General features: G+C 38.5%; 4 protein-coding genes, 4 non-coding genes and 1 pseudogene across 10 annotated transcripts in view; all 9 read left to right on the top strand.

Moving 5' to 3' along the window:
- LOC144703668 (peroxidase P7-like) overlaps window positions 1-1,023 on the top strand; it is a 1,327-nt gene extending 304 nt beyond the window's left edge. Inside the window, 3 exon segments of the mRNA XM_078575896.1 lie at window positions 58-249; window positions 353-845; window positions 848-1,023. Coding sequence (XP_078432022.1) covers window positions 58-249; window positions 353-845; window positions 848-903 — 741 coding nt within the window. The 3' untranslated portion in view covers window positions 904-1,023.
- A 9,059-nt stretch (window positions 1,024-10,082) lies between these two features.
- Window positions 10,083-11,415, top strand: LOC144703422 (peroxidase P7 pseudogene; annotated as a pseudogene). Its single transcript, XR_013581528.1, has 3 exons — window positions 10,083-10,300; window positions 10,402-10,593; window positions 10,697-11,415. The product of XR_013581528.1 is annotated as a peroxidase P7 pseudogene (transcript).
- Window positions 11,416-29,466: 18,051 nt separating this feature from the next.
- Window positions 29,467-32,145, top strand: MKK6 (MAP kinase kinase 6). 2 transcript variants are annotated; one of them, XM_078575844.1, is made up of 8 exons: window positions 29,467-29,626; window positions 29,788-29,872; window positions 30,522-30,662; window positions 30,854-31,078; window positions 31,160-31,342; window positions 31,421-31,641; window positions 31,766-31,811; window positions 31,895-32,145. In XM_078575844.1, exons 1-8 carry the CDS (start codon window positions 29,553-29,555, stop codon window positions 31,985-31,987), a joined length of 1,068 nt encoding a protein of 355 aa, XP_078431970.1. In that variant the 5' UTR covers window positions 29,467-29,552; the 3' UTR covers window positions 31,988-32,145. The 2 variants fall into 2 exon arrangements, with proteins under 2 accessions (XP_078431970.1, XP_078431969.1); XM_078575843.1 differs by having other exon boundaries at window positions 30,519-30,662.
- A 514-nt stretch (window positions 32,146-32,659) lies between these two features.
- On the top strand, window positions 32,660-32,824 carry LOC144703996 (small nucleolar RNA snoR135). The gene has a single exon (XR_013581695.1). It is a non-coding gene; the product is annotated as a small nucleolar RNA snoR135 (small nucleolar RNA).
- A 169-nt stretch (window positions 32,825-32,993) lies between these two features.
- LOC144703994 (small nucleolar RNA snoR135) lies at window positions 32,994-33,151 on the top strand. Its single transcript, XR_013581693.1, has one exon. It is a non-coding gene; the product is annotated as a small nucleolar RNA snoR135 (small nucleolar RNA).
- A 191-nt stretch (window positions 33,152-33,342) lies between these two features.
- LOC144703993 (small nucleolar RNA snoR135) lies at window positions 33,343-33,505 on the top strand. Its single transcript, XR_013581692.1, has one exon. It is a non-coding gene; the product is annotated as a small nucleolar RNA snoR135 (small nucleolar RNA).
- Window positions 33,506-33,812: 307 nt separating this feature from the next.
- On the top strand, window positions 33,813-33,973 carry LOC144703995 (small nucleolar RNA snoR135). The gene has a single exon (XR_013581694.1). It is a non-coding gene; the product is annotated as a small nucleolar RNA snoR135 (small nucleolar RNA).
- Window positions 33,974-52,720: 18,747 nt separating this feature from the next.
- Window positions 52,721-54,577, top strand: LOC144703627 (Tetratricopeptide repeat (TPR)-like superfamily protein). The gene has a single exon (XM_078575842.1). The coding sequence runs from the start codon at window positions 52,759-52,761 to the stop codon at window positions 54,484-54,486; it is 1,728 nt and encodes a 575-aa protein (XP_078431968.1). The 5' UTR covers window positions 52,721-52,758; the 3' UTR covers window positions 54,487-54,577.
- A 193-nt stretch (window positions 54,578-54,770) lies between these two features.
- LOC144703626 (inactive protein kinase SELMODRAFT_444075-like) lies at window positions 54,771-57,755 on the top strand. Its single transcript, XM_078575841.1, has 8 exons — window positions 54,771-55,239; window positions 55,306-55,460; window positions 55,533-55,627; window positions 55,705-56,525; window positions 56,665-56,902; window positions 56,969-57,116; window positions 57,200-57,349; window positions 57,443-57,755. The coding sequence occupies exons 1-8, from the start codon at window positions 55,059-55,061 to the stop codon at window positions 57,620-57,622; spliced, it is 1,968 nt and encodes a 655-aa protein (XP_078431967.1). The 5' UTR covers window positions 54,771-55,058; the 3' UTR covers window positions 57,623-57,755.
- Window positions 57,756-69,129: the final 11,374 nt, after the last annotated feature.

The following is a 69,129-nucleotide window of genomic DNA, read 5'->3' as shown; positions in this document are numbered from 1 at the left end:
GATTACTCTTCTTCATCCTCGCGTCTGACGTCTTGTCCCGCGTGCACTTCTGGGCAGGGCTGCGACGGATCCGTGCTTCTGGCGGACACCCCGACGTTCACCGGCGAACAGAACGCGTTCTCGAACAGGAACTCCATCCGCGGCATGGACGTCATCGAAACTATCAAGTCCGCCGTTGAGGCTGCGTGCAACGCCACCGTATCTTGCGCGGACATCCTCGCGCTCGCCACCCGAGACGGCGTCGTCTTGGTGAGCACTCTATCATCGATCAAACGCTCAAGTACAGGAAGAAACCCCGTAGTATCTATCTATCCTCTAACCAGCTAAATCCGCGTTTCGGAAACTCCCGCAGAGCGGAGGGCCCTCGTGGACGGTGCCGCTAGGACGCCGAGACGCGAGAACGGCGAGCCAGAGCGCCGCCAACAGCAACCTCCCTCTTGCATCCTCGAGCCTATCCACTCTCATCACCAGCTTCCAAAACCAGGGCCTCAACCTACGCGACCTCGTCGCGCTGTCCGGCGCGCACACCTTCGGCCTCGCCCGCTGCGTCACCTTCCGCAACCGCATCTACAACGATACGAACATCCAGCCCGCGTTTGCCGCCACCAGGAGGGCCACCTGCCCGCAGTCTGGCGGAGCCGGCGACCTCGCGCCGCTCGACGTCACCACTCCGAATGCCTTTGACAACGCCTACTACATCAATCTCATGTCCAGGAGAGGTCTCCTCCATTCCGACCAGGAGCTGTTTAACAACGGCTCTGCCGACTCCATCGTCCGCGGCTACGCCAACAACAGGGCCGCCTTCTTTAGGGACTTTGTGGCCTCCATGGTGAAGATGGGAAACATCGCCCTCTCACCGGTTCCAACGGAGAGATTAGGCGAGTGTGCAGCAGGGTGAACTGATTTTCTCTGCCTGCAACCACTTGTTGTTGTCTTCCTATCTTCCTATTTATATTTTTGTTGCTCGGTGGAGCAACACGACATATTCTTCTTCTCTTAATAAAAATCACTTCTTGGCTATAACTTAGTGTAGAGAACTCCTTAGGAGTAGTAAGTACTCGCGATAAGCGTCTCATGGGGGATTAAGGAATGACTTCCTTTTCCCGAAAAATCTTAGCGAAACATTTATTTAAATAAGGCTTTAATGCCCTGGCAGGTCCAGTGTCACCCTTCAGGTCGGTCAAATGTGCGAGCTTTTTTCCAGCTCTGCATCTATTAAAATAAAACCTTGACTTCCGTTAAATACTAAATCTTTGGCAGTTTACGTGGAAGATTAATATTTGTTCAGTACGAAGGCTACACTACTAACATTACGTGGATGATACATAATTCTTCTTGTCACAACATGTTGACTTGCAAGATATGTTTACCACACTACTGAATAAGTGTATATATGTTTCAGCCACCGAATGTGCGCCATTTAAGGTATATTTTCTCATTATTCTATTGATCTAATCCGTCATGTTTTTTAAACAGATTTCTGAGTAGATTGAATAAAATCCGTCATATTTAACTATGCCGCATTATTTTTAAAAAACCAACCACATGTAAACAAACCCATACGCTTTTACGCAATACCAGCCCAAACAACCTTTGGGGTATCTATGTGACCTTAAGATTTTAACCCCATACTACTATGAGCTCATTCAAATAGTACAACGAAATTGCACGGTTCCATTGTCTATTTAATAAAAACAGAGCGCCGCATTCGATAAACTACTACAGTGATTTTATGTTATAGCTTTACTTTCCTTGTAACAGTGCCAAACATACCTAATTTGAATTGTTTCCCATAGAAAGCCTGGTCACAAATTAAGATAGATTACTGAAACATACGTACTCACCTCTTCACACAATACCCATATTTCATCCTCATACATTGGTGGTGATATAGAAACCAAGACTCCTAGTCTACAATTTTCAAGAACAAAACTGTTACATGTATTCAACTTACTCACACTCAGACATCACTCACTCATACGTACTCAACCATTACCCCTCTTGTACGTGCATCATACACTAGCAAATACCTATTTAGTTATTATATTTTTAAAGTCCGATTTTTAAATCAACATTTTGACATATTATCACAAATAGGTTTCTTCTAGTAGATTAATCCATAGGCTTTAACAACTTTCTGTTTTAGCATAACAAATTAGGATGTTTAAAACAGTCTATCTCTTAATTAATTGTCGGGCATAATGGTCAGATCACAAAAAACAAATTACCTTGAAATAATGCAAACATTAGATTCATACAATCATCTTCTAGGTACATCCGTCCGTTTTAATCGTAAAACAGTTGAATTTTTTACTTTTCTATTCTTGATTTTATTTTCATCACACTTGAATATTAGTTTACTTGAGCATGGCTTTTTCAAATAATAATATTTTTAATCCGAAAAATTACGCAAAATTGACACAACATTGAATTCTTGATCATATATTCCATAAAAAAATCTTAACAATGTATGTAAATTTGAAATGGCGAAAGTGATAGACTGAAGAACGGTCAAAAGATTGTCTTCCTAAAAATTGGTCTGAAACAACCATGCTCAAGATCAACGTCCTACATAACTTATGAATGAATACTTGATATTTGAGATTTTAATAACCTTTAGGTCCTAACGCATGTTCCGTTTTCTAGGATTGACAAGCCAAGACACTGAGATTTTGGTATTTGCTTTAATGTACTACACATATAGAGATTAAGAGATTGACTCACATGTTTTATACTCGTCTCTAAAAATTATTTTTGAAGATTATTAATCTTGGGGTTCCTGATGTTTAGGGATGCAAAATTACTTTGAGACTAGTTCTAGAGTCTAGATGCTAGATAAATATCGCGATAGAGCTTTAACATAAGTAGATTGAACCTCTAGACGTCACATGAAGAGAGACCACAATAGAGAGAAAAAGGAGAAAGAGAGGGAAAGGGAGGCTAAGAGATAAAGAGACAGAGAGGGGAGAGAGAAAGATATATCAAAAGATAGAAAGAGAGAGACAAGATGGGAGAGGGACAGATATATCAAAAGATAGAAACAGGGAGAGAAAAACAGACCCCGGCGAGAGAAGAAGGAGAAAGAGAGACCAAGAGATATAGACAGACGGATAAGAGGGAGAGAAAGTGAGGCCGAAAGAGAGAGAGTTAGAGAGAGAGAGAGAGAAACCGAAAAAGAGAGAGTTAGACAGAGAGAAAGAGAGACCAAAAGAGACAGAGTTAGAGAGAGAGAGAGAGAAAGAAAGACAGACCTAGAAAAAGGAAATAAAGAGAGATGGAGAGAAAGAGAGAGACTGAACGAAAGAGAGACCAAGAGAGACAAGAGGGGAAGAGAGAGATAAGAGAGAGAGAGAGAGAGAAAGGAGACCGAGAGAGAGATGAGGAGAGAGAAAAGAGAGACCGAGAGAAAAGGGAGAGATGAGAGAGAGAGGGAGAAGAGAAAAAGAGACTGAAATGGGGAGAGGAAGGGGAGAGAGAGTAAAACCAAAGAAATATAGAGCAAGAAAGACCCAAAGACATATAGACAAAGAAAGACCAATAAAGAGAAGATGGGGAAGAGGGAGACTGAGAGAGATAGAGAAAAAGAAAGACCCAAAGAGATATAGAGAGATAAAGACCAAGACAGAGAAGATGGGGGAGAGGGAGACTGAGAGACCGAAAAAGAGAGAGAGAAAGAGAAACCGATAAAGAGAGAGTTACACAGAGAGAAAGAGAGACCAAAAGAGACAGAGTTAGAGAGACAGAGGGAAAGAGAGACTGATAGATAAAAGAGGGGTTAGAGATAGAGTGAGAAAGGGGGAGAGAGACAGTAGATAGAAGAGGGGAAAGAGATAGAGAGAGAAAGAAAGGGAGTGGAGAGAGAAAGACACCGATAATGAGAAGAGGGGGACCAGGAAGATAAAGAGAAAGAGAGACCAATAGAGATAAAGAGAAGAGGGGGAATAGAGAGAGAGAGAGAGAGAGGAACAGGGGTGATCAGCTGAATTTTACTGTAATGATCTAGGTTAATTACTACCGTTGTTTGTAATCAACTCATACAATGATCTTTATAACAACCCTCCATCTTATGATGTTCATGATGAGTAGAGGGATCGTCCACAGGGAGCAAGAGTTCAAGGATTTAATTCAAACTATTTAGAATGGCGTTTTAGAAGATTCAATATTAATTAGATGTGATCTTCAGTGAAGATCTTATCTCCAAGATGCAATCGCGATGATATCTATTGGTTTTTTTTCTAACTAAAGGGTAGATCCCTAGATATCGCAAGGGAAAATCAGTGAAAAGAGGGAGGTAGGAGAGATGAGAGAATACGGGTAGAATATGGGTCCTCACTCCATTCAACCTGATCTTCAAACGAAGCTCCAGAATCAGAAGAGTACTTAATATAGGGCTTTTAAACACTAATGCTTCATGAAGAATGTAGAGATTTAGAGGAAATTAGGTAATAAATAATCTATCTAATTATGAGTGTATTCTTATGCCTGCTAATATATTTTTATCATTGGCTAACTGCCTTCTTGAATCAGGACAAGGGCTAGTACATTCCGCCCCAGCCAAGGCGATTTGGGAGGCCACAAATCAAGTCAAAGAAGAGAGAAATTAAAGATCAAATAAAAGCCAGGATAAAAGTTGATCCAAGGAGAGCTCCCCTCTGAGTGCAGACTGTGCTTGAGCTTCCTAGAATAGAAAAAATAGAGTTGATTAGGAATTCATACCTAGGGTAGAGGGATGAGATAAATCCACTTTTGCGCCTAGGTATTCCTTATTTTCCTGATTTTTGGACTCTTCTGATCGATCCACCCATATAAGTGGAAATAGGATACAATGAAGAATCAGCCTCCAAAATTTGAGCACAATCCAATGGTTGGATCTTCAGATAACAAGGTTTGAATCTGGGATAACTCTAAGTCCTTTGATCCTTTTGGCCTTCTCTTTTTCCACTAAATTTGTACAAAACCCCCTCCACTTTTGCACAATTTTATTTTGATGCCAGTCTTAGAAATATTTGCATACATCGCCTCTGTTTCTAAATCACCTTTATTATCTCTCCTATTTCACCTGAAAATTTACTGAAAAACCCGCCTATTCTTCCAAAAACAAGTTAAAATACCTACTTCCTGAGGTCCATACTACACCACCAGACTCGAGTTCTGACTCTGCTATCTGGACACTCACATCTGATGGAGCCTACACGTGCGCTCTTCTTGGGAGCACTTTCGCCCAAAATCCCTATACAGCATTGGGGTCGCCGTATCGGCATCCGACCATCCTTACGCGAGTCTCCTTTTCCTTTGGCGCTTATTACATCGAGGGCTCCCGACGATCGAGTGACCCGATAGGGCACTCGCTACCTTCCCGCTGCCATTGCTGTCCTTCACTTCCCCACACAGAGACCATGGATCACCTTTTCTTTTATAGTGAGGTAGCATTGGCATGCTGGCGCCCAATCACAGATCATTGGCGTCTGACCCCGCTTGAGTGTTTTGGCAAGCTCTTTCTCTCGCCAATACACTCTAAACGCCGCCCATCCTATACATCACCATAGCTTATCTACTATGGGAGATATGGAAAGGGCGAAAGTCTTGTCGTTTGCAGGTACACCCATGCGCTACTGTGGACATCCTACGTCGGGTCAAGCTATGGCCGCCGTATTCACCGCCTCATCCCCTCGAGACGGCAGTTCAGCATTCGCTGCGAGCTCCTTGATCCTTACGGATGCCCGTGACCCATGCCCCTATCCGTATTCAGTACAGGATTGTTTATTGGCTCTCACCGCTTGACATCCTCAAACTGAATGTGGATGGCGCGACTAAGGGAACCGGGACCAGCTGGGAGGCGGTATCCGGAATCATACAGGGAGTATACTCTTCGTTTTCTCTTCTTTTTATGGAGTACAAACTAATACAGTAGCCAAGGCTATGGCGATACGCGATGGTCTACTCCTCTGTGAGGAGCGGAACCTTCATAATATCGTCGTAGAGTCGGACTCACGGGTATTAGTTGATATGCTTCGTACAGGTCCATGTTCCCAGTGGCGCCTCCACCGCATATGGCAAGATATCATGTGGTGTCATCATCGAATCAAGTGCTTTCGCCATCAGCTACGACGGCAACCAGACGCGACGCCTCGCCAATCACGCGGTACACAAACGGACCCCCTCCTCCGTCTTTCTCTCTTTTCAGGCGCTTCCTTCTACAGCTAGGGGATGTTACCGAGTCAATCGTCTCGGCCTACCGACCCTCCACACACGGCGAACCCACGCGAAGGCAGGCCTGCGGGATTGGAGAATCGCGCGGAACGGCGGAGTCTGAGGAGCGGATTGCACCCGCCCCGACTAGCGCCCCCCACGCACTTTAGCCCTGCTTGATGACATGAAGGCAAGGATATCTCCCGACCTACACCGATACCGCAGGGCGGCTCTGGAGGGACGATGACGACCACACTTCCCCGAGCGCCTGCAAGGTATCAGTTATGTATCTTTTCTTTTCCTAAACTATGGGCCGTGGACGAGTGGGTTTCGAGTGTAATTGGGATATATATACTCGCTCGACGCCTAAAAACATTGAAAAACACTTCACTTAATAAATAAAAACCTCCTGGGTGGCGTCCAGGGCACGGATGGATCGGTATACAGGCACAACCCTAGGGTTGGCCGTACCCGGCACCGTGTTTTTGCCAATTAAAAAATATATATTTTAAATACCTACTAAAACTTTGATGAAATTGTAGATTTATGCCTGCAAAAACTCAGGAGAGTAGTTTTACATCCGTTTTCTACATGTTCTTAACACATTATTTTCAACAATATCCAGGAAAATTCACGAGAATATTCTAAACGCAAATATACTCTAATTTTAGTATAACGTGCAATTATAATCTTTTTAGTGCAAATAAAATGGAATATGTGTGAAAATGGAATATATGTGAAAGTTACATGTTATCATAGGAGAAAGAGAGAGAGAGAGAGAGAGGACCAAAAAACAGAGAAACACAGAGCGAGAGAGAGGGAGAAAGGAAGGGAGAGGTAGAGCGAGAGCATATGAGAAAGAGAAAGAGACCGAGAGAGAGAGAGCGAGAGAGAGAAAGAGAGAATGAAAAAGAGAAATAGAAAGCGAGAGAGCGAGAGAGAGCGAGAGAGAGAAAGAGAGATAGAGAGAGAGAGAGCGAGAGAGAGAGAGAGAGAGAGAGAGAGAAAGAGAGAAAGAAAAAGAGAAAGAGAAAGAGAGAGAGAGAGAGAGAGAGAGAGAGCGAGAGAGAGATAGAGAGCGAGAGAGAGAAAGAAAAAGAGAAATAGAAAGCGAGAGAGAGATAGAGAGCGAGAGAGCGAGAGAGAGATAGAGAGCGAGAGAGAGAAAGAGAGAGAAAGAGAGAGAGAGACACAGAGAGAATGAAAAAGAGAAATAGAAAGCGAGAGAGAGGGGGAGAGAGGGGGGGAGACGGAGGGAGAGAGGGAGGGAGAGAGAGGAGAAGAGAGAGAGAGAGAGAGAGAAAAAGAATGAAAAAAAGAGAGAAAGAGAAAGCGAGAGAGAGAGAGGGGGAGAGGGGGAGACGGAGGGAGAGATGCAGGAGAGAGAGAAGACAAAGAGACAGAGACAGAGAGAGAGACACACAATAAAAAAAGAGAGAAATAGAAAGGAGAGAGAGAGAGGGGAGAGAGGGGGGAGACGGAGGAGAGATGCAGGAGAGAGAGTAGAAGACAAAGAGACAGAGACAGAGAGAGACACACAATAAAAAAAGAGAGAAATAGAAAGCGAGAGAGAGAGAGAGGGAGGGGGGGGGGGAGAGGGGGAGACGGAGGGAGAGATGCAGGGAGAGAGAGAAGAAGACAAAGAGACAGAGACAGAGAGAGAGACACACAAAAAAAAAAAGAGAGAAATAGAAAGCGAGAGAGAGAGAGGGGGAGAGAGGGAGAGACGTAGGGAGAGATGCAGGGAGAGAGAGTAGAAGACAAAGAGACAGAGACAGAGAGAGAGACACACAATAAAAAGAGAAATAGAAAGGAGAGAGAGAGGGGGAGAGAGGGAGAGACGTAGGGAGAGATGCAGGGAGAGAGAGTAGAAGACAAAGAGACAGAGAGAGAGAGAGAGACACACAATAAAAAAAAGAGAGAAATAGAAAGCGAGAGAGAGGGGGGGGAGAGAGAGAGACGGAGGCAAAGATGCAGGGAGAGAAGGTAGATGACAAAGAGACCGAGAGAGAGAGAGAATGAAAAAAGCGGAATAGAAAACGAGAGAGAGGGGGAGAGAGAGGGGAGACGGGGGGAGGGAGTCAGGGAGACAGAGTAGATGACAAAGAGACAGAGAGAGAGATAGAGAAAAAAAAGAGAAATAGACAGCGAGGGAGACGGGGGGAGAGAGGGAGAGACGGTGGGAGGGATGCAGGGAGAGAGAGTAGATGACAAAGAGAGAGAGAGAGAGAGATACAGAGACAGAGAAAGAGAAACAGAGAGAGAGAGAGACAGATAGAGAGAAAGGGGAAAAGGAAAGAGAGATAGAAAGCCAGAGAGGGAGTATAAGTAAGATGAAGGAAACCTACGATGAGGATAAGGAGAGCCGGAGGCAGGCATTCCATCGAACTATACGAAATAATCGGGGAAAAATATTCGAGAGAGAGTGAAAGAGAAGAAGAAGAAGAAGAAGAAGAAGAAGAAGAAGAAGAAGAAGAAGAAGAAGAAGAAGAAGAAGAAGAAGAAGAAGAAGAAGAAGAAGAAGAAGAAGAAGAAGAAGAAGAAGAAGAAGAAGAAGAAGAAGAAGAAGAAGAAGAAGAAGAAGAAGAAGAAGAAGAAGAAGAAGAAGAAGAAGAAGAAGAAGAAGAAGAAGAAGAAGAAGAAGAAGAAGAAGAAGAAGAAGAAGAAGAAGAAGAAGAAGCAGATGAAGAATAGGAAGTAGAATAAGAATTAGAAGAATAAGAAGAATAAAAAGAAAAAGAAGGCGTGGAGAAACTTTGAGCGAGAGACAAGTTATGTTTACGAGGGCAGCCGCGAAGAAGAGAGGTGCGGAGAGAATGTTAGGGAGACAGATAGAGAGAGATAGAGAGCGACAATGAGACATAGAGAGATATAGAGAGGCATAAAGGGACATCGGGAGATATAGATTGGCTTAGAGAGAGACAGAGAGACTTCGGATTAGCCGGGGCGGGAGACAGAACGACAGATAAACAGATATACACGAGAAATTGCAAGAAAAATAGAAAGCGACAGAGAGAGTATGGCTGAGAGAGGGTTTGGTCGGGCGGTGGCAACGAACATATAGTCGAAGTGAGGGATAGAGCCAACCTTGAGATTTGCCCGGTACCCCGGGTAAATGACAAGAATCAAAGAAAATGTTATAGATACGACATCTCCGGCTAAGCTAGAACGGTTGTAAAGTATGGGGAGATCGTTTGAGTATTAGATCGAGAGAGAGAGAGAGAGAGAGAGAGAGATAGAGAGAGATAGAGAGAGATAGAGAGAGATAGAGAGAGATAGAGAGAGATAGAGAGAGATAGAGAGAGATAGAGAGAGATAGAGAGAGATAGAGAAAAAGAGACAGGCAGCGAAACAGAAAGAGTTCAAGTTAGCCGGGGCCGCGACGGGGACCCGCGACGAGAGTCAGAGAGATAGAGACTCTGCCGTAATTTCCCCAATGGCGTGCATGGCGAAGAGAGTTGACGTTTGGCAAAGTACCATGACGGTCTATCATTATGGATTCGTTTATGATTTCATACCGTTGACCATCGATGGAGAATATATCTCCATGTCAAATCCGCACTCTAACGGTGCTCTCATAGTTTATCCCCCTCCAGTCCCATCGTCTCCTACCCCGTCCAGCCTTTCCTACCTGCTCCGTAGAAACTAGATCAGATAGAAGCGTTCTGACTGTCTTCTGGTCAACCCGTTTGCTTGCCGTTGCAGGTAAGCCTCACGCGCAAAAACGACGACCGGGTGGGTTCCTTCTTCCTGGGAGTCATCCTGGCTTGGCTTCAAATTTAGAGGATCGTGCTGCCGCCGCGCATTATATAAGGAGCTGCGCTACCTGGAGAGTTCAACCGGCAAACGCACCCAAACAGTACAGAAGAGCACTTGTTGCTCACTGCAGAACAATGGTGTCCTTTGGCAGCAGCAGGTCCCTCGCCTGCTCCCTTCACGCCCTTTTCCTGTGCGCGTGCACGGCGAACGCCCAGCTGAGTGCGAACTTCTACACCCGAAGCTGCCCGAACCTCCGAGAATCGTCCAAACTGCCATGCGAGCGGCTGTGCGCAACGACCCTCGACTGCCCGCCTCCATCATCCGCCTCTTCTTCCACGACTGTTTCGTCAATGTACGCCGGGTTTCGCACTCTCGGACGGACTAGATAGACAGTTAGATTACTCTTCTTCATCCTCGCGTCTGACGTCTTGTCCCGCGTGCACTTCTGGGCAGGGCTGCGACGGATCCGTGCTTCTGGCGGACACCCCGACGTTCACCGGCGAACAGAACGCGTTCTCGAACAGGAACTCCATCCGCGGCATGGACGTCATCGAAACTATCAAGTCCGCCGTTGAGGCTGCGTGCAACGCCACCGTATCTTGCGCGGACATCCTCGCGCTCGCCACCCGAGACGGCGTCGTCTTGGTGAGCACTCTATCATCGATCAAACGCTCAAGTACAGGAAGAAACCCCGTAGTATCTATCTATCCTCTAACCAGCTAAATCCGCGTTTCGGAAACTCCCGCAGAGCGGAGGGCCCTCGTGGACGGTGCCGCTAGGACGCCGAGACGCGAGAACGGCGAGCCAGAGCGCCGCCAACAGCAACCTCCCTCTTGCATCCTCGAGCCTATCCACTCATCACCAGCTTCCAAAACCAGGGCCTCAACCTACGCGACCTCGTCGCGCTGTCCGGCGCGCACACCTTCGGCCTCGCCCGCTGCGTCACCTTCCGCAACCGCATCTACAACGATACGAACATCCAGCCCGCGTTTGCCGCCACCAGGAGGGCCACCTGCCCGCAGTCTGGCGGAGCCGGCGACCTCGCGCCGCTCGACGTCACCACTCCGAATGCCTTTGACAACGCCTACTACATCAATCTCATGTCCAGGAGAGGTCTCCTCCATTCCGACCAGGAGCTGTTTAACAACGGCTCTGCCGACTCCATCGTCCGCGGCTACGCCAACAACAGGGCCGCCTTCTTTAGGGACTTTGTGGCCTCCATGGTGAAGATGGGAAACATCGCCCCTCTCACCGGTTCCAACGGAGAGATTAGGCGAGTGTGCAGCAGGGTGAACTGATTTTCTCTGCCTGCAACCACTTGTCTTTTTGGCTCTAGAAGCCGCAACGCCGTTGTCTTCCTATTTATCTTTTTGTTGCTCTGTGGAGCAACACAAAATATTGGTCGTATCTGAATAAAAATCACCTCTTGTAATAATAAGTTGGTGCCGCGGACTCCTTTTGTCACGATTTCTTAAGGATTGCGTGTCTTTTTTCTATATAAAAATCCATGCCAACAACTTTTTAAAACGGGGTTTTAATTGTCCATGAGGCATAAGGTCCATTTCTCACCCCGCTGGATAGGTTAAATGTGATACTTTTTAACGTGCTTTCAACAAGAGAACCACTCTCTGAAGTCGAATCGGTCAACACAAAGCCAACTTCACGGGGAAACCCAAACACCGACCGGCTCTGCAAAAATAATCATAAATTCTTCTACTCAGATCCTAATTTCTGCTCTCACTCGAAAAGCTGTGTTCAAGATTATTAAGCCAATAATATCATATAGTTAGCTATGGAAGGATTGGTATTTAGGTTACATTTCTCAAATCTTTATTTACTGACTCCCAGATATGTCAACAGGTTTATGAATAACTTGAATTAATGCTCATGAAGAGCAATATTTAAGCAATGTTATGTTATCTTCAACACAACAAGCACAAATAAGATTCCATTCATATATTCCATAAGACTCGGAAGATTATCAACCTTTAGTATATATTGGGGAATGCAATATTTACCTACCCAACTGGGATTTGCGTAGAGAGATTAATTAATTTTGGTCACATATTTCCTATTCAAAACCAAGACATCAATAGAAGCCAAACTTTTACATCGATATTTTTATTGTACAAATATTTTCATCAGTATAACGTCAACATGTAGTGAATAATTACTCCTTTCACATTAGATATGTATCATTATTATACTTTAATACACGCATAAGAATTCATTTGCGGTAATAGTATCTGAAATCGAAAATCAACCATACTGCAGCGATAGATATGCCAATGCGCATTGGCTAACATTTTGAAGAATCAAGCTGCTACATGGTTTCTAGTCACCTATGCTCATAGAGCATACATTTCCAGGTACGAATATATCAGAGATTACCCGTCATCTATCATGCCTAAATGCATCAGAAATTATCAGACATGCTTATTAATGCTATTTTATCATATTAACAAACAAAATGAAACCTGATAACACATTCCACTATCATGTAGAAGGGAAAGTATTTTGATAATTATCAATTATATAGACATGGTATTCAAAATAAAATATTTGTGTACAATGTTATGAGTAACGTTTTGCAGTCTCACAAATATCATAACACCTTATATTTTTTAAGTTCATAACTTAGGAACCGAATAGTTATGTAAGTGATCCTTAGCAGTGAGATACTGAATAGATATTTTTCATCAATAGTTGTGCTTAGACTATGACTCAAATACGTGTAGCTTGGATAGCAAATAGATAATCCTAAATCTCATGATTTAAATAGGTGTATCTTGAAAACAGAAACAAGTCCTCAAAATGATTGTGTAGTCAAGATGAAATTCTCCACATATGGTTTAAGAAGATGATGCCAAGGTAGTTGAAATATATGTCCTTACTAGGATGACCAATTAGATTTTAATAGTTTGACATGTGATAACACCCTAATTTCTGTCTTTATGTCATGTTACTAGCATAATTTTATGCATTTGAAGAGCTTAAAACGGGGTTGTTATCATATATTTACATGAAATAGTGCTTTCAAGTGATTTCTGATTTTTCCCTAATTTTCTGTTAATTCTATGAATTTTTAAGGATTTATTGAAGCTCGAAATAATTATTTTTGAATGAAAATGGCATATTTGATATTTTATTTCGACATTTATCAGCATGGGAATGAATCAGTGAATTTTATAGAATTTTTTACAAATTTTTAGGATTTTTCTGAGATTTATTTGAAGAGGAAATGTATTTATTTCAAGGGAAAAAAGTATATTTATAATAGAAAAAGAAGTATTTTTATTATTTTTGAACTTTCAAGGGCCTTTTTGCAAACTTTCGTTGCAAAAAGACCCTGAAAACAGCTCTCGGTCGCCACTACATGTGTAAAGATCCAATAGAAAATTTTACAGGGTTTTATTGCAATTTTTAATATATATTTTTAATCTTTTTAGGAGAAATCGGAGGAGAGAGAGTGCGCTAGGGGCATATACGCAATTACTTTTGGGCGGCGTCCAAAAGCAATTCCAGGATTTTTAAGGACTTTTCTGAAAAAAGGAGGATTCAAAATGCGCCAGCCAATGAGAGAGCGACACGTCATTGCGTGTTTAAAAATTAAATTAATAAATAAATCAATTTTAAAGCCAATGGATTAAATTGGTTTAAAATTGATTTATTAATAACTTTTGATCCTGAAGTCCGATTGAGATGTATTTTTTTATGGATTTGTCGTCTTGATCCCCTCTTTCTATCTGTATGGTTGGATCATTCAGATCCAGCCTACATTGATAGATAAATATTAAGTACTAAACGGGGGTAAAATGGTGATTTTTACCATATAACCTAAGTATAAAAGCTAAATTTCGAGAGGGGGAGCTTATTCTTGATGGTTCTCTATCACAGCTGCAAGACAGAGAGGAGTCCCACCCTGGATCAAGTTATCTTGTACTTTTTCCTTGATTGTATTTAGATTTGTGCATTTTGAATGAGATTAGTTCAATTTCTTGTTTCTTCTTCTTGGTTTTGATATGAAATTCTAAATCGCTTGGCTTGAGCGGCATGTACAAGCCCTGATTAGGATTGAGAGGAGAATTTGAGGGATTCAACTAAGCATTCAACTGCATTCCAAAGAAAAACTCTAAAAAGATTAGTTTTAATTCTTAGGAGATTAAATTACCCCCATTTCAGTTCTGAATTATCAAAGTTGCAAAAACAAACCTAACTCAAATTAAAAATTCCCTTTTAACCTCTCTAATTGACCTCTTGGATCCTTTTATTAGGATCAAAGAAGCCAATTTAGAGCTCCATATTTCTTCTATTCATCTCAACTCTTCTACCACCCTTTCTAAATTCTCATCTAATTAGGGTGACTTGATCCTCATTGAAGATCAAATTCAGTTTAATCAGAGTGAAACGACCAATACAATCACCAAATCTAATTCCTTACTAGCTTCCCTTAGACGACACTCGTACTTATCACTATACGTCTTAAGTGGAGTTCTTATAAATTTTATTGCATAAGCCAAAATCCACAACGACAAGGGCTAAAAATTGCATAGTTTTTACCCCTATTTTCGGCTTATCAGTATGCTACATGATACATAGATTTGTCCAAGAATTATTGTGTGGATGAGAAATTATATGTACTTTGTAACATGTTACAGAAAAGTGTCCACGAAACAGTCGATGAAATCGGTGTACATTCTAGCATGGCACGTCATTTGTTGGCAACTCGACCAACTAATTGGGTCCAATCAATCTAAGATTAATATATTTATATGTTACTTTCATAAATTTATTAAATTTACTGATCATAAGTTTATAGTGTTTTTAACTCACTTTTATGGGTTGTTTTAAACATATAAAATATTTTTTACTTTCAAATTAAACTTTGAGTGTGGTTTGGTTGGCTAGCCTAGTTCAGTCCTTCTAACGGTGCACCAGCCTATCTCTTGGCCAAATTTTGGCCAATTCAAGATGGGGATACCAAGAAAATCACTTGGAAATAGGGCTGAAAAGGTGCCAAAAAATGACAAAATTTATGAAGCTCTACTGTCCTCAACTCCCAAAGTCTTCCATGGAATGACGTCAGTTGACCTACTTGAACTTGGTCCCCAACGCCTACTTCTTATGGCCCCCAAAGCCTTAACCTGACTGACCACAATGATCTAGCAAGAACAATATATTTCTAAACAATATCTTCTCGACAACCACACTTAATATAACAAATCAATCAGTAGTATTCAAGACACGCCCTAATTTCATGTAGTCCAACATGAATATTTTTAGGTTAGAAAGTTATTACTTCTGAGATAAAATTTGCAAATGTAATTATGAATTTCCTGGAGCAATAACTCCCCATTTGTGGCCTTTCTTCAAGTCCTCCTCTCCTCTACTTTTCTCTTTGGATGAAAATTCTCAATTCCTATTTGACCTTTGGTGCTTAAAACTACCATATGTTCTTCATTCTTGTACACAATGAGACGCTTCCACCTGAAACGATTAAATCAAATAATCTCACACAGTTATTATCTCACATAGAAATGTTAATATCAAATCAAATAATCTCCAGATGTCAATCTTTCGACGTTCTTAGTCAACCATCATATTCCTCGTGTCCAAGTTCAAACGCTAGTTACTCTTTCAAAACTCAACCAAAAGATACAATCCCAAGTTCTACGTATTAGTTTGGATGTTAAAAACTATTCATAAGGTGAAAAAAATCTCAAAATCAATATAAAAATTCTTTTAAAGATGTCAAACTTAACACAAGGATGAGGATGTGAAAATTGCAGAGGCTTGCCATCTTTCCTTTGAATCTTGAATCACCCGGCATGAAAAACCACAACTCCAAGTTCTATGGACTCATATTGATGTTTGCAACAAATATCTTTTTTATGAAAGCTAAAAAACTTCTTGAAAATTGCTTCACGGATTGAAAGATCTCTCTAGCTTTTGGACTGCTATTTTCATAGTGCAAGAAGAAAAACTGTACATATGGACGTAGAATCTGAAAGGGCATAATGGTAACTTTCTAACATTCCAACATTCACAAGTATTGGTTATGATTAGAGAATATCCAAAGGTAATAATTTTAATTTCATATTTTTTATTTTTACTATTTTGCCTTAAGTTACAAATATATATCAAGTGTTAAGAGTAAAAACAAGTCGGTATGCTAACAATTTCAGCTTAGAAATAATCTGAAACTTTCTGGTGTGTTCACTACATAATTTTAATCAATATATCACCATTGGATAATAGTATATTTTTGTAATTAATTTTCATTTAATCATCAATAAATTAAGCCTTAAATACCCAAAGGTAGTAATTAGGAATTTGAAGAAGTTGTTGAACCAATCAAATGAAGTCAAATTAAGGCAAATATTTGAACAGTGCTCTAGAATATGTTTACATTCAGGTCATAGAAACTACAAGTACTAAATATATGATTTTGCATGTTGACCATATGGTCAAACCAAGTAGCCTTTTAATATAACTAAGGACGATATTTTACATTCAGTTACAATCAGCAAACTAGTTGAGTGAGGACCTATTGTGCATTGATCACAACCCCTATTCAGGCATGAATTACTTCTAACATTCATGAAAACACATATCAAACTATTTTACTAAAATGCCCTTAAAGCTTAATCTACAGTTAAAAAGTACCAACTTCAACCATTTTTTTCTCTTTCCCCTCCATTTTTCTCTGGTTTTCTCATTGATTATGGGCATTATCTGAATTTATGTGTCATATTTCAGAAAGCATTTTAGTGTTAAATAAATGTGACATTTTGTTGCCCAGGCTCCTTTTACTCCTTTCAAAGATAAAATCAAAATGAATTTTTTGTGCATGTTTCTATTATGACTTTGCTCCATCTAATGCACTAAACCATTCAAAGTATATCCACAAATTTAACTTATGGACAAGAAATAATTCACCAATAGTGAAAAAACTTAAATTCACAAAGAAATAAAGTAGGGTCAGTTAAAAATGAATGTATATTCAAATAATTTATTTAACAACATGATAAATTCATGATTTATTTGACACAAGTACTATTGAATACATGAAATTTTATCTTAATTAATCATCTTATCAATGGGCATTGTTGGGGGGCAGCGGCATAATTATAGATTAAATAAAAGGAAGAATAAAGGAGGCATAATTATAAATTAAAATATTTCAGGATAACTGAATGAAGGTATTGAGATGATCAAGAAGATACCAGTACTCTTTATATAATGCAATGTTTATGATCCAAGAAGGTGAAATCTTAGATGATATTAATGAGACACCAGATTATTATTTTTTTTAATGAGACGGAAAGCCACTGAGTGTTGCTCTTAGGGTAACCATTTGTGCAAGAACCTGTACAGTTACCGCAGGTTAGATGTCATGGGATCTAATAAAATGAACAAAATTAACAAGTGCCTCAGTACACATCACATTTGAAGATAATTAATGGCCTATGGACGCCCTCTTTTTCCTGGTAGACTGAAATGCAAGGAGGAATATAAGTTGTGTTTCACAAGTTTTGGTGATCCCCTCATAGAAACGACGGTGTGGATGGATGAAGGGGAAGTATTAAAATATTTTCTCTAAATTTTAGCCCAAAATTATCTGTTGATAGTCAGATGTCGAGTCTAAAAGTTAGGAAAAACCTGCATAACTAGCGATGGGATAATCAATTTCCCTCAACCATCTCAATCTCCTTTCGATAAGTAGTGGACAACCACATATCATCTTAGGCTCCCCTTTGAAATGATTGAGGCAGTTAATCATTGGCTAGAATCCACCTGAATATGATTGTAACATTTTGAGGACCTGGATTAAATTGTGATAAATCAAAAGTAAATCCGTAGAGGAATATCAATAAGTCAAAGATCATTTATTCTGAGTTGCCACATTATTTCGTTCATGAATCAGGTTGAATAAAATATTCTTAAGACATTATATCTAAAATAAAACTTAATAAATATATTTAACCATTCAGTCCATGACTACACACATTTATGGAAATATACCTTTGAAAATTTTAATATTTTGGAATGAACTAGCATGTCATTCCTAAGAATATGATATCTTGAGTTCAGAATGGGAGTAATAAGAGAAGTAGATGATCAGGAAAGTCATGATGTTCTCTCGAAAGGTCAATATATTCAAAATTTAATGAGAGTATATGTGATATGAGAAGGATAATCAATAAATTAAAAGGATATACACCTTTATTTTATCTTACTATTTAAGATTTTTAGATGGATTTTCTTATGTTCTCGTCAAAAAAATCCATGTTATAGTATGTAACTTCCACCCATGCTATGGGTTTTTTTAATGAGCTATATTGAATCAAGTGAAATGAACAAAAATGTAACTTACTTCTGAAAAATATTTATATAAACCTTTTTATACATATTTCCTTTGGCATCTACTTTCAGGGGTAAGATCCTGAAAAGAGGATAGCCAAAGTCAGTACATTTATATTTTGGGACTACTGGGTTAGGAATAACACAATACTTATAATAATAATATTGAATAAAAAGAGGATGTGTAATGTGGAGGTGCATCAGTGCACTCCACGTTAGTGCCCTCAATTAACCTCTCCAATTCATGAATGATAGATCAGTGTCATATGATGCATGATATGTCATTAGGCACAGCTGATTTTTACTAGTAAAAAAATAGAGAATTTATTAAAATAATGATTTTTAAATTCAGACTGCCTCAGTCTCCAAATCTTTTTTTTCAAAAAATACCTCATTTTTTATTAGGCCACATCACCCCTATGATTAGAGAAATAAGAGAGTGATAACATGCACATTCAGCACTTTAATGTGATTATATTTACATGTCTATTTACATTAAATCACTCATATTTGTATGTTATCAAGCTTCAAATGATCGAATCTATTTTTTAGAATAATTTACGGATTTTCTACTTTCTTTGTGTATTTTTTGGGAATTTTCTGACAATAGATTTTAAAATAATATAATTTTTTAAGACACAATATGATTTTTCCAGAATTTTGCAACATTAAATTTGGAAAGATATGATTTTTCTAAGTCAAAATATATGTTTATATGCAATTTTAGGTTTTTATTAATTAATATGAATTTTAGTTATATTTTAGCCCTTTTATTTGCACCGTCACATGTCGTCTTTTGATTTGTTGAACTGCGATGAATCGTAGAGATCGTGTTGGGTTCTAAAGGCCTTCACAAGGATAAAAATATCAAAATATTTTGCAACAGAAGACTTGAACGGAATCAAAACGGCATCAATAAATTCATTGAAACGAAGTACCTTTGCATAGATCGCATTCGTGATTTCTTGGATCCCAGAACGAGACAAGTCGAGCTGCTCAAGTGTGTAGCCTCTAGATATATCCACGCGATCCTCGGCACATCAAATCTCCTCCTTCTCATTGACGAGCCCCTATCTTTCTCCGTCATCGTCGTTACGTCATCTCAATCGCATCAGGGTTGGAGAGGGGGTGTGGGGAGAAGGGAGAAGAAGGGGAAAGGCCCCTGAACAATTTTGGCCCAGGTGAATTTTGTTCAGGCCCTTCCCCTATTTATACTAAGTGGATGTTTTTCATTAAACCCCAAAAATTTAAGTATATCTTCCAACGTCCAAATGACCATTTGCGTCTGATCCTCTAGGCCCATGTATTAGTCTAGTTAACGATGTCAACAGCCCAATAACCTTTATTGGCCTTAAAATAAATAACTATATCATCATATAGATTAATTAATGTTGGATCAATTTAACCCAATCGATAGGTCGAGTCTCCAACACGTGGGGTGCCAAGCTACACCTCGTGTTCTAAAAGATACAAAGGAGTGTGTACCGGCTTACTTCATGGAACATGTTCGTTATCGGTTACCATGTATGTATAATCCCCCATCCACTTGACGCTCATTGGATGACTTAGATCAACCTGATTGACAGCTCAGTATAATACCATTCAGGGATTGGTACGGATCAATTTAGTGAACTCTTTCTACTAAAGAGCACCCACTATCTATCCTTAATGTCTCCACACTAATGGCTACGGGACCGACCATACTCATCATATGAGTGAGGCTAGATAGTCCTATTCTATACAGATACTTTGATGTCCTTCTCGCATACCCTTTGAATAGGAATGTTTAGAACACATGCAGCATTTATTGTGAAAAAAATGTTTCTTTTTTTTTATTCGTCCACATCATCTTGCGCATAAAAAAATAAGCATTCGATGTGTTATTCATAAATGCAATCATCGCTTCACTAATCACAAAGCAATGATTGCCTGGCTAATGATTGGACGACGCCTATCATGAGCTTCACTAATGATTGGCTATCGTCAATCATTAGCGAAGCTCCTTCTAGTGTGTTTTTGGTGTCCTGGGTGTGTGGGGAGAAGCATTGGAGAAGAGGGGGAGCTTATCGGAACTCGTATATTGCCGTGATCTTGGCAGAACATAACAATCTAAGGTAAGTGCCTTCGCCTTATGTTGTTTCTTTTCCCGACATCATAGTTAACGTAATTAGGTTTTATCATAATCTTTCGCTCGCATTTTACTTCCTTATATCCTCGTACCTCATCTCTATCCTCTCCATCACACTATTTTTCATTCCACCACAACCATCGTCCACGCACTTGACCACCATCATGCCCCTCTACATTATCTAACTCATCTGCATATCGCTACACAAAATTCTATGTTCACCTACTTATTACTAAGTTTAAATTACGTCATTCTACTTGATAGCTCACGCATTGTACTCCCGTCTTCATCTCTTTACATGTTGACCATCACTTAGTCATCGTTCCCTATGGAGTCAATCCATACTCATCACCAACTAAATATTCCTAAGTATGATTAAATATGCTTTTTATTGAATAATCTCAATTACCAACAACAAATTAAGTCCCATAAAATTGAGATTATCAGAGAGAGAGAGAGATTATAATTAAATACCATTCTGGCATCGTTAATCAGGATGCCATTACAGCTTAATTTTAATGTTTGGTTGTCACCAATGGATGTATCTAATAGTGACACGTGGCATTAAAGAAACCAAACCCAAAATTGCATTAATCATTCATATAAAATTAAATATAAAATCCACAAGTACAAATACATATATCTTCTGAATTAGAAAAGTCATATATTTATGAATAAAATATCCAAAAATTCGGGAAAATGTCAGTATGACTCAAAAAAGTCATATGAACAACATGTCACCAGAAAAAACCCTAAAAGTACTTAAAATTTACAGTATGCAAAATGACACTCTACAAATGGATTGAATCATTATAGGCTTCATAACACACATATAAAACCACTTTAATGTCAATAAGTATGTACATATTGTCATATTAGCATATTAATATTGTGTGTTATCAGTCTCTGAGTTGAGTAAATTAAATCTGAAACCATGTGAGAGGAAATGAAAAGCCAAGTGTTGGCCAGTTCAAAAAAAGGAAATTAAATAATATAAAACCCAATATATAGTTTTCAACTTTTTTCTTTCTTAGAGTTTTGTTCATTTTCTTTTAAATGGGTAAAAATGACCTGTAAAATAAATGACTAGCAGCAAACAGAATCAGATATTTTGAAATACATGAGGGAATGAATGTAATAGAAAATACCATAAAATATATCAGATATAAATTTTTTCCCTGTTTAGGTGTACTTGATAGGAGTGTAGCAGCACCAACATATGAACAAACTTCTCTTTTAAGGAGATATAGTATCCATATGGGAATTAAATAAAAGACTGAAGTTGTGAAAAAGAATGAATAAAAATAATAAAAAAGTAGAAGAAGATATCATTGTGGCCTTAGTTCCAAAATAAGAGAAATAGATGGAGTTAGGAATATGCATATCATAAGTATTAAGGAATAATTATGAGATGAATTCCTATATTGATACATACCATGAACGGAATAAGGTAAGGTTGGATAGGAGGAAGGTGTAAAGAGGCTAAATAGAGGTAACCAAGGAAAAAAGGATCAAGGTGGCTTAACGAGAAGACATTATGTGCCTAGGAATTGAAAATGTGCTTACCGGTACCCCCTCTTGGAAATTGATTTAATGAATGAGCTAGGCACATAAGCAGGATCTGATATCTATTAGGTGAGGTGTAACTTTACTTACACCAAATCACTCACTCTCTTCCAAATCTGCTCAGAGTATTACAAACTTTTGATTTTTCAACCCCCCCAACACATTCTAGTAGAGAACCTCACTAGATAGGAAATATCATACAAATTTGGATAAAAACGTATGTAGCCTATTTGGAAATCACACATTTCATATCACATTCAGTGTTCAATAATATGATTATTTATTATAATACATGTGTGATGTTTATGATGAAGTCCATAATATGCTCTAGTGTGCCTTAGTGAGTTCCAATGAGATCATAATATGGAGATCACTCATCTTTAAGCGTGTGTTATAAATATTCATATTATAAAGATACTCTAGAATGAGATTAAAGTATTCAGATAGAACAACACTCTCTATCCTGACTCCTATGATGAGTATGCCCAACCCCATAGCCATTAGTGCCAATTAGGGACGATAGTGTGTGCTCTTTAGTGGAAAGAGTTCTGTAATTAGTTCATATGAATCCCTAAATGACATCATACCAAATTTTGAATCAAGTTGATTCGCGAAGCGATGATGGCTGTCATTACTAACTCATTTGTCTTTACTTGGTTGGCTCAGGGGTAACGTGGTGTGATCACGTCCACATGTTTAAGTCAAAAGTAAAAGAAAAGAAGAATGAAGGAGAGAGAGAGAGAGAGGATGACGTGGCGCGCGCAGACATGCCACCACGTCAGCCTCAAAAAGTAAATATTTTTTAATGTTTTTTCTCTTTACGTGCACCTAAAGAGAATGATGAGCGCCACATAGAATATGAAAAGCATAGAATTTGGAGTGCTTTGACTTCTCAACGTGCGTGAAAAATGACGACGATGATGAGGATTGAGAATATTTCAAGGGCTAGGATTTCTTCAACTTCAAACGGCCATGACTTTTGATCTACAACTCTGATTGAGCTGAAATTTTTAGTGTTGCTTTGTCTTCCATTCCTCTTTCTATCCATACCCTCTAATCTATAAATACAGGCCTGGATCATTGTAAAATTCATCTTGAACTTTCTTCCTACTTGTGTGGGTTGATTGAAAGATAGTGAGTTTTGAGATCCATCAAGTGTGTTCTTGGTGTCTTTGGTGTGTGGGAAGAAGCATAAGAGAAGAGGGAGAGCTTACAGGCACTCACAAATCACCTTGATCTAAAGTCAGTGTCTTCATCGTACCTTATTTCTCTCCCGACATCATCGTTATCATAATTATAGTTTCTTTTATCAACTTTTCATTTATCATTTCACTTACTTACATCCCCATTATCTCGTCTCTCTATCCTCCCCATCATACCACTCTACATCCAACCACTACCCTCATTCATACCAGCGACCATCCTCGTGTTCGTCACGTTCACTTACTCTTTTCTTTAAGTTAAATTAACATATAACTTACATCTTTTTACTCGATATCACTACCTAGCATATTCAATTCTCATATTTATCTTTTCTTATACCGATGATCACTATAGTGAGAAAATTAAATCATTAATCATCGTTCCCTATGGAAACGATCCATACTCATCAGTAACTAAGTATTCTTCAGTATGATTAAACATTATTTTTATTGAATAATCTCAATCAACACTAGAGTTAACTATATCAATACTTTTGGGTTCTAGAGGCCTAGATATGGATGAATCAATCAAAATGATTCGCAGCGGAAGACATGAATGAATCGAACGACACCATTAAAATCATTGAAACAATGTACCTTTGCGCGGATCACATCCATGATTTCTAAGATCTCGGCGTGAGACGAGTGAAGCTGTTCACATGTGCAGCCTCTAGATGTATCCACGCGATCCTCGGCACGTCAAATCTCCTCCTCCTCCTTAACGAGCCCTGTTCTACCTCCAACATCGTCGTTATGCCGTTTAGATCGCATCGGGCATGGAGAGGGGTATGGGGAGAAGGGAGAATAACGGGAAAGGCCCCTTAAAAATTCTGGCTTGGATGAATTTTGTTCATGGCCTTCCTCTATTTATACTAAGTGGGTATTTTTCATAGAAACCCCAAAACTTAAGCATACCTTCCGACGTCCAAAAGACCATTTGCGTGTGACCCTTTAGGCCCATGTATCAGTCTAGTTAATGACGTCAGCAGTCCAATTACCTTTATTGGCCTTCCATATTAATTAACTATATCATCATATAAATTAATTAATGTCAAATCAATTTAACCCAATCAATAGGTCGAGACTCCGACATGTGGGATGCCAAGCAACACCTTGTGTCATAGAAGATACAAAGGAGTGTGTATCGACTCACTCATGGAACCTGTTCGTCATCGGTTACCGTGTATGTATAATCCCTCATCCACTTGACGCTCCTTGGACGACTTAGGGTATGGTCAACTGTCAAATCCTAATCGATCATCCGAGTTAGTACCAATGCATTCAAAAATCATCGGAGAACTATTCTCCTATATTTCACTACCTTGGCCAAGGACTTCATCGCATCATCTTCCTTGAGCTGTCACCTTTTATGTCGAGGGTGTATGATCTCATCTTGACCACTGAATCGTCTTCGTGAACTTCTTGATGTATCCACGTGTATGATCACTAAGATCGTTTAGAATCCCATGATTAGAGACTCATTGGTCATAGCCAAAGTACAACTGTTAGTCTACAAGACGTCTTTGGTGTCTTAGTTCTAAGGACCACTTACACAACCGTGAGTAAATCAACCTGATTGAGAGTTAGGTATAATACCATTCAAGGATTCTTACGGATCAATTCAGTAAACTCTTTCCACTAAAGAGCACCCACTATCTATCCTTAGTGTCTCCGCATTAATGGCTACGGGACCGGCCATACTCATCATCTGAGTATGGCTAGATAGTGTTGTTCTATTAGGATACTTCAATATCCTTTTCTCGTATCCTTCGAATAGGAATATTTAGAACACATACTTAAAGACTAGTGATCTCTGTATTACGATCTCATCATAATTCACTAAGTCCGATCATGTATTCATGGACTTCATTATTAGCATCACGCGTGCACTATAATGAATATGTTGTATTAATGAACATTGAATGAAATGTGGAATGTGTAATTAGCTTGCCGGCCACATATATTTCCATCAGATACATGGTTTTAAAGGCTCACACTCAAACAGACATCAAAGTATATACTTAAAGTAACCTTTAGCTTGAGTTTTAAGGTGCGACAACACAAATTTAGGAGCATATACTGATTGGTCTTCTTTATATATTAAAATAGGTGTGATTTGAGGAGCGGTACTTAGGATGACCTGGTTTATATTCCCTATTCTAGTTGGAGATTCAATATGTCGAGTTTACATAGGTAGAACCTGCATCTACGCCACTTGGATGCTAGAGCAGGCAAAGGTATGGATGTCCAATACCTGGATGTATGATCAATATATTAAGGTCTAAGACTATATGATCTGTGCTTAAGATTTTTGGAGTATTATTCCATGCAGCCTTCCAAACAGTCTGTCATCCTTTTAGCTGATACTGCTCACATTCCTAGATCTTCACTACAGGCCCCCCCCCCAAACCTTTGAGTTGGGAGCAGCTTTGAATGCCGTACTTAAAAATTCACTTTATAAAGTCAATATCAACATCACCACAAGTACATTTTGGTTGCCCATTGATCTGATCATAGGTGAAATCTAATCACTTCACTTAATGCCAGGTTACAAAGTAAAGCCTGATTTTGTAGAGCTCCCTTCATGTTACCATGCCACTACATCTATAATGACTAGGGAGTCAGAACATGTACATTGGGGTTTATTATTAAATAATCATTTTAAATTGTCAATATGATGAAACAAGGTGATTGAAAATAATGTGATTTCTAAACAAGAATTTTCATCAATGTATTCCAAGATCAAATAACTGGTCATGCCACTCCATAATAATAGTTTTATTTCAAAAAAAATTTAAAAGGAAATGGTTAAAAAAATTATATTTGTATCTCAATGGTGGGCCTGAATTCCTGATATTAGTTTAATCAAAGGATCATTATCTACTTCATAAAATTGGCATGCATACTTATCAAGAAAATATCAAACAACGTATGGATATCATTAATAGCTTCATCAAAAATTTTATGAAGAAATTATTGATTCAAATTTACCTCAACAAATTCTTTGTGTAGAGATTCCATAAAGATGCCATGTTCATAATATTTATAAAAAATTAGACTCTTTATATATTTATTTAATTATATGGTATTTTAACAATTTTAATTATTAAAGACAATGCATGTGACTCCACATGTAACAAATCTTCAGGATCAACGGAAGCAAGAGCATAGGATTGATCTGTGTTCGACATTCATTTCATGAATGGAAATTTTAATTCAAATATATATTTATTTAAAATTTTATAGGGTTTAAATGCTATTTGATATTATAATCTGATCTTCTCGTATCTTTTTGGTCGTTTTATTATACTTTATGCTGTTGAAATAATTAAAAAAGAATCTAATAAGTCACTAAATATATTTTGTATTTATTTTAATAATTTTAGGGTTTATTTTATTTTAGACAGATATTCTGATTTTTTCTATGTTTGTGCAAACAAAAATTTGCATGCACAATGCAAAAATTTGCACCGCACATCACAAGCTTCTCTAACGGTAAACTGGACATATAATCAAATTATTTTCAACTTTAATTGTTTTTTAGTAGATGCATGAACAATTCATACCTCTACGATATACTTTATTCGCTTATTTGATTGTCAGTTTTAAATGTGTCTACTTTTAGGTAGTCTGAGGTGCTTTCTTCATAAATCTTTTCTATTGTAAGCTTTCTTAATAATTGTTTTGTGTGCTTCTTGATTCAAATGAACATATCAATTTTTTTGGTCAATTAACTCAAATAAATAGTTAGGATATCTAGTGAGGTTCATTCCAAATTATTTTTATGAGGTGTGAAAGTACTTCATATTTGTCTTTATATTAAAACATGATATTAATCTTATAGTATACCGGCTTTCGGTTCTCCTAACTTTTTTGAGGGGGTGAATTAGGAAGTCTAATTTTCATTTAACTTTTTTATGTGCAGTGAATGAGATACAAGATAAGGACAGAACGTGTTATTCAAAAAAAAATAGCGAGAATATCTTGTAGGCCTTTACCAATTTCTCGCCTTTCATGGATGCTCAGTCACAAACCACCTAATTAAGTCTAATAACGTAAATTATCAGTGTAAACATTGTTATCCTACCAAGGTTTTCTCGACATCAATGGAGTCCACACGTGTGAGACTTTCACAGGTCTCAACTCCCATACCAGTAACATTGCTTCTTCTTGCTTATGCCTTCATTTTCTCCAGCGAGCCACCATAGTGAGGAGCAAAATATCACTTTCCTACTCTCTCAGCCCCCACACAATAATCATCTGAATATTGTTGTAGATCCTCGTTGATGAAGATTTGTTTCTATTTTGGACATCTGATCTTTTTGTTATCGCACTTGGTATATTAGCTTAGTTTGTTATTCGCATATAATTCTCTGTCATAATTATTACTAATTCACTCAAAAAACTAGATAAATATTCCCCTCTACTGCAATGAATTCGTTGGTCAATTACTTCCCATAAAGCTAAGTATTTTGATAAGTAAATGAAAATTGTAATAAGCCAAATAAACTTCATAGACAGAATTTAATGAATGTAAAATATGGATACATAGTTTAACTACAGATATGGCTGGACTTTAATAATCAAGTAGGGAATTATGTACCTTTCATACCAGGTATCTCAATCATGATTATTTCACTTTATTTGAGTTTCTAAAATTAAGAGTGTATGCCATTACTTTTGTAGATCTTAATTGACTGCAGGTTAGTCCCTATGACATCTAATATTACATTCTCATAATATTAAATCACGAGTATTTTTTAATGCAATAAAACTCTCTAATGATAGTTTTTTCTCTTGATCATTTTGTAACTACCACAAAAGTAACAAAGATATAAAATAAGATTTTTCAAAGAATTATCGATATAAGAAAATGACATAAACGTTTTGAAATTATTATATAGTTTTGTAATGCTGGTTACAAATTGATAGTAACAGCATCAGATCCAATTCCAAAGTTCGATTTTCCAATTTGAGAATAAAACTCTAAAGCTCCAAGTTCTGGATTCCAGGGTTTAAATCTACACAAATAGGAATATATTGACCAAACTTAGCACTCCAAGGTTGGATTGATGAAAAATTAACACGTTGTTCAAGTGCTGTTTTCATATTAAGATTATTCGATACAAAATAATTAAATATGAATGTCTACTTTCAAGGTTTATATTGACTGATAAATATGCTTATTGTTAAGATAACATGTTTATATTTAAATAATAGAGCATGTAACTACAATATTAATATTCAGATTATGTAATGGATACTATTACTTACTTTTCAGATTTAAAATCCCACATTTACGACAGTCCAATTAAATAATAATGATATTTAGAATTATACTTTTATAATTTTTATTTTTACATCATACGAATCAAATTTTGTAATTGGAATTTATAATTTAGAGCAGAGTGAATACGTACTTTCTGAATATAAGAATGAATAAGTATTTTTATGAATATAATAATAAGACAAAATATAAATAATGTTATGCTGATCAGGATTTGGATATTTCATATATAGATATGTATGAATGATAATCACAATCCCCATGTTATTATAATCATAAGTTTTGTGTATTTATGTGCTTATATGTTCATTAACATTATCATAAATGCATGATATTCTTTCAAAGGCCCTTTCATATTGCATATCAGTAACATTTAGTCATGTTTCCTGCCTCTAAAACACAGACCAACCCATGAATATAATGACTTTGCGGGAAGAAGTCACATATGGGGGTAAAATCACTTAACTAATTGTTATACTGGTAACATTTATAACTGGTAGCAGTGTCATGACCCAGATTTAGTATCTTCTTAATCCCCTGTTATTATAACATGGAACTGAATCCACATGTCATTTACATAAACACACACACACATATTTATATTTATATCTAAAATTGTTGAACTCTCTTTTCTCACTCAACACAATGTCACTCTCTTCTCTAGTCCACCGCAATCTCTTCATTAATTTCAAATGCAGGTTAATTATGCTCCTCATTTTTTGTTAGATAATGATTGAACTTATCATTCTATCCTTTAATCCAGAATCCAGTCCAAAATCCCACTAACCCTAGATCAAAAAAAAAACTCAATAGTAACCAGATATTTGTTTGTCAACTATATTTTATTGAAAAAAAATGTGGAGTAGAAATTAGTTTGACCTAACTGTATGTATAAATCTTAAATTATAAAATGCAGTGCCAGGTCATCGATCCTGGCATCGCCGCCCTAAAAGACAAATATAAAAGAAGAACGAAGTCTTGGAAAATCGCTCGCTTGTCTAGCCCTCGTTTGCCCTAGCGAGAGAAGCCGAGGAAGTTCTTGAGAATCCCTCGTATCATGAAGGGAAAGAAGCCGAATAGAAAGCTCAAGCTCACCATTCCCGAAGAGGAGAAACCCGTCTCCAATTACTTGTTAGTCCTGACCACGCTCGGGCGTAGAATGTTTTCGTTCGACGTCTCATCTCGATCTCACGTTTCATGAAAAGTGTCGGGATTTCTGTGTTTCGAATCGTTCGATTTTTGTTCGTTTTTTTATTCAAATCGTGAGGAGCATTATCCTTTGGCATTCACAGGACGGCTAGCGGAACGTTCCAGGACGGGGATCTCCTGTTGAACAAAAAGGGTCTGAGATTAAAGTCTGCTGTGGATTGTGCTCCGGTAGGCCGCCCTTTCGAGTTTGGATTGTGCGTGTAAAACCAGTTTGGCGCGTTTAAAGTTCGTCTTTTTTTGGTTTAATTTACGGGATTGGCGCACCACGGTTTATGTAGCGGGGATTATGTGCGTGTCGATTCAGGACTTTCGGTGATTCCCACTTTTCTCTACGAAACCGTTTCATTTGTCCGATCATTTGGGAAGTGATTTCAGAAAATATCATTTATCTGTGAAACTTTCCAAGTTATCGAACCGCTTCAGGACTTCCGCACATCTGCTGCAATTCATATAATTTTTTTCAGATAAATCATATTTTCTCCGTTTTCTCTTACCCTTATGGCAACCTCCAAATTTTGCTTCCGTTGGATGGTTCTACCAGTTTCTGAATGCAGTGGTAGATCTCAACTACCCATTATAATATTTTTTGATTGTATGAGCCTAGATATGCCATTAGCTAATGGTCTGATTGAAGTTCTGACTAAAGTCATCCGAAGAGTATTCTTTATTTTTATCTGCCCGGACTCCGTTGATAGTGAGTATTTTGAAATAATTATACTGGAAGGCGTTCAATTGAGGTTTTCTTCTTTATCATTATCATAAAAGAAATTGCCTATTTATAAACTATGCTGACTCTAATTATCCGTATTTCTAGAAGTCTGGTGAGCACTCAGATGATGTTAAAGGTTTGGAATTCCACTTAGAGGACTTAGAGACGGTCAAGGTCATAGGCAAGGGAAGTGGAGGCGTTGTCCAGTTAGTGCGGCACAAATGGACGGGGACTTTCTTTGCTCTAAAGGTGATGAGTTTAGCACTGAATTATTGTCGCTCTCCTTTAGAAAACATGTTTTTTCCCGTATTAATATGATATTTTGCGCATGCTCATTAGCAAAGTACTATTCTAAACCGTTTACCTCTTTTCCTTGAAGTTTAGGAAACAACTGTGGGTTTCTTTTAGCTGATTAGGTAATGCTGATACATATTTATCAGGGAATTCATTTGAACGTCCAAGAAGAAATCAGAAACCAAATAGCTCAGGAACTTCGAATCAATCAAGCATCCCAATGCCCTCAAGTTGTCATCTGCTACCATTCCTTCTTCCACAACGGTATCATATCAATGGTTCTGGAATACATGGACCGTGGATCGTTAGCTGACATATTACGGCAGGTCCAAACTATTCTTGAACCCTATCTTGCAGTCGTGTGCAAACAGGTATATGTTCACTTAAAATATCCCATCATATTCTCACCTACCCTAAGACCAATGATTTTACAACACTCCTTTCTAATGCAGGTTTTGAAAGGTTTGGTTTATCTACATAACGTAAAGCGCGTTATACACAGAGACATCAAGCCGTCAAATTTGTTGGTGAATCACAAAGGGGAAGTAAAGATTACAGACTTTGGGGTGAGCGCAATTCTTGCAAGCTCCATGGCCCAACGAGACACCTTTGTGGGGACTTACAACTATATGTCGGTATGTCAGAAATTAACTTGGTTTTTGGTGCTCGCTTGTTTCTTCTTACCTAATTATTGATTTACGCTGAGTTAACAGCCCGAGCGGATCATTGGTGGCAGCTATGACTATAAGAGTGATATTTGGAGCTTTGGTCTGGTTATACTTGAATGTGGAATAGGGCGTTTCCCGTACGTACCCATTGACCAGGAAGGCTGGCCGAGCTTTTATGAACTTCTTGAAGCGATCGTTGAGCAACCTCCACCTGCTGCCCCTGCCGACCAATTTTCACCTGAGTTCTGCTCTTTTATTTCAGCGTGGTTAGCCACCCGAATATTCTTTTTTTTTCTGTTTAATGTGTCTGATATATTGACTATTTATAAATTTAGTTTTTATTGGAACTTGTCATTGATAACTTTATTGTCTTTTCGTGTCCGGTCTCAGCGTGCAGAAGGAACCGAAGTTGAGAAGTACAGCTGCGGAGCTTCTGGTTAGTATCTTTGTCTTAGTTTTGAGTCTCTTATTTTTTCTCCTTGTGTAAATTGTTTCATGACAGATTCATCCTACTCACAGGATCATCCGTTCATCAAGAAATTCGAGGACAAAGATGATGACTTTAGGATTCTGGTGGAAAACCTTGAAACGCCATTTAATGTAGGACTATAGCCTGTCCTACTTGTATATATGGTACAGGTGCTGTGTATGGTATTAATTTCCCGAGGTATATTGGATTCTGGCCCTGAGGAGAAACGACAAGTATGTTCTATCATATTATACTTCTTTGCTGCATCTAATATTTATATGAATTTATTTCGTTTTTTGAAGAGCTATGCGGCTATATTCCTTATCGTATCCGTAAGACTAGGCAATTTCCTCCTGGAAAACAGATGTGAAAGTGACTTCCCTTTCCAATTTTATTGTACCTGGTTGTAACCTACATAGAAAAAGGAAAGGGAGCATTTTTCCTCTTATGGAAAAACGGCAAACACGGCTCACACGGTGAAGTGTCTCTCCCTGTCTTTAACATTTTGCAATGAGTCGCATATATTTTTAGCTTGTGATTTTAATCTTCTTTCATCATTCGGTTATCTATTGATGTTGTCCTCCTGCTCCTTCATGCGTTCACTTCTGATCAAGGGGCTGTGAAGCTGAATTCCGACGTGTGCCCATGTAAATTTATTCTTCTTTCATCAACAATAATAAGGGTAATATGTACTGATGGATTTAAACATCGGTATTCTTTCTATTTTTTATTTCATATTTCTCCTGTCGAGTGCTTAAAATCGAAACTATGATTCAAGCTCTCTGTCTTATGTACCTTTTCTATTGCGAACTCCGGCTGCAGGACAGTGTGTATCGACACTTTGCTCATGACCATGTATTTACAGTCGAAAGTGTGGTCTGCGAAATGGATTATTTTTTCTTAGAAAGAATAAGGGGAAGATGGGCAGTCAGTTTCCGAATCATGATTGGAAATTATCGACAATCATCTTCCCCACATCCCTTACGTCGACTTAACTGCATTGTTCCCCATTGATTTGGGTATTTGCTGATCAGCTCCTATGTTTTCTCTTGATGTCTCATGATTTTTCCCTTCTGATGTTTCAAATTAAAGGGTAGCTCTGCCGTAGGCTATTCCTGTTCTTGGGCAGCTTCTGCGGTGGGAACTGTTACTGCAGGACAGTGTGTATCGACGCTTGCTAGTGGCCATGCATTACAAGTCGAAAGTGTGTCCTGCAAAATCGCTTATTCTGAAGAGTAAGGGGAAGATGGGCAGTCGGTTTCCGAGTCTCCATTGGAATTTCTTCGACAATCATCTTCCCCACATCGCTTCTCCTTTAAGCTTAACTCTCCTAGTCCCCCCGGTAAATATACATATCCGATTCTTTAGAGTAGTTATTTGCGTCTTGCGCGTACCCTTATTATTCATTGGCGTCTGCCAATTTTTCTCTTCCTGTTCTTGGGCAATCGTTACTGATGAGAGTTCTTGTTCTTAAACCTCGCTTGAAGCATGTACTTTTGCCGCAGGACAGTGTGTATCGACGCTTTGCTATTTCAAATGCATTCTGAGTCGAAAGTGTGTCCTGCGAAATTGTTTGTTCTTTACGAAGAACAAGGGGAAGATGGGCAGTCGGTTTCCTATTCTCCATTGGAATTTCCTCGACAATCATCTTCCCCACATCCTTTCTTTCAACTACTTAATATTCTTTTCCCCCAATAGATTTCGGTTGTTGCTGTTCAAGTTCTGTTTTTCTCTGGTTCTTAAGATCTTCCCATTCTAATTTTTCCAACCATGCAGCCATGTTATTTCAAGTAGGATGTGTATTTGTTTGCCAGTTTCTCGTAAGAATTTTTTAGAACTATTTCTATGTCTTTGTACCTTTTTTCTTGTTCCTCTTTTCTTCGTGCTTAGGCTGTTTGTCTAAGTCCCGTTGTGGTTCACCTTTTCTGTCTATCTTTATGATTGTCTTCTCCCCTCTTCTCGACTACTGCTGCAGGACAGTGTGTATCGACGCTTGCTAGTGTCAGTGCATGTATAGTCGAAAGTGTGTTCTGCGAAATTGATTATTCTTCCAAAGAATGGGTGGAAGATGGGCAGTCGGATTCCAAGTCGCCATTGGAATTTCTTCGACAATCATCTTCCGCATAGTTTCTTTTTCCTTGTTGGGCTCTATTCTTCTTTTAAAGGGTTCTCAGAATCAAGCTTTTTTTCTTTTACAGGTTTCTCGACTTATAGAAAGTTTCAAAGGACCAGTAAACAATACCTGCGTTTCGGTTTTAGAGTTCATTTTTTACAACTCTTGATATTCGTTTTCTTGGTGGATATACTCATGGGTAAATTAGTGTGAATCAGATTTTTTTCATCTCCCGAATGCAATTTCTGTTCTTTAATATTTTTGCAGCGGTAACTGCTGCTGATGAATAGTTTGTATTGACTTTAGCTTGTAGCAATGCATTGCTAGTCGAAAGTGTGTCCTGCAATAGTTGTAAAATTTATTTCAATAGTTGTAAAATTTATTGCTGCAATAGCTTGTAGAAATGCATTCCCCACATCGCCCTTTCTTTCAGTTGCATCACTTCTGTCATTAAATATGATTTAAGTGTTCTTATTACAATATATCAGGAATGGAAGTGTGGGTTTTTTGGAGAATAATCCTTATAACGCATGCATCGAGTCAGATGTATCTCAATTGATATATGTAATGAAAATTTGCCCTTTTTCCGATTTATTTGGTGCTCACTGGTAATTTGGGATTTCCCTTAAATGACCTCTCCCCATGCAAAGAGCGCTGCAAAGTCTTGCAATCTTACTATACTTTGAAAATACTTCAATTTATCATCTTATTATGCGTCGTAATGTATTCTCAGAAATAGGGTATTATGCATGAGAGACGTTACTCTGCCGCTGTTTCTCACCAACTTCAATATCCCTCGAATGTGCTTTTTAAGGCTATTCAACCTCCACCCGCTAAAACGTTACACAGCAAAATTGCATGTGATTGTTAGTCTCCTCTATCAAATATATGCATATTACGATAGATTATACTCCCTAAATTTGAACCCCTACAATAAATTCACATCATGATGCTCATAGCTCCCTATTGTTTAAGGAACCCATTTTTTAGGAATGTATTCACATATGTTACCTCACTTGTGAGGCAAGCACCTACTAATACATCTATGTCTAGAGCTGCAAGACGGACTGTCAAGCCTACATGTGAAAAATGTGGATCTTCATCGTCTGGAGTGATGGATGGATGACTGAATGGAGAGCTATCAGCCATTTATCATCTGTAATGGATGATAGTTGACGCAAACAATGAATGGATGGAGACAACAACAACGTAGAAGGTAATGTTGGCGTCGCCAAGGGCAGGGATGAAGACTATTAAGCCAATGAACGTCAAATGCCAATGGAAACCAGTGTAGTCGAGGGCAGCAAACAACGTTATCAAAATTAGGATAAATGTTCTGGAACTAATATAATTGCCATAAAGTTATCAAAAATTTATTACTGAAATCATGTCTTACACCCAAGGAAAATTGCAATTTTAACGACTTCTCATAGATACCTAAAGTATAATTAGATTAAAATGTTAAGAAGTCAATAACAGACAAACTACCTCATTTATGTTTTCAGATGAAGATTAGTGAACTAAAGTAAGAATCGTATCCCCTAGTAAATGAATCATAGTAATTGAATTGGTGAAATATGAAATAAGATCGCAGTTGAATAAAGGAGATCAAGTTTTATAGGATTTGAGTAGAAGTGGACTTGTATTGTAGTTTAAGAATAAATGAAGTAAAATAAGATTAGACGGAAGAAGAGTGTCAGAGAGTATTTTTATGATATTCAATGGGTTGAATATTAGGATTTTGTGATGCTCCATATATTTTATAATTCTTGACAATTCATTTCACAAGACTTGTATAGCCTTGCAATATCTAATAATGGTTTGGTATCCAAAGCTATAGCAACTTTTCCACAACACAAAAAATTGCTATGTTTTACTACAGAATTACCTTCATTACATGATAAGAATACTTCAGATCCAGACCTCATGGAAGCACACCAAACCTACACCATTCCGTTAGCTGCAGGTTTGTGTATATTGACCAATCCAATATGATGCATGCAATCATATACCTTCTAAGGTTATTTTGGTATCATTATGTTATATTATACTCATTTCTATACAAAACTATATTTTGTGCACTAGTTATGTATTTTTCATGATTTCCTAATATTTGATATCATGGAATCGTGTATTTCGCCATTGCAACTTTAAAACGGGGAGTATGTTTTCATGCTTTATTCTTCTCTAGAGTTCATTGTTCGTAATTTTACAAATGAATTGAAATAAAAATAAAGAATATGCAAAAAAAGGACGTGCAGCAGCTGTAAATGAAACTGGCTAGCACAATATTGCACATGCCAACCGTAGGCTAGTCAGCTCTACAGCACTCAAGCCAGCCAGCGTCCAGAGAGTGTTGGCACACAGCCATGGAAAATAATAGACGTACGTCCAGGTAAGGGCCTAGGCACAGCGAGCCAAGGCAAAAAACATGGGCCCATAATAGTCCTAGGATCAAAGGACAAAGTGGTGTGCCCGTGTTTGGGAAGAGGTTTTGATTCAATTAGAAATTCATCTAGTTTTGGAATCGATGTATAATTATAATTTATTACTTTTAGATACGAGATTAATTTGTGTCTTTTAAGTTTCAGCACATGTTGGGTGGGCAAAGATCATAGACAGATTGTGGCCCAACAGGCCAAGATCTTGAGGAAATAATATTTAAAACTGAATGTGGCTTTGTAGCAAAAAAGACCAACCTTTAAGGGGAACAACATAATCTTGACCATCCAACCTTCTTAATCAAGATTAAAAGACCCAGCTTTTTCCTATTTTACCTTATTTTGGTAGGTGTGTGATTGGGTAATAAGAGACCCATTCTTGGCTGGCCAGTAGCAGTAAAAGCTATGTGAGAGCTCGACAAGCCAGGGGAGGAACTAAAGGAGCTCCATAACAGCTTGGATTTTCCCTTGCATAGAGCAAGGACGAGCAAGGATGCACATCAAAGTTAGGGGGCGGTCATTGGGGCCCCCATCCTCAGCTCATCTGAATCAAGTAAATCCTAATTTAGTTTTTGAACTCTTATGATAAATATTTTCATTTTAATAATAGTTGTGTGCATTATATTAGTTTTAATAAAATGGAAAGCAGATTTTGTATTGAGATCCATTAAAGAAACACATTTGTGGCATTTTATTGAACATATATACATAATCTGAATATCTGTTGATATTTGCTTATTTCCCTTCAAAGTGATATTAAAAATATGAAAAATTTCTAGAAATATTTAAATCCTACTATATTAACTACTTCTATAACTAATCAACTCGCTCACCTCCTTTTAATACTTATGATAAAATCTTGATTCCCCTTTGATTATTCTTTCTATTATCATCTATTCCACCCTATTTATCTAATTTCTCATATATCCTCTTAAAAATTAAAATATCATTCCCCTTTATCTCCCTAGATCTTAATCTCTTTTTAAATGCTATAACTAGCTCGCATCTAACACATAATCTATCTATCGGTTAAAATAAATATTAATAGAAAGATATCATATAATAAGAATATTATATCTAATGATCTCTCTCTTTCTCCCTCTCTACCTTATTACTTTAATATCTTGAATAAATTTAATAAAAATCCTATCCTACAAAAAATCTAAAAATTTATCATCTTTATATCACCATAAACTATCCTTCTTCTCATATACATTCACTTCTTATCACTTATAAATAATAATTGAGATATAACTATTTCGTCTCCCAAAATATTATCATTTCTCTCTTCCACTGCTGTCTAATTGGCAATATTGAACCATTGACCCCTATCTCATAAATATATTGATGACACACAAAATATGTGTTATTTCTATGCACTTTGACATATTTTTGCATTAAAATAACTATAAATGTGCGCCATCGAGCTCAAAATGATTAAATTTTTTTTAGAGTGAAAGCCTAATTTTGTGTATTTAATAATATTTTAAGGAATTTTCAAACATTACATTCTTAAAGAAATGAATATTATCAATAATATTGTGTATTTTATAATATTATCATTTGGAATATGTTATTTGTGATTTTTTTGATATTATATTTAGGGATATATTAATGTTCTAATTCAGAACATATATTTACTATATTTTGTACGACATGGTTTGTTTTATAAGGATCGATTATAAATTTATGGTCTTAAAATTTTGCCCCTCCATGTGGCACCATTCAATTCGATCAAATCATGATCGATCAAGAGTTTCAAAAATTATTGGCATAAATGATCATTGTGAAAAGATGTCATTATGACATCGCAAATCGTGATACCATAATGCCCAATCATTGACTAACACCTTTTTTATTTTTTATTCGTAGGAGTGATGTAGGCCAATAGAAAAAAATCTGATTTAAATCACAATAAAAGTGATGCCAAAGTTGAGAAAAGATAAAATAAAAATCAAATATTCAAAATTCGAATGATACTAATGTGGCGCAGGGAAACATGTCTCCATGTCACACAATCATTGGGAGTTTCATGGCTTTTTAGACGCAAATGACACACACTAACATGTTATTTAATAGAAAAATAGAAAGAAAACAGCGTGGTGAGGTGGAGGGCGGGGATGTGTCGCCATGCCACATAATGATTACTTAATAAATATACATTTTTAACTTCTTCCTCCCCGCAAGGACACATGGTGCTCATGGAGTTGACATTTGCAAAAGACGAGGGATTCACGTCAATCACTAAAGAGGAGTATTTGTGATTTTCAACTGCCAACATAAAATGATGAAGTGATAGTTTTGCTGAAGACAGGAGAAAATAGATGGATGGATAGGATTTCTCCAACCTCAAAGCTTCATATCTAATGATCCAATAGTTTGATTGAGCTGAAATTTTGTGGGTGTCTTTGTCTTTACCCCCTCCTTGCATTCATGCCCTTTATGTAAATTGAGGTATGGATGTTTATAAAATTCATCCTTAAAATTTATTTGTATATTTGTTGGATGATTGAAAGCTGGTGAGTTTTGAGATCCACCAATCTTGTTCTTTTTGTCTTGGGTGCTCGAGAAGTGGCAACTAGTGTTCGCTCGTCCCGATATCGGTACCGGATGCCGGTATTGGGACGGATGCTATATCAGATACCAGAAAGGCATTTTACAGTATCCATTTTTTTCGATATCCGGATATCGGTTGCTACAGTGCCGATATCCGATACCGATATCTGTCTCGATGTCGGCATCTGTCTCCGTCTCAACGGGGCAGATGACGATATCGGATATCGGATACGGATATCGAAAACCATTATCCACATCGAATTATATTAAAAATAATATTAAATATGAATTTTCTAACATTTCACATAGTTTAACATGGGCACGAGAGTAACAGAAGAGCTTTATGAAAGTCACACATCTCGGTTATTATATACAGTTGAGTATTTTTAATTTCTTCCATGTGGGATAACAGGATTCGGGTTTTGTGTTAAACTAGGAATTCCTTTATCCCATATGGAAGGAAATAGAACTCATTGTTTCTATTTATTAGACGGTGTCCTCATAAATTAAATGATGAATATATATAAGGGTCTTAAAATATAGCGATAATTGGTATAAATATTATTTTAACATTAAATTATTGTCGGACTCACTTAATATACACAGAGAAACTTTTCTGATATCTTCCATGTGGGATAACAGGATTCTGAGTTTACATTAAACTTCAAATCCAGTTATCCCATATGGAAGAAAAAAAAGTTTGCATTATATATATTAACCAAGATTGAATATAAATCAAAACCATACAACGTTAAACTAACTCGTCGTATATGATGCGAAGGCTATTTATTTTGGTCGATACTGGATATTGATATCCGGATACCGAAATCCGATATCCGGTATCCGATACCCATTTCATCCTCACCCCCCCGATATCCAGTATCGATATCAATCTACCCCTCAGAGACGGATATCGTTCGATTCTGATATCCGGTACCGTCCCATTTTTTCCCTGATATCGGATATCGGTTGTCCGATACCGGATATCGGATGGATATCGGTTGGGCGAACTCTAGTGGCAACAGAGAAGAGGGGGAGCTCACCTACACTCTTAAATTTCCATGATCCTAGCAAAATGTAAGGAACTACGGTAAGCATCCTCACCTTGCATTTGTTATTATTAGCATCATAGTCATGGCATATTCCTTTCATCGTTGGGTTCTACCATAATTTCACATATTTGGAAATTTTGATAATGTTTCACACCTTTCATGTCACCATTTTGTCATCATCTCACTCTTCATCTCCCTTATTTTCATCACACCGTTCCCATCTGTTTACTTGATTACATTGTTATTGTCACTCTATCCACTCTCTCTTGGTCTTCTTTGTAACTCATAAATTAGATCAATTTTTAAGTACATGTCCCTGTGGAGACAAACTCACTCACCACTAGACGTCTTTGAGTGACTTGAACTATTGAAATTTTTTATTTGATAGAAGCAAATTAAAATTTATTTGCTTAGGGAACTACATCTAATTTGCTTAGGGAACAATGAAATCAATATACACACACCTAATTTTCCTTCCTCATGTATTATGCATTATCATTTGTTCTCCCGCTCAAATAAGTGGGCCTAGGTCTCATGACTACATCAATTTTCAAGTTCCCTAAGTTTTTGGTCCATATTTTTTTTATGAATATTAAGTGGCCAGTCACACTGCCAGATTATCTTAACGTTCATTGAAATATGTATCTGTATATTGGTTTTATCATGTGATGTGTTTAATGACATCTATGAATTCATGCAATGACTTAGTGAACTATAATGAGACCATAATACAATTATTACTGTATTTAAGCATGTATTACACATATTATTTTTATAAGGATACTCGAGATGGAGATTGAACTATGTAGAAACAATAACATTATCTAATCCTACTTATATACTACCTACGACTGATCATATGGAATTAGTGTGGATACACTAAGGATAGACGTCAAGTTCTCTTTAAATAAAGAGTTCAATGAATTGATTAGTATTAACTCTTGCATGGTATTTTACATAAATGTCAATCATGTTGATTCATATCATGGTTCTAAAAGTGATCCATTGTCCTAAGACACCAAGGGCATGTTGCGCATGGGTATGTTTTGAGTAAGACATATGAGTCTCTAATCACATGACTCGGATATGTCTTAGCTCGGATAAAGCAAGAAGTGCACAAAGTTGATTGAGTGGTCAAGATGGGACCATTGGCCCATAGCATTGGAGGATATTGACTAGCGAAAAAGATACATAAAAATTTAGCCACAATAGTAGATATGTTCGAGAAAATGTTCTCCAAAGTTTACTGTTAGGCATCAATACTTAATGAATGGAAGACTAAGTTTTGATGTGAATGATACCCCAAGTCATTCGAGAGTCTCACTTGGATGAACAATGATACATATACGGTAACTAAAGAGGGGGTATAGCTAGACACCACATGGGCTGGAAACTAAACCTACTGATTGGATTAAATAGAGCCTTGATTAATTCATATATAGGTTGATATGGTTAATTAATAAAGTTGGTCAATGAATATTCTTGGGCTATTAAAGTTAACTAGATAGATACATGATCCTAGAGTTTTAAACACATAAGGCTTTTTAAAAAAGTTGTAAAATAAGTACAAATAGAGGGAGACACCCATTTCAGGTGCCCATATCAACAAGACATGGGCACCCCCATTTTCTTATTTCAATTGTTATTCTATTCACTCCACTCGAGAGACATCAAGGTGAGATCTACTAGATATTGAAGATGAGTAAGAGAATATGAAGATGAGACCCATCCTCCCATCGATTGCATGGATATGTCTAGAGGCTAGACACATTAATGACTTCAAGAGACTCTAAGGAGAAAATCAAGAGTGGAATATGTTTCCCAAAAGGTAATGTGATTATCTGTAGTTTTAGATAAATTTTGAATTAGTTTCACCTTTTACTACTTGAAATTTGATTTCAATTTTTCAATCAAAGCCAGTTGAACTTGACATACTTATGGGTAGGCCCTAATCAATATCATACATTTTAATGTGTACCAATCATACATTGGAATACATGACCTTTGTGCTGTAATTGATGCAATCCTGCGACTTGACCATGAATAAAATTTTATATGGATTTATAAGTATTAAATAATATTATTATTCACAAAATTATTTGAAGAGGTAACTAATTTCGAAAGAAATTATTTTGTTCTAGTGTGTATACTTTACTGGTTTGAATAAATTAACAGTGAAATTATTTAATGTTAATAAAATTATAAAAATATACATTTGTTAATTTTTGGAGTATTATTTAAATTTTAAATTTCTTGCATTTGAAATAAATCCTTAAAAGAATTAGCAAAATTTTAAACGACTATTTTCTGATGTTTAAGTATGATTGTCAGGTTTCTTAATTAATATGACTAAAACTTTAAATTATATTTTATATATTTATTTTCAACTTTACTATCATATTTTGGTATTTTATATGGATTTAAAATCTATACAAATTAAACACAACTATTGTAGGTACCCTTACATGAGGTTGACTAATATCAAGTGACATTAGTCTTTTTTAGGTATGAACGACTCTTGTGACACTATACTCACATCTACACACATCATAACTGAACTATCTGAGATGTATGCTATCATTCTTTCTAAATTAGTTACCTCTTTAAATAATTTTGTGAATAATGATATTATGTAATACTTATAAATCCATATAAATCAATCACAACAAAGGTCATGTATTTGAATCACTCAAACTCAAGTTATAAAAAAACCAATTTTGTGTCTTAAAACTACTGACCATGTGTTAGCACACAGGCCGGGCCAGGTTGAGGATACAGGCTGGGTCACACTATCTTGCAATCCAGGCCTACCATGGCTGGAATATTTGAGTGAGTGCTTCTGCCCAAATGAGTTGGGTCACATGATGTAGGCTGGGCCTCCTTAATAGGTCCTACACCCTTTGGATTAGGCCAACCCATGGCGACCTTGCCTTCTATGGATCAAGTCAAGCCCAATCATGCCACTTAACCTTACCTAAAAAACGGGGCCCATTGGCTAAGTTTCAAGTAAAATCCAGTAGTCTCGAGGCATACATTTAAATAGCCTCGTCCAGTGTGTTTGGTGTCCCCCTTTGCAAATAAGATCAATATTGATCCACAATTTTTGGCCTGCCGTTGGACATGTGTGCTATGTGCAGGGCCCTTGTAATTGGTGGGCCTACCTTTAGTGCCTAGTGGCACTGTTCTATCATCCTACAAAATTTGCCCTATTGATGTCAGGGTTTCTGATTTTGGGTGTCATGGCATTTGACGACAACATCGGCACTTGCGCTTGACACAATCACTAGCATCGGTGATCACATTATCAACATTTTAAGCTGAAAATGGAGTCCTGATTTATATGTCATTCATAATGAAACTAGGGTACCTTTTTTATGTTGATCATCCTGAGTTATAGTCTTTATTATGTTCTATCCATGACCAATGACCAGGATCTGATCCATGTGGCTTGCCATATTGGCCAATACTGATTGTATCTCCTGCTCCGTGATGGCAGCTCAAGAGCACATGCTATTTGGAAGAAAGTCCTGTTGGATTTCAGCTCACACTTTTATCTAGTATTCTCTTAGTGAGGCTTCCCAAAAGGTCAAACTGGCCAGTGTGTGGCAAAGTGCACTAGTGGGCAGCCTGGACTATGTCTGCCTAAGCATCCCAAAAAGCATCCCAATTTTTTGTTTTCTAAATTCAATAAACTTTATCCACTCAAAAACATTAAAATGGGTTTAAAAAATTCTAGTTAATCATAAAAATACAAATATACTATTAACTTATGGCCGGGTTTCATCTGAGAATGCAAGGACATAATAATTCTATTATATGAAATTTTACATATCATTCTTTAATTTTAAGTCCTTATTTATTAAGACAAAATTTCTAATTTTAAGAAATTGTGTTAGATAAAAACCTAAGACCTTATAAAGAGTTAAATGTTCAATACAAGTTATTAAAATGCCTGGATTTTCCAATATGAGTTCAGTGGAATGATAGAATATCCATCTTGTCATCCCAAAAAGTTAATCAATTATAAAGTTAGGCATTTATAAAATGGGAAAATCCAGAAAATGCTTTCATAAATGGAGTCCAAGAAAACAGTAACATTTACAAAACAATAATATGCTAGAATTGAAGTTGATAATTGATAAGCCAAAAATAGGGGTAAAAACTATGCAATTTTTAGCCCTTGTCGTTGTGGATTTTGGCTTATGCAATAAAATTTATAAGAACTCCACTTAAGACGTATAGTGATAAGTACGAGTGTCGTCCAAGGGAAGCTAGTAAGGAATTCGATTTGGTGATTATTGGTCGTTTCACTCTGATTAAACTGAATTTGATCTTCAATGAGGATCAAGTCACCCTAATTAGATGAGAACTTAGAAAGGGGCGTAGAAGAGTTGAGATGAATAGAAGAAATATGGAGCTCTAAATTGGCTTCTTTTATCCTAATAAAAGGATCCAAGAGGTCAATTAGAGAGGTTAAAAGGGAATTTTTAATTTGAGTTAGGTTTGTTTTTGCAACTTTGATAATTCAGAACTGAAATGGGGGTAATTTAATCTCCTAAGAATTAAAACTAATTTTTTTTAGAGTTTTTCTTTGGAATGCAGTTGAATGCTTAATTGAATCCCTCAAATTCTCCTCTCAATCCTAATCAGGGCTTGTTCATGCCGCTCAAGCCAAGCGATTTAGAATTTCAGATCAAAACCAAGAAGAAGAAACAAGAAATTGAACTAATCTCATTCAAAATGCACAAATCTAAATACAATCAAGGAAAAAGTACAAGATAACTTGATCCAGGGTGGGACTCCTCTCTATCTTGCAGCTGTGATAGAGAACCATCAAGAATAAGCTCCCCCTCTCGAAATTTAGCTTTTATACTTAGGTTATATGGTAAAAATCACCATTTTACCCCCGTTTAGTACTTAATATTTATCTATCAATGTAGGCTGGATCTGAATGATCCAACCATACAGATAGAAAGAGGGGATCAAGACGACAAATCCATAAAAAAATACATCTCAATCGGACTTCAGGATCAAAAGTTATTAATAAATCAATTTTAAACCAATTTAATCCATTGGATTTAAAATTGATTTATTTATTAGTTTCGTTTTTAAACACGCAATGACGTGTCGCTCTCTCATTGGCTGGCGCATTTTGAATCCTCCTTTTTGCAGAAAAGTCCTTAAAAAGCCTGGAATTGCTTTTGGACGCCGCCCAAAAGTAATTGTGTATATGCCCCTGGCGCACTCTCTCTCCTCTGATTTCTCCTAAAACATTAAAATATATATTAAAAATTCAATAAAACCCTGTAAAATTTTAAATTGGATCTTTACGCCTGTAGTGGCGACCGAGAGCTGTTTTCAGGGTCTTTTTGCACCGAAAGTTCGCAAGAAGGCCCTTGAAAGTTTGAAAATAATAAAAATACTTATTTTTCTATTATAAATATACTTTTTTTCCTTGAAATAAATGCATTTCATCTTCAAATAAATCTCAAAAATATCCTAAAAATTCGTAAAAAATTCTAGAAAATTCACTGATTCATTTTCATGCTGATAAATGTCGAAATAAAATATTAAATATGCCATTTTCATTCAAAAATAATTATTTTGAGCTTCAATAAATCCTTTAAAATTCATAGAATTAACAGAAAATTAGGAAAAAATCAGAAATCACTAGAAAACACTATTTTCATGTAAATATATGATAACAATCCCATTTTATGCTCTTTAAATGCATAAAATCATGCTAATAACATGAAATAAAGACAGAAATTAGGGTGTTATCAATAATTATTCATAATCACCTTGATCTAGGAATCATGATGCCTCACTAAAATAGTACTGAAAAAATCAACTATCCAAAATATGTAAACATTATAGTCTCTCACACTTTTCCTCTCAATTAGTTGATAAGATACAAATGAATTCATAATATTCAATAAAAAATGTATGCGTCCAAATAATCACAATTGTATTGTAGCATGGTTTACTTCATTGAAATATCATTTAACATGATTTATTATGTTTTTTACAGATTTTTATGTCTTTGATTCATTAAATATTAAAATCTACACGTCAATGTTGTATTTACTACTAAACGTATTTATTAATTTTCGTAGACTTTCAGAATTATAAAGACATTTATGATGCTAGATTAGATGAGAAATTAATTCAGGTTAGAGATTGTATTTATCGATGTATTAAAAGTCTTAAAGTGTTTATGTAATTTAATTGATTTTGTGTCAACCCTGACAATTATTGGTTTTACCAAACATTAGGAGATATGTTGTTTTGATCTAGTAATTTGCAAAGAAGAAACTACCAATCAGGTACATATCATCACATTTTTAAGCATGTAAGGGGATGTATCTTTCAAGGAAACTAGCTATTTGAATCACATTTAATAAAATTTCTATGATGTCGATGTAGGCCAATGAAAAAATGAGAGTTTTTTTTGCACAATAAATGCACACAAAGTTTCAATGACATGACCCAATGAAAAAAATGTGTATTTCTCTTGCAACACATGCATGCTGATTCATGACGATGTGGTCAAAGTCAAAAAATGTCAGCATCTATTTAGATTGATTTTAAAGCGTAATCAAAATTTTCTAGAACACGTGGCATAGTACGATTGAAAAAAATGTATATTTTTTTGTTATGTAATGGTGATTGATTGCAATCCCACTTTGAAGAGGCACATGTATGCGTGGAATTTTCTAACATGACTAAAACACATGTAAAATTTTGTGCGCTAATCATGGTATGTATTTTTGGAAAAATAAATGGAACAAAAACCTAAAGAGTTGACATGTGAATGGAGTGGAGAGAGAAGGCAAATGTAACGTCCAATATTTTCCATTTTGAAGACATGATATTTCAGTATCGAACTGTGAAAAAAAAGATGATTTTTCTTGAAGGTTTCCCCTGAAAGATCCCTTTGGTTTTTTGCAAACAGATTGGCCTCAAATTCTACGGGCACCTTTATATTTTTTCACTCTTTCAGTGTATATAGACAATTGTATTAAGACTTTGGGAAAGTAGAAAAATTGCTTCGGGACCCATCCCAACTTAGTTGCCCAATAAGGATGCATCAAGCTTCTGAAGTCCAATTTTTCGTGGTATTTCTGGGAAGAATATTCTATGTTTCATCCTTGTACAGACCCCTTTTCTCTCTCTTTCTCCCTCTATCTTACTCCTTAACCTGCATTTCAGATTTTACACATCTTCTTTCCTGGACCAGCCTCTTCTTCCCTGTAATCCTATTTAGTGATGAAGGAAATTTAGAAATATTATTACCCATGTCTAAATACTTTTGAAAACATTAATGCACATTGATGAAACCCAATGTTGGCTTATCAGTAGTGTATCTAGTGTTCATTAGAAACTTGCTCTTGTAGGAGGATTTATGATGGGGGACGATCTCGCCACCAGCACAGAATGACGTCAACAGCCTCGCCGAGCTGCTCGAGCCGACGCCCGCAACTCGACGTTCAAGTACTCCGCTTGATGACACAACAGCACATGTTCATATTTTATCGTTTATTTTCGATTGTAATTCCCTCTCGGATTGTGGACAAGGCCTATTTTGTATTGGGCCTCGTCCTTTTTGAATGATTTTATTCTCTTCGTTTTGAGAGGGGTGCTCATCAAGAGACGGTTCCCTCCTGTTATGGCCAATTAGGCATGCCTTTGACCCTATATAAAGGCCGGCATGCCCAAGAGGACCTTTTGGAGAGAATTTGAATCAAAGTGAAAGTTTGAGTTTTTTTTAAGTTTTCTTCTTTCATTCATAGATAGCCCTGTAGTTGGATCGTGGGAAGATCATGGTCACCACTCCACGACGTGTCATCCATGGATTGTTGTCATTGCCCCACTCTTGCCGTTTTGATTCCACATTGCCATCAAGAATTGCCAATTCTTGATCCGTCATCACTTCAAGAATCGCGGAGGGAGTCTCTTCTTGGAGAATCATGGAGCTCGTGTTCGCCCTCTGCCGCCGTCGCCTTCGCCGTCGGCTGAATATCATTCCGATCAGGGTGCCATCGGCCTGCCGACCCCGCCATCATCTTCATCGTCGGTTTTGCCCGCTGTACTTGGAGTCCCCCCACACCAAAACGTCCAAGAACCTTGTTTCTTGGGGTCTCCTGTTCAAGGCTTTCAAGAATTGCCGTTCTTGGGACCCATAGCACCAGGACGTCCAAGAATTGTCATCCCTTGGAAGCCCTGCGCACGTCCGTGACCTCCACATTGCGACGCCCTGCCACACCCAACTCCTGCCGCATGATTGCCCATCCCGCACTTGCACTCTGCCACGCCAAACCCTGCCGTGCCACGTCTTGCCGCGTGGCAACCCTCCACCGCACATGCCCACACTACTGGTCTGCGCTCAGCCGTGCCCAAACTTTGTCACGCGCCGCCCTCGGCTGCGTGCACGCCCTCCATCGCACACACGCGCGCGCCTGCTGCCCTATGGCGCCCTGCCCGCCGCATACTCTACTCGGGCCCGGTGTCCTGTCCACACACCACACCCTGTTGGTGCACCTGTTCTTGCTCGGGTCGGCCCACGTTTCTGCTGTCAATCGACGGATATCACACCTATTAGGTTCTATCGTATTCTCCTTCATCTCAGATCAATTGTTTCTTACAGTATTGTTGAATTATGATTCACGCCTCCGAGAGATAGGGTTGTCCTTGACGATTGAACGTAAATTCACCCTAGTGAGTGATAGGATGTCTTCTTGTGGTTAACCACTAGTAGTTTACTGTGGAGCATTGGACACCGGCCGATAATTGATTTTACCCCTCATCTTGAAGCGTCTAATTGGTCCAAAGGGACATTGAGGAGTCGACTGTGAATCATTCGATCTTCGTCGATTTAATTGAATGTTCGAATTTAATAGTCTTACTTCGTACTTGTCGTTAAATTTCAAATTTTGCATCATATCATTTTGCCTCGATTGTACGCGCCGTCTCTCTGTGTTGTAATACGTGCCGCTTGATCCCGCCGGACTTCGTACTGCATCAATTTATTGTGATGTCTATGACATATCTTATGTATAGAAACTATAGAGATCCTTGTGACTATGACATGTTAAGCTAACGAGGATAATTAAGGAACTCAAAGTGGAAAAACTTGAATTTTGAGATACTTGTGTCTTGTCATAGGTACCATTTAACTTTTTTGTGTTAATTTTTTATATATATGTGCACATACACGCGATTCATTTTTATGCTTAGCGCAAGTGGAACCATGCTGAGCTAGATGATGTGAGAAGATCCAATGGATGACCACATGTGATGGCACCCTTTTCAAAGTGTTGGGTTCTATTGCCATGATTGAAGATCCAAAACAGTGCAACAAAATTTGAAGCACATCAAAACTGACATTTAAACAAAAAACTATTGGATGATCTAATGATCTTACACCAACTTGAATCCATGAAAAAATGATTCCTTTATCGAATATATTTGAGATATTTAAATGATTCCTCTAGTTCTCAAAAAGAAACACCAGAGATTTGTGAAGATCTTCTCACCATATCGATCACAAGACGGTTGGGGAGAGCACTCTAGAATAAAGAGAAGAAGGATATATGTGGAAAGTCTTCTGACATGGGTGAAATTTCTTTATTGCTTTCTAGTATTTATAATTAGCATAAAGTTTGTACATAACCCCCTAACTGTTAACTATATCTACCAAAATGTAAAAACCCTTCGTGAGTGATCCTTTGGGCCAATGTACAAGTCTAGTTAACAACTCTAGAAGACCAACGACATTTTATTAAATAACCTTAATGATGTCGGACGTCGTCGGTAACGCCGTCTGACAGATAATAACCTACGGAGATGTAACTATGTGAATGCGATGTTCTAGGTGGGGTACGTGCAGGCCCTGACTCGTTGGGGTTTCACCGAGCTCCAAGCTCCGTGTTGAGAGACACGTGATGATGTCGATGACCTCCTGACCCTCGTCGGATCAACAATGGCGCCTACAGCACCGTGCAGACTTAGTCCGTTGGCACTCACACGTAACGGATGGGCTTGGCCCGTAACTAAGAAATCACTCGAGTAAAATCTCTCGTGGTAGTTTATCCTCTCACCTATTCTAACCCGAGCACAGTGGAGTGCAGTCGAAAAGTACACGACAGAAGATAAATTAACTTGGCGAGCTAGGGGAGAGAGGTACCTCTTTGGTGGCGCCGTCCCAAAGTTGAAAATACTCGTTGGTGCAAGAGCCGGGCGGGCCGATTTGGTGGAGCTGTTCTGGAGATAGGCATTGCATCTCTCGACTGGCGACGAAGTCACGGCTCAGGAGACGTGACGCTGGAGAAGAGAGATGAGGCGGAGAACACAGGGCGTGACAGCAACGGCGCGGGACACAGCGGCAATGGCATGAGGCATGGCGGTGTGCGACGTGGCCACAACGGTGTAGCGTGACGGCAGGGTTCCGCCATGTGGGCGTGGCGGTGCACGGACGCATCATCGACGACGTCGGCAATGCGGCAACGCGGATTTAAACGATAGTGCGGTGGCGTAGCTCGGCAATGGTCGATGGAGCTGCGACACAAGCGACAGCTTAGCGGCGGTTTGGGCGCATGGGACGCACCTGCGACGAGCAAAGCAGTTGCCTGGCGGCGCTGCGGTGCAAGCGACGGCATGATGTGGCGGAGTTCGGAGTCGTGGGGCACATGGACGGCTACGACGACCGGCGGTAATGGCAACATCAATGGGCCGATCGATGGCAGACGATTGACAGGCTCAGCGTCAACGTCGACGAGCGTCGGAGGCGCTTTGGCGGCGGCGAGGTCGACAGAGGAGGCGAGCAGCGGCGTCGGTGAGCGACGGTGGAGGTCCGGCGGCTGCGATCAGCCCTCCCCCTACACTCTCTCTCTCTCTCTCTCTCTCTTTTCTCCTTTTTTTCTTCCTCTTCTTCATCTCACACGATCGTGGAGTGGAGTGGGTCCCTTTGAAAAAATAACTTTGACTTTGACCAAGTTGTTAGGGTGCCCAACCCATCCGTTATATAGGGATGGTAATGGGGCCCTTTTTAAGGGTCTACAAGAGGTGGCCCATTAGACATAGTGGCCCCCCTTAAAAACCAAAACAAACGAACATATATAAAACATAGATTCGAAAAAAAAGAAGGGCCATGCAAGTGGATATGGCCTGAAACCTATGAGCATGGGCGTATTTTTGACTTTGCCTCGGCGTGCCTATCAGGCTGGGCTTGAACCGGCGGATGTCGATGACGACGATGTGGGCTTCAACGTCGTCCTTAATGGAGTGGGATTGTTCGTTCCATCACTTAATTAATCAACTATATCTAAAATAAAATACTTAATTGTAGATCAATTAAAACCAATTGATAGATGGGTTTGTTACCTGGTGAGGTTCCAAGCTAAACCTTTGACTCAATACAATCCAAAGGAATTTGGCTACTCTTTCATTAGTCAAAAGATCGGCCTAACCTTACAATCATCATCCCTTGTCCATGTAAGACTCTTAGAATAACTTTTGAGTATGTATAATCACTAGAATCTAGTCGGTCCTTCTTGCTTGTAACCCTGGTTAGGGGTTTAACAATATCCTCTTCCTCCAGCTAATCTCCTCTTATAGTGAGGAAAAATGATACTATCTTGACCACACAAGTGTCTTGGTGGACTTTTTGTATCCAAGCTAAAAATATTTATAATTTAATGATTATTAATTCATGGGTCTTTTAAAAACACAACCATCCATCCATAATATGTTTTTGGTGTCTCAGGTCCATGGAAAACTAGTACACTTATGACATGAATCAACTCAATTCGTGGTTAGGTATAATGCCATCTAGGGATTTATATGGATCGAAATTTCCCTAGAGAGCACCTTCTGTGCATCCTTTATGTCTCATTTGGTCCTTCTTTCTAGTGACCCCAGTTAGGGGGTTAACAATATCCTCTTCCTCTAGTCAATATTTTCTTATAGTGAGGAAAAATGAGCCTATCTTGACTATTAACTCATTGTTGCCTTGTCGTGTCCAAGCTGACTATTTTGAATTTCATGATTATTAACTCACTTTAAAAAAACAACTGCCATCCATAATTTGTCTTTCCTATTTCAGTTCTAAGGAAAACCAGCATACTTGTGAGATGAATCAACTCGATTGGTAGTTAGGTATAATACCATCTAGGGATTCATATGGATCAAAATTTCCCTAAAGAGCACCTTCTATCTATCCGTTGTCTTATCTGGACAATAGATTATAGATACACAATGATTGACGACAATAAGATTCTGATTCAATAGATCTGTCATACTCATCTAAATATTTAAATATTCATCCAGAGTATTATTTGAATATGAATATTTTAGAGCACATGTTTAAAGACTAGCGGTCATTATATTATGATGTCATCATAATTTACTAAATGATTGAATGTATCCAAGGACTTCATTATTAACACCACACAAGAATAACAATGAATAATAATTTACGTGAGACATAGGAGTATGATTGGCTTTGTATAATCACATAAAACCGTAAAATAGGGAGACCCTATTTTATAATCCATTAATTTTCATTTGTAGCTCCTCGCACAAAATTCATGCCAAAACTTTCTTAGCATTGTCTTCTCTAACTTGACCGATAGAAAGGCCAAAAGGTACAAGTTTAACCAAACCTAATTATCTTTACCACCATCAGTATAGTTATGGGCCTGGGCCATTCATTTTCTGAAAATGGGGGGATTTTCGACATTTTTTCTGGAGGGATGAAGAGCGGTGGAGACAGGGTGAGTTCACAGTTCATCGCGGCGAAGTGCAGCGAGCAAAACCCAAAACCTCGCTCGATCGTCCTCCAGAAATCTAGGGTTTTGGCGATGGCGAACAGAGCGGGATCTTTCCACCGGGCAGGCAGTTCCATGTTCTACATGGCGCGCTTCACAGTCGGATCCCTCTTCCCCGGTAAGATCCCACGCCAAGCTTTCCAGAGAATCGGCTCGCTCTCTGATCAGATCATCTTCCCCGCGAGATGCCTTAGCACCATACCCGGCATTCCGAACATCCCTCAGTGGTCTCCCCAGAACCCTCCTCACCCAGAAAACAGGGCTTTCCATCCAAACCAGGCTCCAAATCAATGGAATCACGCCGGGCAACGTCTTCCGAATGATGGGCAGTGGAGCAATCAGTGGAATCAACCTCCGCTGAACCCTAACCCTAATCAGCGCGGACCGCCGCCTCAATATCAGAACCCTAATCAGTGGAATCAGCAGAGACCACCTCCCGATCAATGGAGCAATCGAGATTTTCAGACCCAGAATCCGAACCAGTGGGCGCCGCCGAACCAGAGAGTACTCCTCGACAACAGGGCCACCCCCGAGGGCAGACCTCCCCCAGGCCCCATGGATCTCGCGGCTATGGCGCGCGAGGGGAACTTGAACGAGGCCGTCAAGCTCTTAGAAGAGGGCGTCCCGGCCGATACCGAAACTTTCCGGGCTCTCATCAGAAGCTGCTCAAACCCGAAGACCCTCGACGATCTCAAGAAAATCAAGGACTTCTTCCTTCGCTCCCCGTCCAGAGCAGATCTAGAGACCAGCAACTTGTTCTTGGAGAAGCTCTCTCTTCTGGGCTCTGCCGCCGACGCCCGGCAACTGTTCGACAGAATGCCTCAGAGAGATTACAACTCCTGGCATCTGATGATCGGCGGGTACGCGTCCAACGGCCAAGGAGACGACGGATTGGAGATGTTCGAGTTGATGAGAAAGGCAGGAATTCCGCCTATCGCGCAGACCTTCGTTCACGTCTTAGCCGCCTGCGCGAACGCGGACGCCATCGAAGAAGGCTTCATCCACTTCAATTCAATGGGAAAGGAGTTTGGGATCGAACCGGGGATCGAACACTACGTGGGTCTGATCGAGATTCTCGGCTGCGCGGGCCATCTCAAGGAAGCGGTGGAGTTCGCGGGTCGGCTGCCGTTCGAACCGACATTGGAGATTTGGGATTCTCTCAGAAAGCTCGCGAGAATCCATGGCGATGTGGACCTCGAAGATCGCATGGAAGAGCTAATCGCGATCTTCGACCCGTCGAAGCCTCCCAAGATCGTCTCAACTCCGCCGGCGAAGAAGCGGTACGACCACCACATGCTCGACGGAAAGAACAAGCTTACAGAATACCGTCTTCCTCCCCCAAAACCCGAGCCGAAGCCCGTCAAAGAAGAAGTCTACGTGCCCGACACGAGATACGTTCTCCACGACATCGATCAAGAGGCCAAGGAGCAAGCTTTGTTGTACCACAGCGAGCGGCTCGCCATAGCCTACGGTCTGATCAGCACTCCGGCGAGAACCCCTCTCAGGATCATCAAGAACTTGCGCATCTGCGGGGATTGCCACAACGCGATCAAGATCATGTCGAGGATCGTCGGGCGGGAGCTGATCGTCAGGGACAACAAGCGGTTCCACCACTTCAAGGACGGCAAGTGTTCTTGCGGGGATTACTGGTGATGGTTTCTCGCTAAAGATTTCTGCTTTTTTTTTTCTGAGTTTTATTGTGATTTCAATGCGTACCAGAAAATCGACCCTCTTAATTCTGCGAGATGGGTGAGAAATTTCGTGGGTCAGGGGTGGTCCAGTCTGTTCTTGTCCTTTTGTTTTTTTTTTTCTCATAGATGGACCCGGGCTGAAGGCGACGTGCCGCGAAGCGTCTGCCAATGGCGCTGCCTTTCGGCAGATGACGGCAGCGATGGTGAAATGAGAGAGCTTTAAGACTGAGTAAGAGCTCACCATCGTTGTCTGTCTGATTGAAAGGTTCAAGCTGCGTTCTCTCGCTCGATCGGAATCGGAATCGAGCTCTGTCGTTTTCTGGGATTTATCTTCTGAAAGAGCGAGGGATTGTCTTCTGCGGTGAAGGATACTTCCAAGGATTTGAACTGTTCATCCTCTCTAACGGATCTCCGCCGGAGCAGGCTAGAACTGTCTTTTCGGCGGAGGGGAGAAGGCTAGGGCATGGATTAGTTCGATTTCTTCTTCTACTTGTTCGTTTTTTTCAGCCTCTTGTGGGAGATCTTCTGGGCAGTATGATCGACGGCCGGAAGTTGGAGGATGGGGAGGAGGGCTTCGACGGGGGGAAGAGCGTCGTTGTGGCGGTGAAGCTCTCCAAGGTCATTCCGAGGGGGGCCCTGGTTTGGGCTCTGGCTCACGTCGTTCAGCCCGGCGGCTTGATCACGCTGCTGGTCGTGGTGCCTTCTCAAAACCCAGGTTCTTCCTCTTTTCTTTGATTTCTCTTCTTGGGTTCTTTGGATTGAATCTTGGGCGGGTCTTCAGGGAGGAAGTTATGGGGGTTGCCGAAGTTCGCCGGAGACTGCGGCAGCGGCCACCGCCGATTCCCCGGCGGGAACTCCATGGAACTCCGCTCCGACATTGCGGAGACCTGCTCTCAGCTGATGCTTCAGCTCCAGAGCATTTACGACCCCGACAAGGTCTCTTCTCCTTCTTCTTCTCTGGGTTTGCGATCTGGGTTTTCTTCCGATTTTCTAACGGTTCGTCTCCAGACGAAGGTCAAGATCAAGATCGTCGGCGGGGCGCCGCCGGGGGCCGTCGCGGCGGAGGCTAAGAGAGCTCAGGCCAGCTGGGTCGTCATGGACAAGTAATGTGTTACTTGGAAGAAAATCTTTTCCCCTTGGAACGAACCAATGACACGTCTCTTTTCTTCCTCTTTGTTAGGCACCTGAAGCACGAGGAGAAGAGGTGCATGGAGGAGCTCCAGTGTAACATCGTAGCGATGAAGCGTTCCAGGCCGAAGATCCTACGGCTGAACCTGGTCGGCCATCCGCGGTTGGAAGCCGACGGTGGCGACCGGAGCGAGTCGGTCCGCGGGCCAGTGGTCTCCCCGTCGAGCAGCCCCGAGCCTGGCACGTCCTTCACTACCGAAGCCGGGGCGTCGTCTGTGTCCAGCTGTGACCTCAGCGCCTCGCCCTTCTTCCCGCCCAAGCTCATCCACAGGCTGAAGAAGGATTCGCCGGCAGCCGGCCGCGGTTCGGACTCGAGCAGCTCCGGCTCGGAGGCGGCGCCGGCTGCGAAGGCCCTGGCAGCAAAATTCAGCAAATTGGACCGCACCTTCAGGTCGCCGGAGGCGGCCGACATCCGGGAGGCGATCTCCTTGACGAGAAGCGCGGCGCAGGTGCCGCCGCCGCTGTGCTCGCGCTGCCAGCACAAAGCCCCCGTCTTTGGGAAGCCGCCGCGGTGGTTCTGCTTCTCTGATCTGGAGGCGGCCACAAACGGCTTCTCAGAGGCGAATTTCCTAGCTGAAGGCGGGTTCGGGTCGGTCCACCGTGGGGTGCTCCCCGACGGCCGGGTCGTCGCCGTCAAGCAGCACCGGCTCGCCAGCTCTCAGGGCGACAACGAATTCTGCTCTGAGGTGGAGGTCCTCAGCTGCGCCCAGCACCGCAACGTCGTCACCCTCATCGGCTTCTGCGTCGAGGACCGCCGCCGCCTTCTCGTCTACGAGTTCATCTGCAATGGCTCCCTCGACTCCCATCTCTATGGTGCGTGCTTCCTCCCCCACCATGCACTCTCCTTGGAGAGAACATGAGCGCGTTGCTTGCATTCTTGCAGTTCATGCTGAACCTTAGTTCTTATTTAAGTTTAACTGCTCCAGCGTTCAATTTGGACTGTAATTTGCAGGGCGGAAGGAGAAGACGTTGGCGTGGTGGGCGAGGCAGAAGATTGCGGTGGGTGCGGCACGAGGGCTGCGGTACCTTCACGAGGAGTGCCGAGTCGGCTGCATTGTGCACCGCGATATGAGGCCCAACAACATACTCATCACCCATGACTTTGAGCCGCTGGTCGGGGACTTCGGCTTGGCGCGATGGCAGCCAGACGGCGACCGCGCCGTCGAAACGCGGGTCATTGGCACTTTTGGGTAATTATACCAAATTTTGAGAGTTGGGTTGAGTTCAGATTTGCTTGAAAATGTCGCAAAATGCAGGTATCTGGCGCCGGAATACGCTCAGAGCGGGCAGATAACAGAGAAGGCAGATGTGTACTCCTTTGGGGTGGTTCTGGTGGAGCTCGTGACGGGCAGGAAGGCTGTTGACATCAACCGCCCAAAGGGCCAGCAGTGCCTCACCGAATGGGTAAGAGAGCTGCCTTTAAATCCGAGACTTTTGCATTGGGATTCTTCATGTTAACGTGGTCAATTATCTTCCTTGGCACTCAGGCTCGGCCTCTGCTGGAAGAACTAGTGGTGGAAGAGCTGATCGATCCGTCACTGGGCGGTAGATACGCGGAGGAGGAGGTTTGCCGCATGTTGCACGCTGCGGCGCTGTGCATCCGAAGAGACCCGGAAGCGAGACCACGGATGTCACAGGTGAGTGTTGGTTTTTTTTTTTAATTTTTTTAATTTTTTTTTCTGAGTTTGATGGTGGAGAGAAGATGACGGTGCTCGTCGGTGCGTTGAAAGGTGCTGCGGATACTTGACGGGGACGGTGCCGGGCTACAAAAGCGGCCGCAGACGTGGGGTGGCGGCGAGGGGCCGAGCTTCAGGCGGCGTGGCGGTGGTGGCGGGGCTCGTGGAGTGGTAGAGGGACGGCTCTCTTCGGAGGCCTTGCTTGCAGCCTACAGAGAGAAGTCAAGGAGGTAGCGGTGGTGATTCCTCTTGTGCATTCTTCATTCCACTGTAGCTGATGTTAGTGCGTTTGTTAATGTTTCTGCGTTTAATTCTTTGTAATGATTTGTCAACTGCAAGATATATGGTTGGTAAATCCTCTAGCATAGTCATAATGCCTCATCTTTAATGTAGTATTCTAGTGGTTTCTATATTGAAGTATAATGTGTGGAATAGGGGGTTAATTAATGATAACTATCAAGGATGATAACAAGTTTGATCACTGAATTAAGTATTATATTGAAGTATGATCACTGAATTAATCATATTATATTGAAGTATGATCTCTGAATTAAGGATGATAACAATTTTGCTCTTGGAAAAAAAATCCATTTTTGGAATGAAATCCATTTTTTTCGGGGACTTGTAGAAATCAAACACGAGTAGCGGAGAAACGCTTAAGGTCAACAATACCTAAAATTATTTTTGGCATATAATTTCACAACAAGAAATTGTTGAAAAGGAAAAAAAGAAATATTACAATCTCATTGTTTTAGAAGTAGTCCTTGTTGGGTTCTGTAGTTTGGTTCATCCATGAAAAATACATTCCATGGATGCGGAAGCATGGTCGATCGATTCTCAATCGATCTATCAAACAAAATTTTGTAGTACCTTTTGGGGAACACGTTCCACCCTTGACTTTGTCGTTCCGAGATCGTTCTGAAGCCGTTCACACGTCCGGCCTCTAGAAGTATCCACGCGATCACTTAGTGCTTGGATCTCCACGTCTTCTTCTTCACTTCTTCTTGAGAACCTTGAAGATCTCCTCACCATGAAGACACTCTTCCTTGGATGAGTGTAGAAGAGAGTGGAGAGGGGAGGGGCTCTCAAATGAAACTTGCATGGGTGCTTAAAATGAGACCCCTTTCCCTCTTTATATTTCACTTAAGGTTTTTCTCAAAAACCCTCCAAAGAAAAATATATCCACCAATGCCCTTATGACCTTGTGCGTGTGACCCTCTAGGCCCATGTATCGTTCTAGTTAATAACTTTAATGGCCCAATAACATTTATTGACCAACCTTATTAACTAACTATATCAACATATAGATTAATTAAATAAGGATCGATTTAACCCAATCGACAGGTTAAGTTTCCAGCCCGTGGGGTGCTAAGCTACACCTCGTGCTCTAGAACATACCGAGTAGTCTCGAACTCTCTCATGGAACCTTTACCGTCATCGGTTACCGTATATGTATAATCCATCCTCCGCGCGAGACTCTCGAACGACTTAGAGCATGGTTTATCGTCAAACCCTAATCCGTCATTCGATTAGTACTGATGCATAATGGGGATCATTGGAGAACGCCTTCTCCAATATCATCACTACCCTGGCCAGGGATTTTCCTGCATCGTCTTCCTCGAGTCAATCTCCTCTTATACCGAAGGCGGATGATCCCATCTTGACCACTCAATCATCTCCGTAAGCTTCTTACTACATCCAATCTATAACTTATTTGAATCCTATGATTAGAGACTCATATATCACAGTCAAAATGTAGTCGTCCACTTACGAGATGTCCTTGGTATCAGGTCAGTGGATCACTTATACAACCGTGACTTGAATCAACCTGATTGACGTTTAGGTATAATACCATTCATGGATTCATACAGATCAATTCAGTGAACTCTTTCTCCAAAGAGCACCCACTATCTGTCCTTAGTGTCGCCACACTAACAGCCACAGGATCAGCTATACTTATTGAATAAGTAGGATCTGCTAGTGCTATTCTATCCGGATAATTCGATGTTCGTCTCGACTATTCTCCAATAGGAATATTTAGAATACATGTTTAAAGACTAGTGATCACTGTATTATGATCTCATCATAATTCACTATGTCATTGCACGTAGTTGTGGACTTCATTATAAACATCACATGGAATAATAATGAATGTAAATAATTTATTCAATGAACTTAAATATACATGGTAGTGTGATTGGCTTGACGGCCACATAATATCCATCAGCCCTCAAGATCATTATTTCTTATGGAGATAAATAATATGCAATATAGTTATCTGGATAAGTATGGAATCTAAAGATGTTAATAATGAATGAAAATTTTGAATTGACTGATTTAATATATCAAACTTATTAAGTCGTTCGATTACAGTAATACACGCAAATAATGTAAAAAGTATATAACTTAGAAGTAGCCCAACGAGGACAATTTTTTTGTAAAACTCATCGCACCACACTCCCTATCCTAAAGAATTTATGTATCTCTGTTCTTGTAGTGGTTTTTTATGGCATATTTACTTGATTTTATTTCTTCTTTTTGTCGTTCTCTTTTCTAATGTTTCATTTATGTTATTAATTTGTTAATTCAAAACTTTTTTTATTTCTCCGACTTAGATACATGAATAAAAAAATATTTTATAAGGTATACTTTTATTTCATATTTCCCGTTTTCCAAATATTTATACAGTAACTCTTATTTCACGTACTTTGCATATGATCTATTTTTTGGACTACATATTTTCTATGCGTCTATTTTGTAATTGTCAGCATCTTATGTTACTTTCGTTGGGGACTTCCATTTTCAAATCCTAACTTGTTAATCATTACTCATTATCAATGTATGTAATATTTCTAACCACTGTTTTATTACTCATTTTGATGTTTCATAATTTTATTCCATAATTTGTGATTATTTTATTTTGATCGTTAAATTAATTTAATTGCTAAATTTAATTGTCATTACTCATTGACTTTTAACAATTTTTATATTTGCAGAAGGACACATCATAGAGCCCCCCTAAGGGGATTATGCAAGGAACAAATAATTATAAAATAATGAAAACACACAATTAAATTTTCATAGAGAGAAAGAGTGCAACATAGATATCTTACTCCGGCATCATTCTGCTTCATGTTTGTCTCTAAACCTTATTCACATGTTGAGAGAAAATCTTACTTCCATGTCAGCGAGAGAACTATATACTAAACGTCAGTGAGATCTCCTTGTTTTTTTTATCATAGGGGTTTAAGGGATTGGGAAATGAGAGAGCTAACTTGACTCGCTCTCTTTCAGATCCATTGACATACTCATGGGTTATCAAGAAAGAGATTCAAGGCAGAACAATTTGTAATATTGATCATACTTGGTTCTCTCTCTTGCTGATCTTTCTGCTTACCTATTTGAAATTTCTTTGTGGTTTGACCAACTTATTTCTGCAAGTATTCGTACAACCACACTAAAAACAGTGTAGCTATTTCTTGAGAAGAGGATCTCCATCAACATCACAAAAGTTTGACCATGGATTATAACATGCAGTCATGATGTGCGTTTGTCTATGAATAAAAAATTATATAAATAGTGCATATTATCACTTATTTTATACCCATTTATATTATTCATGCATAATCGTGTTGTTCTTATATTATATTTCAAATAATTAAATAGAAAATTATAGGTATGAACACAAGTCCTAAATTTCTTCTAGAATTTTCCATCAACATCATATATTCCCCTGGTTTAGAATGTTCCAGGTTTTATTTTAAAAAGAAACTATTTATTTAAGTCATTATATCCATTATACTGGCTTACATGTATTTACTTTAGGAACTATGGGCTTATAGCTTACATTTATGAAGTCGCAGAGAGCTCCAGAAAAGTGGACTGAGGGGGTGGTTAGGGGGGCAGAGAGAACCAAAGATTGCAGGAATGTATAGAGAGAATAGGCAACTAAAACTACCTAAATCAGGCAAGCAAATTGAGCCACCTAGCATGAATCAACCAGGAGAATTTGGCTACAATAAGGCAGCCAATATTAAAGTGATCTCATCGGTATGTGGCCCCTGATTATTGGGGCTACATTGCTGTATGATCTTAAGAATTAGGTAGATAGATTCTTATTGGATTGCTGTATGATCCGTTTGTTCATTGTTGGTTTGATACACTCTGATGTGTGTTTGTAACTGTTGAAAATTGAAATAGAGGCTATTAGAGTTAACCGGTATTTATATGCATTAATAGAGATTTAATTAGTACTTTTTGGCTTCCATTCATGTGTGCCACACTGCCAAAATCAAACTCAGCTCACCTTCATGTTTTCAGAAATATTTTTTTACCTAAGTTAAGCAACCTTAAAGTTTTTTAATTCACTCTCTTAGGAGTGTATTATATTCTTTAGAATTGATAGCAAGTCATCCCCCATTGATGCATATACATATCACTTTATAAAGCTCACATGCACAATTTTTTACAGCAATACTGATAAATATCCTGGGTGCTTGATACCCACCCCGACTCCATCAGATAGACATCATGAGATACCTTTACTATTCCTAAGGCCTAATGTTGGGTTCTATCCATGTATGAAAAATATGAATCTGATTCACTTATCATAATATATGGAATTGAAGAAGGCTTTTAAACTAAACTTGAATTATGAGACGATAAAATCAACTTGTGCTGAATTGGATCCATTATTTTTTGGTTCCTTGAATGAATGCCTGGCCCTCAGACACATCCATGTGATCCTTGATGTGTCGAATATCCTCACCATCTTAGTTTTAAAACTCCTCATCAAATAAGGGCCACAATATATCAGGAAGGTTCATCTCACTATTCCAATAGCATTGGGAGGGTAGGCGCCCAAGGATAGATGTTGAATAACATAGATGCTGACATTAGTATTTCTCAGATGAAACTTTATGGTATTTTCTATTGAAACAGTTTTTCATAAAAAACCATCACATTTCAGGAATCTACTCTGTCGTTTAATTAACATTATGAGTGCAACCCACAAAACCCATGTACTAGTCTAGCCAATAATCCATCAGTCCAATATCCAGCCTATATATTAATTAATATTCGGTAAATTTTACCCAATATGTAAGCTGAGTTTCATACACATGAGGTGTCATCTTTCATTAATTATTCATAATAGTATAAGGGGTTTATCAACACTTTCATGTACATATAATCCTTCATTCGTCCAAAAATCTTTGAATGCCTTACGATACAGTCAAGTGTCAAAACCAAATCACTCATCCCACTTAGGACTTGTGCATTGGAAAAAATTCAGAAAAATGATTTTTTTCCATGACTCCTCTACATTGGCCAAGGTATTCATTGCATCTTTATCCTGTTATACTAAGGGGGGAGAATTCCATCCTGACCACACAATGACATTCCTGGGAATGCTCCATTTGAGATAAGGTATGAAGCCCACAATGAAGGACCTATTGGTCATAGTCAAAACATAATTGTCTACCCAAAAGATGTCCTTGGTTTTACAGGTGTAAGGATGAATTGCATAACCATGATATGAATCAACCAGGTTGAAATTTAGGTGTAAAACCATCTAGGGATTCATAAGGATAGGGGAATGTTTAAACCAAAGAGATCCCTCTATTACCCCTTTTATCTACAAACAAATGGTTTTGGGATCAACCACCGTTTTCTTAATATTATACTATATTTATTGCCAACATTAAAAAATCAACATAATAAGTTTTAGAAAGAAGAAATATTTACATATATTTTAAAGATTCTGAGAAATTCAGTTTCTGATTATGTCCTTGCATGAATATGAAGGTATGATATGCAAGCAGAAATATAATTATCCATATGATAGTATGACCTCACTGTAGTTTCCTTATCATTGCATGTATCCTTGGATTTATTGATAACATAAGATGATAATTATAATGCTATGTGTATTCATGAACATCAAAAAGATATGAAATGTATGATTGGCTTGTAGCCACTTAAATCCATCACCTTGAAACCTTTTTCTCGGATGTCCTTATGTTTATCAGTAAGCCTTATTGATCTTGATGTACATCTTTCCCACAATCACACTTCATAATATTGACCTTCCGCAGCTCAGGTTTTTAAATTCTCCCAGGCCAAGCACTTACTCTTGTCCATTCATTTCTGAACTAACAATGAGTTACTTCATTACTCTTCGAAAATCAAACACTACACTTTTTGTCATTATTAAACATTAATTGTGAGTGAGACTTACTAAACAAAGAATAAATGGAATATTAAAATACAAAATCTCCATTTATCTCAGTTAGATACAAGGAAACTTTCACAATACCAAATATAAAATCAGAGAAACATGTAAACACCTTATATATGATTATTTATAAATGTGTAAAGTCGATCAGCCAAACATTTGTCAATGATGTTAAAGCGATGCCAAAATGATATCTCATTGATAAACCCTCAATGCTATTATCTAATATGATATTTCAGTCATCCTATATTACCCTAGTAATGTGATCAATCACCAAAATGTGATAAAGTTCCAGATGATTTTCTAAAGGTCATCTCAAATAAAATTAATCCAAACATCTGCTACTGTTATTATACTCAGATGTCAATATATCAAAGTCGTATGAATATTATAATATATTTAATCTCCAACATGCAAAAATCAAAATTTCAAGTTTTCGGACGAAACAATCATTACATATGTTTTAAAATTTTTTACAAACTTAGTTTCAGATTTTAAGAAAAATGTCACATTAGATGAATCAATTTCATCCATCTGACGTGTTATTAGCTCAACATAATGAGATTATGAATTTCAAGTAAAATTAAACAAAATAAACTCATTGATAACCGTTGAGGATAGAAAATTTGAGAAATACAGGTAGGTTATGTGTTGATTTATTGAACATTAAAAAATGATGAATTACATAAAATAAGATATAAATTTTATATTGATTTTTTTGGAAAACCATCTCCATAAAATGTTCTACCAGATCAAATCCAAATCAGGTTAAAATTTTTATTATCAAAAAAAATTATTTTAGAATTAATTAATTTTTTGATTTAAAATATATGATGAATTTCAATGACACAAGTTTAAAGTATTACAGATATTTTTGGATTCAAGAATCACAATGCACATATTCAAATTCTGATATTAAACTTAAAATTTTAGGTGCTAAAAATTGCATGAGAAATATCATGGAATTACATAAATATCCTCATCCATTGCATTTGATTTGAAAATTTATTTCTTACGTAATTTTATTTTTTACATTTTTCTAAACACTAACGTTATATTTAATTCAAATATATAATTACATAAATAATATTAGATATACACAATCTGAATTTTAAATTATAGAAAAAAAAATCCAAACCAACTAATAAGGTATACTAGTCAACTTTTTATATATAAAAAATTAAAGAACATAGAGGTAAGGTGGGTTATCATCCTTTCTAGGCAATATTATTTATGATAAAGTAAAGCTCCGTGAAAATAAAGGGTTACAAAACCTTTTCAGGGGAACACGCTGCCTATCTACTAAGGATGGCACACGGGAAGGATGAGCATCATCACAAGAGAGATGTATATAAGTGGTGTAAGATTGAACCACATAAAAAGAGAGATGTATATAAGTGGTGTAAAGTCTTTATGTTCCAACCCCCATTCATTCTACATCTTCTTATATCAGTTTCATGAGGCTAGAAGCCTGTTAAAAAGTGTAAAAAAATCATTGCCAAGAATAATAGAAAAGAAAAAGGTAGAATTAGGATGGAAGCTACCTCATGATGAAAATATATGTGTGCGGCAAGCAAATCAAACATTCCACATATTGCTCCATATTCATTAAAATAGCATATTCATTATAATGCACGTGTGAAGCTTATAATGAAATCCATGAATAAAAGATCTGACTTAGTGAATTATGATGGGATAATAATATGGAGATCGCTAATCATTATGCATGTGTTCTAAATATTTTTATTCGAAGGATACTCGAGAAGGACATTGAAGTATCAAGTTAGAATAATACTATCTAGCCTCACTCATTTGATGGGTATGAATGGTCCTGTAGTCATTAGTGTAGAGACACTAAGGATATATAGTGGGTGCTCCTTAATTGAAAGAGTTCACTGAATTGATCTGTACAAATCCCTGAATGGTATTACACCGAACTGTCAATTAGGTTGATTCACGTCACAGTTGTGTAAGTGGTCCTTATACTTGAGACATCAAAGACGTATTGTGGAAGGACGGTTGTACTTTGACTATAGCCAACGTGTCTCTAATCATGGGATTCGGAATGGTCTTAGTTCGGGTGGTCAAGATAGGATTGTCCACCCTCAGTATAAGAGGTGACAGCTCAAGGAAGATGATGCTATGAAGTCCTTAGCCAAGGCAGTGAATTTTTGGAGAAGAGTTCTCTGATGATTTCCAAACACACCAATACTAACTCGGATGACCTATTAGGGTTTGACAGTTGACCATACCCTAAGTCGTCCTAGGAGAATCAAGTGGACGAGTGACTATTTATACATGGTAACCAATGATGAACATGTTCCAATAGTGAGTCGATACACACTCCTTCGTATCTTCTAGAGCACGAGATGTAGCTTGACACCCCACATGTTGGAGACTCAACCTATCGATTGGATTAAATTGATCTAACATTAATTAATCTGTTTGATGATATAGTTAATTAATTTGGAAGGCCAATAAAGGTTATTTGGCCGCTAAGTCGTTAACTACACTGATACATGGGCCTAAAGGGTTACACGCAAATGGTCTTTTAGATGTCAGAAGACATACTTAAGTTTTGGGGGTTTTTATGAAACATACTCACTTAGTATAAATTGGGGAAGTCCCTTAACAAAATTCACCCATGCCAGAATTGTTTATGGTCCTTCCCCTTCTTCTCCCTTTCCCCACACCTCCTCTCCATTCCCGATGTGATCAAGACGACGTAACAATGACATCGCCGTGTGAATGGGGCTTGTTAACGAGGAGGAGATCTCATGTGCCGAGGACCACATGGATATGTCTAGAGACTGAACACTTGAACAGCTCGACTCATCGCACTCAGGGCCCCAAGAAATCAAGGATGGGATCCATGCCGAGTTATTTCGTTTCAATGGTTTTATCAATGCCATACGATTTCACTCAAGTCTTCCAATATGGATCTTTTTTATATCTTCATCCAAATCTAGGCCTCTAGAACCCAAAACCTCCCATGTGTTTTAGCCGATTTTATGTATAGCGACTATAGAGAAAGGATGATAATTGAACCTACTTGGCACACTCACTTCATCCATCCTCCATAGTGCAAGGAGGAAGTCAACACTAGAACTCCAGAGAGGGTGAATTCTTGCTCCATTACTACCTATGTTATTATACTTATGTAGAGTAAGAGGAGATCCTAGAATTTAAGGTCAAATGAAATTATATACCTAGGGAATACCCTTTTCCTAATGGCATCTTATACATCATGAGCCTAATTAAACATGATTTGAGATAAAACTTACATTTCAGATTATATCAATGCTCAAACCATGAATTATAAAGTTCCTTACCTATCCAAGGACACATTTTAATTTTATTCTATTGCTTAGGGACTAGTAATGATTTAATTAGGGCTACGTGATAACATGCATCATGTACATACATATACACGTCAAATTCATGCTTTTAAGGCTTAATTTGATTCATAATGATGCATGTTATCATTGTTTTAAGTAATTATCTCCATGGACATGTCATTACCTCAATTTATAAATTTTTAGATAATTAAGGGTAATTATTTGATCTAATGATAGTTGACCTTTCTTAACATTAAATTCTTTTCAGTTTAACCATTCTCTTGAGCTAAATGATGCAGAATTTGAGTGGATATGCACGCCAAGAGAACGATAAGAGGATAGGAGGAGAAATTAAGAGTCAATTATTGCAGTCGATTAAGTTCTCCCTAATAAGGTAAAAGTTGGTATTTTACACAACTTTTATTATCTTAATTTTGGTTTCAGCTGCCAAGATATGAAAGATAATTTAATTTGGAATCCAGTGGAATCAAATTCAGCAAAAATGGCCAAGTATTTCAATTTCTATGATACTTTAAAGTATAACGTATTGAATGCTATTTTTAAATGCAGAAACAATTGGTAAAAGGCAGGGCCTATACTTGCAGCTGAACTTACAGAACCGTTAGGTGTCAGTCCACCAGAAAGCTAGTCCGGCAGGGGCACCACAATTGACATGGCAGCGCCGCCAAGTGTAAAAACATTGTCGTGGATCAGAAGTGGATGGCGGAGATCAGAAACAGATGTGGTAGGACCCATTATGTCGCAACATGGCCTACCGCATCATGAAACACATCTCCCTGTTGACCATCTGATCTGACTAAAATGGATCTGACGGTCGAGATTTCCCGAGTTCTTTTGTTCTCTTTTGTAACTCTCTCCCCTCCATACAATAAATGTATAGTTTAATCTTTGAAAATCTGTGTGTGAGGTCATATTATTTTGTAAAAAATCAAGATCTGGGCATGTTGAGAACTGAGTGACTTCTGATTTGGCACCAAGAGCTCAAAATTGGTCAATAGAGGAGCAAAATTAAACCTCTTCAAGACAACTTACCAAGAAACCAGAAATTTGATATAATCATCCCATAATTTTTTTTTTAGTTTAAACCGAGTTGGGTAGGAAATGCAGTTTTCTCCTGCCTTTGAGTGCATTATCTTATATTTTAATTTTAGTTTTATGGATTGAAATTAGCAAAAAAACTTTGTAAAATTACTCTTTTAGTCACAATTTCTGTAGATGAATTGATTCTGGGCTTTTTCCCTAAAAAATCAATGGTTTTAACTAATTCCAGTTTCATTCAAACCTATATTGATTTAGATTTTTTTCAGATTTTATTTTATTAAAATTAATTAAAACTTCACACCAGAATTGTTTTTTTGACAAACTGCATATCCATGGGAGTCACGATTTCTGGATTGTGAATCACAGTCTTGATTTCTCCCAAGTCTCTTGATAAATCAACAAGATTCTTTCAGGAACATATGCTCTGGAAGATTTTGTTCCAATTGTCGAGTAGGTAACAATAGAAGAGACTCTAAGTTAGCTATCCATTGCCACCAATTTCATTACATTCTGAGAACGTTTGGCTACTGAAATTGTCGTTTGACCAAGACATTCTCCTGCTCATCATAATTTTGAGATCTTGACTTTGATTGGTCATAAAACCTTGGTCAACCATCAATTCTCTTAGTTTCACTGTCAGTGGATTCCTCTCATTAAGATCTTTCCATAATTATGAATTTTGTAAATTTTGGTTGGGATTTGACCCTTCAATAAACCATTGAGTTTTTCTGTTTTGCACATCAAAGTCAATGACTCTGATTTTGACCGGTCAACCTTCGAAGGTAAAATTTGGATCGGATCTTAGACAAAATTAAGGTTCCTTAAGGTCATCTTAAAGTTTTCCTTTCATTTCCTTCCAAAAATTCCAATATTAGAGTAGTTGATTGAGTCAACTTCAAATAGTCAACCCATAAAAGTTTAACCCCAAGTACCCGTTGATTTGACCCATACTTATCACTATATTCGTGTTTGTATTTATAGTCAGTGTAAGGATTCATTCTTTTTTGCACTTACCTAGTGTCTAAGTTGTGGTTTTTGATGTGCTACCCGACATTAATTTTATTACCCATGTATTAATGATTTCATTATCTTATTACCCATCTATA

The sequence above is a fragment of the Wolffia australiana genome, chromosome 5, assembly GCF_029677425.1.
Source record: "Wolffia australiana isolate 7733 chromosome 5, ASM2967742v1".
Taxonomy (NCBI): Eukaryota; Viridiplantae; Streptophyta; class Magnoliopsida; order Alismatales; family Araceae; genus Wolffia; species Wolffia australiana.
This window is presented reverse-complemented; position numbering and strand designations above follow the sequence as displayed.

Excerpts from the sequence above, each read along its gene's own strand:
- MKK6 (XM_078575843.1), top strand. The coding sequence starts at position 29,553 with ATGAAGGGAAAGAAGCCGAATAGAAAGCTCAAGCTCACCATTCCCGAA. Across the intron at positions 31,079-31,159 it reads TTGCAGTCGTGTGCAAACAG|GTTTTGAAAGGTTTGGTTTA; the intron begins GTATATGTTCAC and ends TTTCTAATGCAG. Across the intron at positions 31,642-31,765 it reads TGCTCTTTTATTTCAGCGTG|CGTGCAGAAGGAACCGAAGT; the intron begins GTTAGCCACCCG and ends GTCCGGTCTCAG.
- LOC144703627 (XM_078575842.1), top strand. The coding sequence starts at position 52,759 with ATGAAGAGCGGTGGAGACAGGGTGAGTTCACAGTTCATCGCGGCGAAG.
- LOC144703626 (XM_078575841.1), top strand. The coding sequence starts at position 55,059 with ATGATCGACGGCCGGAAGTTGGAGGATGGGGAGGAGGGCTTCGACGGG. Across the intron at positions 55,240-55,305 it reads GGTGCCTTCTCAAAACCCAG|GGAGGAAGTTATGGGGGTTG; the intron begins GTTCTTCCTCTT and ends GCGGGTCTTCAG. Across the intron at positions 57,350-57,442 it reads CGAGACCACGGATGTCACAG|GTGCTGCGGATACTTGACGG; the intron begins GTGAGTGTTGGT and ends GTGCGTTGAAAG.